We start from the raw sequence: 68,617 nt of genomic DNA on the forward strand, positions 1-68,617 counted from the left end.
AGCCAAAACCAGGGTTGGAGGACGAAGGCCTCTGTCTCATTTGGGGGGGAAAGAGAGAGAGAGAGTGTGTGAGTGTGTGTGTGAGAGAGAGAGAGAGAGAGAGGCACTGTTTAAAAACCGAGTTGGTTCTTAGCTTTGAGGATTTCTCTTCCATTTGACATGGGCAGAGTTTTTTTTCTACACCATATTTTTGTCCTTTCGATTTTTTCCCCTTCCCTAGGCTGGACGTGAGCTTGTGTGTGTGTGTCTGCGCACACCCCGAGCGCATTGCACACCCGTCATGGTTTTTGGCCAGTCCTTCCTAAGGAAAGCAAGAAAATGGTCCTTTTTGTGCAAGGATGAACGAGCGGAACGGAGAATTTCTATTTTTGTAAGGGGTCGGGGTGGGTGGGTGGGCGGGATAGACCAGCGGACGTCTCTCTGGATCGCTTTTGTCTTGCAAAAGTTTTTCAGTCCTCTTCCTGGCTCCTGGCTCCTGGTCCACTCCCTGTGCAGCCAGCCTGGGGAGGGGTGAGGAATGTTGTGGGGGTGTGTGTGGGGGGGAAACAAGGGGGTGTTGCACAGCTTTCTTTCAATGAATGAACGAATGGCCCGGTAAGATGGAAGCCTCTTTCTCTCTCTATGGAGCTAAGCAGATTTGCACCACAGTAAAACCTGTGACTTGAATCTTTCTCCCGTGCTTCGTTCTTTGGCTTGCTCTCTCTTTCACGAAAAAAAAAAAACCCGTTTAAAAGAGGAACATTTCTCAAGGAAGCAGGACCAAGGAAGGACCTCGCCTGTTGCAGTGGGCTCCGGGCTTCGCCTCGTTCCGGAAAACGCCACCCCACTGCATTGATGGGTCCTGGAATTCGATTTTCACGGTTTCTTGACTGCAGCCATGGGATTGGTGGAGCTCGGATATCTGGCCAGCAAGAAGTAGTTTGGGGAAACCACACACAAATCTCCTGGAGAGATTTGAGAGCATTTTCCCAGCCCCAATTTTGTTATTATTTTTGACTGAATGGCCTCATCCTGCCTGGTTTCTGGTGTTGCTGCTGTCTTTTATTTTTATTTTTTTGCAAAGCTTTTTTGGCTTCTGCATTGATATTGCTGGAATGATGTGATTTGGGTCTTAATTGCCTGTATTGGTTCCTGGACAGAAAGAGGCCTTTCCCAGGTGGGTTTTTTTGGGGGGTGAGGGAAGCATTTTCCAGTGAGGTGGTGGAAGGAAATATCTTTGTTCTCAGAGGTATCCATGGGGGGAATCCATCCCCGAAAGGGCTTGGAAGGATAGGATGGGATGGGATGAGAAAGGATAGAATGGGAGGAAGGAAGGGCTAAGGGAAAAGAGGAAGAGAAGGGAAAGAATGGAAGGAAGAACGAAGGGAAGGGAAAGGAAAGAATGGGAGGAAGGGAAAAAAGGGAAAGGAAAGAATGGGAGGAAGGACTAAGGGAAGGGAAAGGAAAGAATGGGAGGGAGGGAGGACAGAGGGAAAGCAAAGGATGCCATAAGGGAAATAAATAGGGAGTGGGATAGAATGGAATGGGCTTGAAGAGAAGACTGGGATAGAAAAGGACAGGATAGGAGGATTGGATAAGACAGGAAAAGGAGGAGGGGAAGTCGGGATAGGATAACCTTCCAGGGCCTTATTTTTTTCCCCTTTGAAATCTGTAGGAATTCTAGACAAATTGACCTCGTGTGGAGGGATCCCCTGCCTTGGGATTTTCTCCCCCAGGTGTTTGCTGCTATTTGTACCTGTCCTTCCTCCCCCCACTCATAGGGAAACAACTACTGAATGAGACAGGTTTTTTTTCTGCATCAGCAGCCTTCCTGCCGAAGCGCTTTCAGTAGATTTAGTAGATTTTCCCCTATTTTTTTTTTTAAAAGCCTGCTGCTTTTTTTCTGCAGCACTTCTGAGATAACTTAAAAACAGAAAGAAAGAAAGAAAGGCCTCCCCTCCAGGAAGCAAATCAAGTGAAATATTTGTTATTTGGCTGCTGTTTATTTTTGGTTTTTTTTCCTCCCTTTTTTTTCTGAAGGGCTAACATTTTAAGTTGGGTTAGTGAGCAGAATTACTCTTTGGGGTTAGATTTGGAGTCAGGACAGCAGGGGGTGAAACGTTGGTATCAATAAAAAGGCTCTGCTCAAAAAAAGCTCTCTTCAATCTCTCCGAGGATGGTTGCCCCGTTCTGTGTCCCTTCGTCGTAAACTGAGACAGATTCACACTCTGGGTGGGGTGAATTTGACCCGTCTTGGGGCAACCTGGGAAACTTAACGGCAACTCTTAAGAACGCATGAAAATCCAAGGTGCTGGGCTTATGCTTTATTTCAGAATTCAAAACAGCCCGATGCAGAAAGCATAAACCTACATCTTTAGCACATTTAACCAGCATCCACCATTCTGTGTTTTGGTTTTAAACCGGCAGGCTTACATGGTTTGGCGTAAGATGGATGCATATTGGGATCCTGTGTGCCAAAATGAACAAAAAGCAGGCACACCCACCCACCTCATTTCCAGCTGCCGCTGAGTCAATATTTAAGAATTGCATTGCTGGCTGGGGAATTCTAGGAGTGGAAATCCACACCTCTTAAAGTTGCCAATATTGAATATACCCTTAGCCTACCAAGTCAAGTCTTCCTTACGCCACATTTCTTGGAAAGCGAGGACCACCTGTTTTAGACAAACACAAATCTCCCATTTGTCTGAAAAAATAGTCTTGGGGGGGGGGGAATTTCCCCCAATGAGGAAGTCCTTTTTAGTTCCAAACTAAAGCTGGCATTTTTTTTTTTAAAAAAACAACAACCTTCAAAAATGTTTTATTTTCCCATAAGGAGGAAATGCAATTGTTTAGTGAAGATAATGCCTCTGATTCTTCTCCAGTATCTTTTCAACTCCCGTATGATACAGGGAGGTATAATTTTTAGTCGAATGACACATTGCATTCCATTTTCCACCCCCAGAACAAGCACTCTTTGGGTGTCTCCAAAGTTTTCAGGATGGAAACTGGACACTTAGCCTGATCTACTAACTTGATCAGAGGGATGTGTCTCTCTTAAAAACATCACTTCGTCTTCTGCAATTTTTGGCTTGCAAAGACTAATTTTCTTGAGTGTCCCAAGGTGTGTTTGTGTTGTTTTCAATGTGTGCCCCCAAAAAAGGAACAACGCGAGCAAATTTTAAAGAAGAGATTGGACAACCATTTGCCTGAAACGTATAGGATTTCCTGCCTAAGCAAGGGGTTGGACTAGAAGACCTCCGAGGTCCCTTCCAACTCTCTTATTCTAAATGGACAAATTGACAGAAACGTGCAGTGCAAAACAGCTCAATTTGGAGATTGAAGAATCTTTCCACCGCCAGCAGAGGGCAGCATTGGGCCATAAAACAACACACCTATCCATAAAACGAACGAAAGCGAAAGTTTTAAAAAGGTACTTTGGTTTCTTGGCAATTACTGTATTTTTTTGGCGCTACAAATCGCTTCTGGTTTTTTTTTTTGGGTGAGAAACCAACGGACCAGCTTTTGATAAGCCCCCTGAGGTAAGATTTGCTCTGGATCGTTATTGCTGCCTACACCTGGCCCTAGAAAAACTGCAAAAACAGTTTGTGTCGTTTTCATTCCCTTTCTTTTAGTTTCCAGAGAAGGGTTACCTACAAGGAAACTATGGCAGATTTATGCATGACTTTTGAGGGACAGGAACAGAGGGGTGGGGTGATCTCTCATTTGTCCTAAGTCGAGGACCACCTGAATTTTTCCTATCTTGTCCTGTCTTCAGGATCTTTGGAGAATAGCTTGACTCCCTCTTCTTTGGGGCAGCCCCTGAGATATTGGAAGACTGCTATCATGTCCCCCCTAAGTCCTTTTCATTAAACTAGACTTACCCAGTTCCTGCAGCCGTTCTTCATATGTTTTAGCTTCCAGTCCCCTAATCATCCTTGTTGCTCTTCTCTGCCCTCTTTCCAGAGTCTCGACATCCTTTTTACATCATGGCGATGAAAACTGGATGCCCTGTTGCAAGAGTGGTCTCACCAAGGCATTATAAAGTGGGATTAACATTTCACATAATTTAAAAATTATTATTTGACTGGGATTGTTTCCAAAAGGAACGTGGCTTTTGTACCCATAGCCACACCTTGTTTTTTTATAATGGGCTGGTAATTTTTCATTCTTGCGGAAGCAACACAAAAGTCCAAAGGCCACCGTGACTTAGATACTGTTGAAAGGTGTCAAAATGCCTTTCCTTCGAGGATTCGATTTTCCCGCTGGGAGAGCTCCGGCGCAAGGATACGGACAACTGCTTGAAAGCTGGATCTTTTTATTTTTCAGGAAGGCGGAGAACAGCGAGAAGTCTGCGTTCCTGGGCTAGCTAGCTTCTTATGGTGAGTCCCTGGTTTTTTATACCCTTTTCTTCCTTTGTGAGTTGATTTCGCGTGAATGTTTGTATTTGTGCTTAATGTGTCAAATCCTGTTTGAGTTTGTCTTTATTCCTGCTGGTGGGCAAACTCCGCAGGGTGCGGAAGGCAAACTCCACAGGGTGGTTAGATTGTATTATCGGTTTTTTTCCTAATCTCTCTTAGCTTTATGATGGATTTTCATATTTGTCTTGTGGCAATCTCCTGTCTGTCTCTTTTGTAATTTATATTTTTTGTGTCTTTTGTCTGTTTGTTTTGCTTATTTGGTCTGTCCTGTGTTCGTAAGGGTTTCCTTTTCTTATTTGTCTAGTTTTCTTAATTACTTAGGCTTTTGTCTATAGGGATTCTTTAATACCTTTTATTTGATTCCTTTTCCTATGTAAGTTTGTTTTATGGCTGGCCTGATATTCCCCTTTGGCTTTTCCTGTCTTCGTGAAGTTCCCTTTCCACAATACTATTTGCATCTGCCTTGTTTTCCAACAAAAGATATTTCATAGAATTATAGATCTGGGGGGAACCTTAGAGGTCATCTGGTCCAACCCCCCTGGATTTGGCAATCCATTCTAATAAACCTGAATTTTTTGTTTTCAAGATGGGCAGTGATCTGTTTCTCTCTTTCTTTTTAGAGTTTTACTCAATGGTGTCAGATGACCACTTCCAAGATGACTTCCAGGAGCAGATCTATTAATTTTTATTGTAAGTGTCTTTGTGTGTGTGTGTGTGTGTGTGTGTGAGAGAGAGAGAGAGAGAGAGAGAGAGAGAGAGAGAGAGAGAGAGAGAGAGAAAGAGAGAAAGAAAGAAAGAAAGAAAGAAAGAAAGAAAGAAAGAAAGAAAGAAAGAAAGAAAGAAAGAAAGAAGAAAGAAAGCTTGGAAAAAAGAAAAGAGCTGCTTTTATTATTAAGTTAGTTTGGTGCGTTTGCGTCGTAACAATTTTTACTTAAAATTGTACGTCGCTTTTTAAAGGCATACCTTGTAAACTATTAGAAAGGCAGAAAACCAAAATAACTTAGCAAACAAGTTGATTGTAAGAGAGAGAAAGACATTGAATTGACCCACTTCCAGCTTTGTGTAAATTCAGACAAAATATGCTTTTTTTTTATTTTGGATTTTCAAAATGATAATAAATGCATGAATGTACTCAGTGGTATGCATATTATTGTATCCCAGTTGGACAATAACTTCTATTTCATCCTCATTTCCCTCCTGCTGTTATTCTTCTTCACCCCTATCCCTCCTCCTCCTCCTCCTCCATCTCCTCCCCTCCCTCCCTCTTTTCCTCCTCCTCTTCTTCGTCTTCCCTTCTCTTTTTCCTTCCTTCCTTCCCTCCCTCCCTTCCCTCCCTTTCCTTCCTTCTTTCCTTTCTCCTCCCCTCCCTTCATGGCTTTTCTTCCTTGCTCCCTCCGTCCCTCCCTCCTCCTCTCCCTTCACCCTTCTCTTCTTTTTCTCCTCCTCCGTCAACACTTCTTTCCCCTTCTCATCCATGCCTCTGTCTTCCCCATCAGTTCACCTGCAGCGAAGTCTTGAGTTAAATGGGAGCCGCTTGCAAATCTTGCCCTCTTTGCTTTTTCCAGCTGCCACCCAAGACTTTGGTGAGAAGCTGAACGCCTTCAGCTCAGCCCAGCTCATGCTCCTCAGTCCGTACTTTTCCCAAGACCTGATCTATGTCACTGGAAATGACATGACCCTGATGCTCTAGGAACTGACCACTCGAAGGATCATCACACCTGAAGACGCCCAGGTATCACTTGCTACATAATTCATCAGGATGTGGAGGGTGAAACGCCCGGAGAAGTTAGGACCTGGGCGGTGAAGAACAGTTTCTTAATGTCTTTTGTTGATCTTCACACCGCCAAGGGATTCTTCAGAATCCAGATCTTGCAAATGCCCCAAAAAATCTGCCCTCTGTTGGCTCTTCCTAGCCATTACACTTGTAAACGGAAGGGATAGTTTGCCCCCTGTTGGTTTGGTTTGGCTATTGCACCTTTAAAAAGAATCTCGGAGCCATTCTCAGCGTTGGCAAATGTGTTGACCCTCCCCAGCACACCTTTCAGAGTTCCTGCCAGACTGTATCATTTAATGTTGCTTCATTTTCACCATTGATTTTAATTAACTCTAAAATTTTCTTCCTGGCCATGCCTGGGTTTTGAGGACAAGTTCATTTTTCAAATGTGGAGTCCTCTCTGAGCTTGGTAGTTTTCTTGCAAACGTTTCATTAACAAACTAGGTAACACCATCAGTGTTAGAAGGTAATGAGCTTTGCAGAGAGGAGGAGGAGGAAGGAAGGAAGGCAGGAAGGAGAATGAGGAGGAGAATGAGAGGAGGAGGAAGAGAAGGAGGAAGGAAGGAGGGAAGGAGAAAGGAGGAGAAGGAAGAGGGAGGAGGAAGGAAGGAGGGAAGGAGAGGAGAGAGAGGAGGAGGGGAAGGAAGGCAGGAGAAAGAGAGGAGGAGGAGGATGGGAGGAGGAGGAAGGCAGAAGAAAGAGGAGGAGAAGGAGAGGAGGAGGAAGAGGAGGAGGGAAGGAAGGAGGGAAGGAGAAAGAGGAAGAAGGAGGGAAGGAGAAAGAGGAGGAGGGAAGGAAAGCAGGAGAAAGAGGAGGAGAAGGATGGGAGGAGGAGGAAGGCAGAAGAAAGAGGAGGAGAAGGAGAGGAAGAGGAGGAGGGAAGGAAGGAGGGAAGGAGAAAGAGGAAGAAGAGGAAGAAGAGGAAGAAGGAAGGAGAAAGAGGAGGAAGAGGAGAAAGGAAGGCCAGAGAAAGAGGAGGAGAAGCAGAGGAGGAGGAGGAAGAGGAGGAGGAGGAAGGTAGGAAGGAAGGAGAAAGAGGAAGAGGAAGAGGAGGACTGTGGGATCCTTGGTGCTCTGTGAGCTTGGTTGTTTTCTTGCAGATGTTTCATTACCAAACTAGATAACATCATCAGTGCTAGAAGGGAAGGGGGATTGTGGAGTGGAGAAGAAGGAGGGGAGGAGGAAGAGGAAGAGGACTGTGGGGTCCATGGAGCTCTCTGAGCTTGGTGCTTTTCTTGCAGACATTTTATTACCAAACTAGGCAACATCATCAGCACATCAGTGGGGTTTGTTCTCAATTTATATCCTAGTGTTTGCCTTGTCAATGTTAGTGGAAGTGGTCTTGGAGGTTATTTGGTTGGGCTCTTGTTTGTCAATTCCTTGACTGGGGAATTGTTTGCTTCTTGACACCGCCTGTCTAGCTTGGTGTTCATCTCTGCCCATCTGGGTGTTGATAGCTGGTGGGGAAGATATTCTGGCCTGCTTTTTCCTCCTTTTGGGGCTTGTTGATTGTCTCTTTTGAATGTAGATTTAGATGCAGTTTAGGTCATGAAACGTCGGCAAGAAAACCACCAAGCACCAAGGACTACCAATATTCTCCTCTATTAGTGTCATCTTTCAAAGTCAAAATATGGTCTTGGGCCTGAAACAGGGCTATTTCTCGGTAATTTCTAGGAGCCATAGAAATAACTGAGAACCTCCACTCTTAGCTGCAGTATAGCTTTATAGGAGTTGCTGGATGTTTCATGAGCCTCGCAATGAGGTGGGGTTTTGTCTCAGAGACCCCAAAACTTATCTGGGAACTGTTTGTTTTTTTAAACGTTCACATGAGATCACACTTCAACTTTCAACCCACACACGTGTTGGTTGGCAACCTAGATGTATGCGCAGCTGGAGAAGAAGATGGATGGAAAGAAAGCAGCGGACAAGATAGCTGGCGACGTGCTTAACAGGACCAAAGAGGTTGCTCTTGAATTTTGGAAGTGTCTCTATAGCCTAAGGAGCAACTGGTCCCACCCCAACCTCAACAGGATGGTTGAAGGTAACCATCCTGCCGAGGCAAGTCACGTTTTTTTCACTCTTGCTACCCTTAGTGGAGGAAACTGACCGGATGTTTCTCAGTGCGTTGGGCTTCACTGGATCCAAGAGAATATCAACCAGGAAAGGGCCCAAAACGAACCCCTTTGGAGCTGGGACGTCTGTCTTCCAAGCTTTTGATGCGTCTTGGATTTGATTTGATTTGAGTTCATTAATTAAACCAATCCGTGAAATCAACTGCTAATTAAAACAACTAATTAAATCGATGAGTCAAAATTAATTCATTCTTAATTAAATTTAATTAATTTCATTACTCGACGAGAGCCAAACCGTGGTACCACCCCTGTGGTCACCTTACCACAATTTTGCAACCTTCGTAGTTGGAATAGAACAGAATTTAGAATAGAATTTAGAATAGAATTTAGAATAGAATTTAGAATAGGATGGAATTTAGAATAGGATATGGTAGGATAGGATAATAGAAATAGAACAGAGAATAGAATAGTAGAATAGAATAGAGTAGAGTAGAATAGAATAAAATAGAACTTTATTGTCCCTTCAAATGCACGCTAATCAACATACATTAAAATGAAATTTCATTGCATTCAGCTCTCAAAAGATAACCATTATACATATACCACACACATATGACACAGAGAAACCTCACAATCTAGTTTGAATGTAGTTTACAAGACAGATGGCCTAATGTACAAAGCTGTTCCAGAATCTAGTAGTCCTGCTACATAGACTTGGAAACCCCTCCTCGAGAGGAGAGCAACAGAAACAGACCCTGAAGTGGGTGTGTGGGGTCTCTAACGATGCTCTGAGCTCTAAGCACATAGCACTTACAAGCAGTATTCCGAATAACGGGAAGCCAGCTTCCTATAATCTTCTCCATTGTCCTGACCACTCTTCCTATCATCTCCATTGTCCTCACCACTCTCTTTATGGACTTTCTATCTGAGGCACTGCTGCCACCAAACCAAACAGGGATGCAGTTTGTTCAAACACTCTCTAGATCATGCCTCTATAAAAAAATAAAAAAATTTCAAAGTCAGCTTTCTGCTTTTTCTCCCTAGGTTAAAATCCACTGATATCACCCCAGCGAAACAGAACCAACTGAAAATATTGGCCAGCAAGCAAAACAGCTTCAGACTTTACGTTTAAGAGCTATTCCAGTCCGTTTCCAGATTCATATTTCGGTGTATCATTTTTTTTCTGAAAGAACTTCTGGATTTTAGTCTACCTTCCTTTGAAGAACATCTGCAGGACATGGTTCAAAAACCCAAGATGCAGGGTGTAAAGTCTGTACAGGTGGTCCTCGAGTTAGGACCATAAAGGTGCCTGCTTATTAAAGTTCATAATGGTTGTAAAATGGCCCATATGAATGTCCCGTTTTTTTTTGCAATAGTCATATGTATTTGTCATGTTTGTGTTGTGGGTCTCCAGCAGCCTGTACAGATGGCAGCGGAATTGGACAGTGGGGTAGAACAGGGACCAGTCCGGGAGTCTGGAGAGGACTCGGGTGAGGGTCCTGCATCCAATGCAGAGATGGGGCCAGGACCATCTGGGAGTCGTGTGCTGTCTCCGGAGCCTCTGGAGTCTGGCAGCAGCGAGGCAGAGGAACAAGGGGAGCCTGTTCCCAGTGTGTGTGTGCGCAGAGCTGCTGGAAGGCAAGAGCAGCTGGGACAAAAGGGGAAACTTGGGAGTAAGGCTGGGAGGTGATTGGCCCCTCCCATATGGTATAAAGGACAGGCAAAGGTGAAGAAACCTTTGCAGGAAGCAAAGTAGTTCATTCTGTTCAGATGAAACTCTGTGTCGACTTTGTACTTTGGTTGGCTTCTTTTTCAGTTCATTTGGCACTTTTGCTGTTGGCAGCAATTCAAAGGAGAGAAAGGTGGGTGCTTATCTCGAGGGACTGTTTGGGACTCATTCCCGGCTGGGAATGAACATAATTCCCAGCGTTGAAATAAAACAAGAGTTGTTTTAATTAAGCGTGTGCGTAATTACGGTCTCGGAAGCCTTGGTGAGAACAGGTTAGGTGTCTCAGGGCCATAGGATCACCCTTTGCGATCTTTTCAACTGTTTTCCGACAAGCAAACCGCCCTGGAGGAAACCAGATTCGTTTAACAACTGTAGTTATTCACTTAACAATTGTAGTAGTTCACTTAACAACCGTGGCAAGAAAAGAGGTAAAATTGTGCATGACTTGCTTAGCAGCTGCTTTGCTTAGCGATGAAAATTCTGGTCCCAGTTCTGGTCATAAATGGAGAACTAGTTTGGGATCCAATCATTAGCAGGTCTTAAACTTTTTTTTTAAAAAAAAAAAAAGTTTGCAAATTCCTTATTTAAAGCCAGTAGATGGTGCTATTTTGCAACCAGAAAATGAAGCTTTTTTAAAAACAACTGTGGGTTTATTTGACCTTTGGAAATTAAAAGTGAATATTGCAAAACTCAAAAATGAAAGTGAGCGCATGAAACTATCTATTTCCTTTTGTAAAAGTCCCAAGGTTGGGGATCTTAAAGGAATTTCCCCAGCTAGCTTCCCAGGAAAAGAGAGAGGGAGAGAGAGAGAGAGAGAGAGGTTTATTCCTTTTAAAAATAGTAATTTATTTGCCTTACAGCTGATTAAAACAAAATAGGAACTGCTAAAGTTTTGGCTCAGAAATTAAAAGATTGTGTGTTCAGATTTGAAGGGCAGTCAGTATCCAGCTCCCAAAATTCTCAGCAGCGGCTGTGCTGGTTGGGAAAACCTGGGAGTTGTAGTTCACAACTACACAACTGGTCTGTGACTAATCAAGCTTTGATTGATTGTAATTTGCAGACCTGAAGGACAATCTTTGGCTCCTTAGAATTCTCAGAAGGGGTTGTCTTGGCTGGGGAACTCTGGGAGTTGTAGTATCCAGACCCGGAGGACAATCTTCAGTTCCTAGAATTCTCAGTGGTAGCTGTGCTGTCTGGGGAACTCTGGGAGTTGTAGTACCCAGATGCCTGAGGAACTCTGGGAGTTGTAGTACCCAGATGCCTGAGGGACTCTGGGAGTTGTAGTATCCAGACCCGGAGGACAATCTTCAGTTCCTAGAATTCTCAGTGGTAGCTGTGCTGTCTGGGGAACTCTGGGAGTTGTAGTACCCAGATGCCTGAGGAACTCTGGGAGTTGTAGTACCCAGATGCCTGAGGGACTCTGGGAGTTGTAGTATCCAGACCCGGAGGACAATCTTCAGTTCCTAGAATTCTCAGTGGTAGCTGTGCTGTCTGGGGAACTCTGGGAGTTGTAGTACCCAGATGCCTGAGGGACTCTGGGAGTTGTAGTATCCAGACCTGGAGGACAATCTTCAGTTCCTAGAATTCTCAGTGGTAGCTGTGCTGTCTGGGGAACTCTGGGAGTTGTAGTACCCAGATGCCTGAGGAACTCTGGGAGTTGTAGTATCCAGACCCGGAGGACAATCTTCAGTTCCTAGAATTCTCAGTGGTAGCTGTGCTGTCTGGGGGAACTCTGGGAGTTGTAGTACCCAGATGCCTGAGGGACTCTGGGAGTTGTAGTATCCAGACCCGGAGGACAATCTTCAGTTCCTAGAATTCTTAGCGGTAGCTGTGCTGTCTGGGGGAACTCTGGGAGTTGTAGTATCGAGACCCAAAGGACAATCTTCAGTTCTCTGAGAGATAGAAGGGAATTTTCCCCCACAAAACTCCTTCTACCTTCTCAGCCAGAATAACCCGAGGAAGATCCATGTTTTCCGTCTGCTAAAGCTGGATCGATTCGTTTCCGGGAACTCTGTAGAACATTTTCTTCCCTATAACAAGATATTAACATTTGGCGCATAAGATGTTTTTACATGAAATGCTTGTACCGCTTTATAGGGCATCACTGAGGCCACATATGGAATCCAGTTTTGGTCACCACAATTAAAAAAAAAATAGATGTTGAGACTCTAGAAAGGATGCCGAGAAGAGCAACGAAGATGATTAGGGGGACTGGAGAATAAACCATACTGTCAGGATTCCAGCGATCGCCCTAATTCAATCATGATTCTCGAGCCAAAGTTCAAAACACTTCAAAGGATTCATTAGAGGCGACATACTGGCCCTGCCCTGTGTGAAGCCAACTCTGGCCTACATCATTCACAGGCCCCTGTGACCCTGTTTCCCCTCCTCCCTCCCCCCGGGGGGTCTCATAAACCAGGTTGTCGGGCTCCGAGTTTGCTACGCAAGTCATCTGGCAGTGGAGAATATCACCTTAGCTCTGCTGACGCTGGATCTGTATTACTGCTTGCGTGCTAGCTGTGAGCTGCAGGATGGATTCTGAAGCAACTGCGGGCTGAAGGATGGTTTCTGAAGCAACTGCAGGCTAAAGGATGGATTCCTGCGGGCTAAAGGACTGCGGGCTAAAGGATGGATTCTGAAGCAACTGCAGGCTAAAGGATGGATTCTGAAGCAACTGCGGGCTGAAGGATGGATTCTGAAGCAACTGCGGGCTAAAGGATGGATTCTGAAGCAACTGCAGGCTAAAGGATGGATTCTGAAGCAACTGCAGGCTAAAGGATGGATTCTGAAGCAACTGCGGGCTGAAAGATGGATTCTGAAGCAACTGTGGGCTGAAGGATGGATTCTGAAGCAACTGCAGGCTAAAGGATGGATTCTGAAGCAACTGCGGGCTGAAGGATGGATTCTGAAGCAACTGCGGGCTGAAGGATGGATTCTGAAGCAACTGCAGGCTAAAGGATGGATTCTGAAGCAACTGCGGGCTGAAGGATGGATTCTGAAGCAACTGCGGGCTAAAGGATGGATTCTGAAGCAACTGCAGGCTAAAGGATGGATTCTGAAGCAACTGCAGGCTAAAGGATGGATTCTGAAGCAACTGCGGGCTGAAAGATGGATTCTGAAGCAACTGCGGGCTGAAGGATGGATTCTGAAGCAACTGCAGGCTAAAGGATGGATTCTGAAGCAACTGCGGGCTGAAAGATGGATTCTGAAGCAACTGCGGGCTAAAGGATGGATTCTGAAGCAACTGCAGGCTAAAGGATGGATTCTGAAGCAACTTCAGGCTAAAGGATGGATTCTGAAGCAACTGCAGGCTAAAGGATGGGTTCTGAAGCAACTGCGGGCTGAAGGATGGATTCTGAAGCAACTGCAGGCTAAAGGATGGATTCTGAAGCAACTGCAGGCTGAAGGATGGATTCTGAAGCAACTGCGGGGCTGGAAATGGCTTTTTCATGTATTGATGAATGGTGCGTATTGTTAGAGGGGGCTGGGGCACATATAGGTGGTAATTAAGCATTGAGTTAAGACATGGTGAAGGTGGCCCCAGGTGGAGAACAGTTAGTGAGGATCGGAATAGCATAGGGATGTAGACATAGGGTTAATAGCATTTAGGGATAATAGGTTAGGCGTGGCCAGGCCTAGAACAGCATATAGGCCTGGGTGTGGTGCGGATGTGTCTCATGATAATGATAATAAAAGGAAAGAGAGCAAACTCCAACCCAACGCTAACCTTGGCTGGCTTTTAGCCATTCTTGCCTGATTATTTGTTGTTTGCTGATATATTGAATAAACCGTCATTGTCCTAAAGAGGAGCTGGAGTTTGGATTCATTGAAAGACAAATTTTCAACACTCAAGGACTGGCTGAGACAAATTCTCCAATTGAGCACCTTCACAGGCTGGGTGTCATCATTCATGTTTTCCAATTAAATATATTCGCGGGCAGAAGCTCCGGTAGTTTAGTTAACAGTCTTTTAAAGCTAAGATTTGGAATGTACTTTTGCTTCCAATCGGCTTCACTGCTTTTCCAGATTTCCTCCCCCCACCCCTATTTTTTTTAATGGCAACTCCTAAAACAGGCCTAGGAATGTTTTATGAGTTGACACGTACGAACGGTTGCAGGAACTGGATACGTCTAGTCCAGCAGTCAGCAACCTTAGACACTCAAAGAACCACAAAGGTCTTAACCCGGAAGCCCCACCCACCCACCCATTCAATTCTGGAGCTAACCAGAAGTCCAGTTGCCCCACCCTAGGGTCTCCTCCCAGCATGGCACCCTTTTCCCTCCACCTGTCCTAACCAAAAGCCCTCTCAATTGTGGTGCCGACCGGCGACAGGGAGCTGCAGCAGTGGGACGAAAGAGCCAAATGCAGCTCTAGAGCCACGGGTTGCCGACGCCTGGTATAGTTTAATGAAGAGAAGGATTAGGGGTGATACGATAGCAGTTTTCCAATATTGGTGGGGCTGTCACAGAGATTAGGAAGTCAACCTATTCCCCAAAGCACCTGAGGTCAGGACAAGAAGCAACAGATGGAAGCTTATCAAAGAGAGATCCAACCTAGAATTAAGGAGAAATTCCCTGACAGGGAGAACTTTTCATCAATCGAACGGCTACTTACCGGAGTGCTGTTTGTAGCACACGCACGAAAGGACAGCCAGCAAGAAGAAGAAGGAAGCCACTGGGATGATGATTAAGAGAAGCTCCCTGAGACTGTGTGCGGTCTTCTTCTCACCTTCTGGAGAACATAGAATAACAAGAGTTGGAAGGGACCTTGGAGGTCTTCTAGTCCAGCCCCCTGCTCAAGCAGGAGACCCTATCCCATTTCAGACAAATGGTTGTCCAATCTCTTCTTAAAAACCTCCAGGGACGGAGCATTCACAACTTCTGGTGGCAAGCTGTTCCACTGGTTTATTGTCCTCACTGTTAGAACGTATCTCCTTAATTCCAGCTCACTTCTCTCCTTGATTAGTTTCCATCCATTGCTTCTTGTCCTGCCTTCGGGTGCTTTGGAAAATAGGTTGACCCCCCTCTTCTTTGGGGCAGCCCATCAAATATTAGAAGACTGCGATCATGTCTCCCCTGGCCCTTCTTTTTATTATTATTTATTATTAATTCCAGCAACCGTTTTTTGTATGTTTTAGCCTCCAATCCTCCCCTAATCCTCTTTCTTGCTCTTCTCTGCACTCTTTCCAGAGTCTCAACATCATTTTCATTATTGTGGTGACCAAAATTGGATGTAGTATTCCAAGGTTCTTCTGCTTGAGCAGGGGGCTGGACTAGAAGACCTCCAAGGTCCCTTCCAACACTATTATTTTATGTTCTAATTTCCTGATAATTAGAGCAATTAACCGGTGGAACAGCTTGCCTTCAGATGTTGTGGGTGCTCCATCAGTGGAGGTTTTTTAAGAAAAGCCTAGACAGCCACTTAACTGAGCAAGGGGCTGGACTAGAAGACCTTGAAGGTCCCTTCCAGCTCTATTCTGACTGATTGAATTCTAACCTTCAAATTGGTCACATACCTGAAGGTTGTTGGCAGGAGTCACGGAGCTCGACGGTCGCCGATTTGTGGACGACGGCGTTAGAGGCCGTACAGGTGTAGGTCACCTGGAGAGCTTCCTTGGGGTCCAGTTTGGTCCGTAGCACCTGGCCCCCCTCCATCAGCCAATGCTTCGGCCTAGGGCCGGTCTTACCCGCCAGCCCTGCCCACTCGTAAGTGACGTTAGTCCTGCTGGCTGCGTGGCAAGTCAAGAAAACGAGACAAGTTTCGGAGGAGCCATTGAGGTCCTTTTCTTCGGTGAACACCTGAATAAGTGGGTTTGAAATCGTATCTGGAAGAAGAGAGAGGCAAAAAATCAGGGGAGGGGGCAATGTGGGGAAGGGGTAATAATATTTTATTCCCTTCACTGGCTCTCATGTCTCGGGTAGGCTTGTCCGAAAAATAGAATGGAATGGAATGGAATGGAATGGAATGGAATGGAATGGAATGGAATGGAATAGAATAGAATAGAATAGAATGGAATGGAATGGAATGGAATGGAATGGAATAGAATGGAATAGAATAGAATAGAATAGAATAGAATAGAATAATAGAATAGAATAATAGAATAGAATAATAGAATAGAACAGAACACAACACAACGCAACGCAAATACAATGCAATATACAACTCAAATACAATGCATTATACAATACAATACAGATAACGTATAATAGATAACAGATAATCAGAGTTGGAAGGGACCTTGTAGGTCATTTAGTCCAACCCCCTGCCCAAGCAGGAGATCCTACACCATTTCTGGAATAGATAACAGATAATCAGAGTTGGAAGGGACCTTGTAGGTCATTTAGTCCAACCCCCTGCCCAAGCAGGAGACCCTACACCATTTCTGGAATAGATAACAGATAATCAGAGTTGGAAGGGACCTTGTAGGTCATTTAGTCCAACCCCCTGCCCAAGCAGGAGACCCTACACCATTTCTGGAATCTTTCCCAAGTTCTCTTTGAATTTATTAAAATCAACTCTTTTAAAATCTAAGACTGGTGTCATTATGTTCTGTTGCTTGTGTTTGTGTTATGTTGAATTCTAGTATGACATGGTCGCTCTCGCCCAAGGTTCCTGCAGTTTCAACTCCCTCTATCACTTCTTCTCTATTTGTAAGAATTAAGTCCAGTATGGCTGTCCCTCTACTTTTTGGGCAACAAAGTTGTCTGCTAGGTTGGTTAGGAACCTATTTGATTTCTCACTTGGTGCAGAATTAGTTTTCCAATTGATATCAGGATAATTGAAGTCTCCCATTACTATTGTAGGGTGTTTCCTGCATATGTTTGTTAGTTGGTTGACAAAGAGGTCATCTATTTTTTTCTGTTTGGTTGGGTGGCCTATGGCCATGTCATTCTTTTTTTCTTTTATGTTGACCCCTATGCATTCTAGGAGGTTTTCATCTTTGGTTTCATGCATACAACAGAACACAACACAACACACTAAAATAATAAAATATAATCAAATCACATCAAAATATAAAATAAATTACAGTATAAATACAATAATAAAATAAAGTAAAGTAAAATAACAAAAGAGGTAAAATAAAGCAAAAGCTATATGAAATAATATAAAATGATAATTTAAAATTGAAGTAATGCGAAATAAAATAGGTACAATAAAGTAAAACAATGTAAAAGAAAATAAAGAAAAAGCATTGTGATATGAAAAAAGGCAATGTAAAATCAAGTAAAAAAGTAAAATAAAGCGATGTAGAATAAAGTAAAGCAACGTAAAATAAAAAGCAAAGTAAAAAAGCCAAATGAAGTGAAGTGCTAGGGGCAAAAATTCCTGACTCTTGCAACATGGAGAAAACAGCCCTTGAAGAATGACGCATAATTGACTCTGTGCTAATGTCTTCTTGATGCCAGGGAAAAATGCTGCTGTCTTCCAGATATTTTAATCATTTTTTAAACAATAAAATTTAAATGTTTAAATCTAGTTTGATGCAAGGTAGCCTGTGACCGCTTTTTGAAAGGGCCTTGGTTTTACTCATCAAACTTATCCAGAAACTAATCTAGCTGCTATCTCACATTAAGACCTGCCCTCTGCAAAAGCTAACCAAGATGATATATCAACCCACTTTTGCATATGACACGAATGCAACTTCTACGTTCTCTCCTTAGTTAACGGAACTATGATCTTCGAAGAGCTTCGACCATCTAATCCCATTGCTTCTCAACTTTGGCTGTTTGAAGACGGGTGGACTTCATCTCCCAGAATTCCCCAAGCACGGGGAATTCTGGGAGATGAAATCCACCCATCTTCAGGTGGCTAAAGTTGAGAAACACTGTTCTAATCAGGGCGGAGTACTGTACTTCTGATTTGAATTAAGAATGGGATAGAAACATTTGCAAAATATTCACTGCGATGGCAAAATCCAGTTTGGAGATGCTGGATGGGAAGGGAATGAAGAAATAAAAAACAGGCCCTTATTTCAACCAAAAATAAAAACAAATTAATAAACAGACATGGCTTTTTTTTTTTTTTTTTTTTGGATAGCACGTACCGTAAACCTTCAGCTCAAAAGTTTGTTTTTGCATATGTCCTGTGGTGTCCACCAGGAGAACGGAGAACTTCCCAGCATCTTCTAAATCCACTGGATCGATCTCTAAGGTGAAGTTGTCGTGGAGTCGAGTCCTTCCATAGAAACGGGACCGGTACTGGATCTCTGGGCTTCCCTTGAGCGAAGTGGCCACCAACTCTTCGGAAGGCTGCAAAGAACTCCAGAAGAACTCCCGGCTGTGAAAATTGGGAGGGGGGGCTGCTTTGAATAAAGCCGAGCTCCCCGCAACTCCTAACACCTGCGTTGGTGTGTAGGCCCTCGACATGCATAGACCTACAAGAAAAAAAATACTTATATCTACACATCGAGGTATATTCTACATTACGAAGACCTCATCTTGAGTCCAGTCTCCAACTCCAGCTTAAATATATCCAGGTCTGGAAGGGACTTCAGAGGTCTTCTAGTCCAACCCAAACAAAATATACGATGGACGGTTTGCAGGAACTGGGCCTGGCTGGTCTAATGAAGAGAAGGACCAAGGGAGACAGGAGAGTGGTCTTCCAATATTTGAGGGGCTGCCACAGAGAGGAGGAAGGGGGTTAAGCTATTTTCCAAAGCACCTGAAGGCCAGAGAAGGAATAATGGATGGAAACTGATCCAGGAGAGATTCAGCCTGGAAATGAGGAGGAATTTTCTGACAGTGAGAACCCATGGAATAGAAGCTGCCTTCAGAAGTTGTGGGAGCTTCATCACTGGAAGCTTTCAAGAAGAGACTGGACTGCCACTTGTCAGAAATGGAATATTTATTACTGATAAACGAATGAGTTAGACAGAGTAAGAAAATGAGTGTGAAATATATTATTGAAAATTAATAAATATAATGTTAAGGCTAATATAATAAGTGATATATGTGATATAAAATACTGATTAGAAGGAATATATATATATATATATAGATATATATATATATATATATATATATATATATATATATATAAAGTAAAATATGTATGATAATGGTATTATGTGCACAGAAAAGAAATGTGTACCCAACTAACACACTGATGAACAGAAAGAAGGTTTTATTTGTTAGTTTTTGTTGTTGTTATAAAAATTTAATATTTTTTTTTCAAAAAAAGAGACTGGACTGCCATCTGTCAGAAATGGTGTACAGTCTCCTGCTTGGGCAGGGGGTTGGGCTAGATGACCTCCAAGGTTCCTTCCAACTCTGTTAGCATTTTTTGGAAAGCTGTTAACTCCTTGTCTTAGACCAAGACCTGAGGGCAGGACAAGAAATAACAGGTGAAAGATCATGAAAGAAAGAAGCAACTTAGAACTAAGAAGAAACTTCCTAACATTGAAGACAATTAACCAGTGGAACTGCTTGCCTCCAGAAGTTGTTGCGTGCTCCATCATTGGAGATTTTAAAGAAGAGGCTGGACAACCATTTGACTGGGATGATATAAGGTCTCCTTCTCAAGCAGGGGGCTGGACTAGAAGACCTCCAAGGTCCCTTCCAACTCTGTTATTCTATGTTCTCCAGAAGGTGAGAAGAAGACCACAGACCGTTTCAAGAAGCTCCCATTGATCGTCATCATCCTAGCGGCCTCCTTATTCTATATTCAACCAAGGTGCAGTTCACGGGAGTCACTCCCCGTCCTCCTAAATCCTTAACAAATTAACAGAGTTGGAAGGGACCTTATAGGTCATCTAGTCCAACCCCGTGCCCAAGCGGGAGACCCTGCACCATTTCTGACAGATAGGAGTCCAGTCTCTTCTTGAAAGCCTCCAGGGATGAAGCTCCCACAACTTCCGAAGGCAACTTCTGTTCCATTGAATATAGAATAACAGAGTTGGAAGGGACCTTGTAGGTCATCTAGTCCAACCCCCTGCCCAAACAGGAGACCCTACACCATTTCTGACAGATGGGAGTCCAGTCTCTTCTTGAAAGCCTCCAGGGATGAAGCTCCCACAACTTCCGAAGGCAACTTCTGTTCCATTGAATATAGAATAACAGAGTTGGAAGGGACCTCGTAGGTCATCTAGTCCAACCCCCTGCCCAAACGGGAGACCCTACACCATTTCTGACAGATGGCAGTCCAGTCTCTTCTTTGAAAGCCTCCAGGGATGAAGCTCCCACAACTTCCGAAGACAAGCTACCCACAAGCTACGCTTCCGTTTTCTTCCTCTCTGGTTTTTTTTGTGAATTTAAGAGATTTTTCTTACCTGAAGTGGCAATTATCCATGCAGTTAGGGGGACCCAACCCATTTCAGCTCCGTCCCGAAAGGCAGCAGGAAGGAAAAAGACCACGGCAAAGAGAAAGTAGATCTCACATGATGGAGCCTGTTTTTTTTTTTTTTGTTTTCCACAGGAAATCCCCTTTTTTATCACTTAAGGAAGAATTAGGGACACCCACGATATGTTTTTGGCGCCTGCCGCAGAAAGCAGAACCAAAAGAAAATAAAAAGTCCCAGGAACCTGGAGGCTGATTTTCAAGAAAACATTGCAAATTCTGATAATTGTTTTTCTTTTTTTTTTCCTGGCCTGGTAATCAAGTGATTTCAAGAAATCCCCCTTTTTTCTGCCCTGGAATGATTGAGATTTAACCTTGTGGCCTTGTCCCTGGTAGGACAGTGAATTCTACCGAGAAATAAAACCCCAGGAAAAAGAAAAAGAAAAGAAAAATGAAGACAATGGGGCCAAATAACAGCAGACAAAGAGGGAACGACGTTATTAAAATGTAGTTTAAAAAAAAAAACAAATACAGGCCGTCCTTGACTTACGACCACAAATTTGAGCCCAACGTTTCTGTTGCTAAGCGATAGACAGTTGTGAAGTGAGTTTGGCTCCCTTTTACGACCGTTCTCAAGTGAATCACCGCAGTGGTTAAGTCTTGCTTAGCGGCATAAATTTTGGGCTCAACGGTGGTCGTAAGTCGAGAACGATCTGTATGCGGTTTTGTTGCTAAATCTGGCCGGGTCTGCCTTGTTCAGGTTCAGAGCGATGGTTTTCGGAGTCCCCCATAATTTGGAATTTTAATGAGCCTGAAATTTGGTTAGGTCTGATTGTCACTCGAAAGATTTTACGCAAAGCTTCCTTCCTTCCAGGTTTTGGCCACGCTTAATGGCCAACTCGAAACCGAATTCGAGGGCTCAGCCGGGCTAGGAGCATGAATCGAGCCAGGACAAGAAAATCTGGCAGCGCCACCAACTTTCTGTCAACACTTGCCAAGTCACTTCCTTTTGGCAGGACGCACAGCTGTGTAATAATACTTTGTCGCATGTGAATCCGTTGCATACGGCCAGCCAGGAAGGAGGAAAAAATAAACGAAGGCAAGAACGGGATCCAGTAGAAACGTTTTGGTTTGTAGAATTCCCTTGGCCTGGTGCAGTCTACCTTAGCTGCAAACAACAACGAAACAAAGGGTTCGTATGAGGAAAAGTAATGCTGGATCTTGGAGGGGGGAGAAGGAGGGGTTAACCTCCCCTTTCACACAGCCCCTGCTCCTTACTCTATGAATCTCTTCATCCGTCTCTTTCACTCAGGTGTACTGTACACGCGTTCACACATGTGAAAGACAAGCAGGCATCGAATAAAATAAACATGCTGGCTGGGGGATTCTGGGAGTGGAAGTCCTCCCCTCTTAAAGCCTTCTGGCTGGGGGATTCTGGGAGTGAAAGCCCACCCCTCTTAAAGCAGGCTGGCTGGGGATTCTGGGAGTGGAAGCCCATCCCTCTTAAAGCAGGCTGGCTGGGGATTCTGGGAGTCGAAGCCCACCCCTCTTAAAGCAGGCTGGCTGGGGATTCTGGGAGTTGAAGCCCACCCCTCTTAAAGCCTGCTAGCTGGGATTCTGGGAGTTGAAGCCCACCCTCTTAAAGCAGGCTGGCTGGGGGATTCTGGGAGTGGAAGTTGAAGCCCACCCCTTCTGGGAGTTGAAGTCCACCCCACTTAAAGCAGGCTGGCTGGGGGATTCTGGAAGTCCTCCTTCTTAAAGCAGGCTGGCTGGGGATTCTGGGAGTTGAAGCCCACCCCTCTTAAAGCAGGCTGGCTGGGGATTCTGGGAGTTGAAGTCCACCCCTCTTAAAGCCTGCTGGCTGGGGGATTCTGGGAGTGGAAGCCCACCCCTCTTAAAGCAGGCTGGCTGGGGATTCTGGGAGTGGAAGCCCACCCCTCTTAAAGCAGGCTGGCTGGGGGATTCTGGGAGTGGAAGCCCACCCTCTTAAAGCAGGCTGGCTGGGGGATTCTGGGAGTCGAAGCCCACCCTCTTAAAGCAGGCTGGCTGGGGATTCTGGGAGTCGAAGCCCACCCTCTTAAAGCCTGCTGGCTGGGGATTCTGGGAGTGGAAGTTGAAGCCCACCCCTTCTGGGAGTTGAAGCCCACCCCACTTAAAGCAGGCTGGCTGGGGATTCTGGAAGTCCTCCCTTCTTAAAGCAGGCTGGCTGGGGGATTCTGGGAGTTGAAGTCCACCCTCTTAAAGCCTGCTGGCTGGGGGATTCTGGGAGTGGAAGCCCACCCCTCTTAAAGCAGGCTGGCTGGGGATTCTGGGAGTGGAAGTCCTCCCCTCTTAAAGCAGGCTGGCTGGGGGATTCTGGGAGTGGAAGCCCACCCTCTTAAAGCAGGCTGGCTGGGGGATTCTGGGAGTGGAAGTCCTCCTCTTAAAGCAGGCTGGCTGGGGATTCTGGGAGTGGAAGCCCACCCCTCTTAAAGCAGGCTGGCTGGGGGATTCTGGGAGTCGAAGCCCACCCTCTTAAAGCAGGCTGGCTGGGGATTCTGGGAGTTGAAGCCCACCCTCTTAAAGCCTGCTGGCTGGGGGATTCTGGGAGTTGAAGCCCACCCCTCTTAAAGCAGGCTGGCTGGGGGATTCTGGGAGTGGAAGTTGAAGCCCACCCCTTCTGGGAGTTGAAGCCCACCCCACTTAAAGCAGGCTGGCTGGGGGATTCTGGAAGTCCTCCTTCTTAAAGCAGGCTGGCTGGGGATTCTGGGAGTTGAAGCCCACCCCTCTTAAAGCAGGCTGGCTGGGGGATTCTGGGAGTTGAAGTCCACCCCTCTTAAAGCCTGCTGGCTGGGGGATTCTGGGAGTGGAAGCCCACCCCTCTTAAAGCAGGCTGGCTGGGGGATTCTGGGAGTGAAGCCCACCCTCTTAAAGCAGGCTGGCTGGGGATTCTGGGAGTGGAAGCCCACCCCTCTTAAAGCAGGCTGGCTGGGGATTCTGGGAGTCGAAGCCCACCCCTCTTAAAGCAGGCTGGCTGGGGGATTCTGGGAGTCAAAGCCCACCCTCTTAAAGCCTGCTGGCTGGGGGATTCTGGGAGTGGAAGTTGAAGCCCACCCTTCTGGGAGTTGAAGCCCACCCCACTTAAAGCAGGCTGGCTGGGGGATTCTGGAAGTCCTCCCTTCTTAAAGCAGGCTGGCTGGGGGATTCTGGGAGTTGAAGCCCACTCCTCTTAAAGCCTGCTGGATGGGGGATTATGGGAGTGGAAGCCCATCCCTCTTAAAGCTGGGGGATTCTGGGAGTCGAAGCCCACCCATCTTAAAGGATACGGGCTGGGGGATTCTGGGAGTTGAAGTTCACCTGTCTTAAAGCTTTCTGACTGGGGGATTCTGGGAGTCAGAGCCCACCGCTCTTAAAGCAATTGTGCTAAATCAACAGACCATCCTCCCCTGATCCTGAGGAATAAAGAACACAGCCATTCCGCTGCAGCCAGTTAAACAGCATGAACATTTAGTCTGTTTATTTTAATTAAAATAATCCAACGAACATCATAACAGGTCACGGTGAGTCAAAACCAACACCAAAGGGAATATAACAACTAACCCAAATTATGAAGGGCCCTTGTATTGATTTCTAAGTTGTGCATTTGTTCCGTATCCTGTTTATAATACAGGCAGTCCTCAACTTATGACCGCGTTTGAGGCAGGGATTGCAGTCATTCAGACGTGGCAGTTGTTAAGCGGAGCCGCCCTGTCATTGCACCTGAGTTTACAACCTTTTTCTGCAGCGGTCATTAAATGAACCCTTCATTCTGGAACGAAGCCCTGTTTTTCTTTCACAGGTGGGGTGGGTTTTTTTGCTGGAAAAAGACGTAAATGCCAAAAACGCACACCCCAACCCCCCAACCCCAATTCTCAATCAAGTGACTGCAGGATGTTGCAAACGGTCATAAATACGGGTCAGAATCGGGTCATTGAGCAGGACTTTCTGCAGCTAAAGTCGTAAATTTTTTTGGTATTTTTTTGGTATTTTGCTGCCAATTTTGGTGCCGAAGTTTATGCCTCAAGGGCTTTGCATTTTTTTATTTTTATTTTTATTTTTTTGGTATTTTGCTGCCAATTTTGGTGCCGAAGTTTGCAAAGGTTTGTGGAGGAAGCAAATTTGGCTAAGCTGGGGGAGAAAAACAGTTTCCTTTTCTGCAGATTCCTCAGCCGCCTCCACCCGTCCTGCTCAGGCACTTTCCTGGGGCATCACCCAGGCTGGGTTGTTACAAGCCGGGCATTAATTGTGGGTTCTAGAGCGGATGGCAGGGATCATATCCTGCCCGTTGTAGACACTAGGACAGTCATGGCCTCTCCCTGGTGAGCCCGAAATGAGACTCTGGAAAGGTTTTGGGGGGGTGGTCACAGCCACCTGCTGGCAGGTGCCAGCTCACCTCCTTCCTTTTCTGCTTCCTCTTCCTCTTCCCCACCCCCCTTTCCCACATTCTCCTCTTCTGCTGCTGCTGCTCTCACTTTTTATTTATCTTTTTGCCAATCTTCACCTCTCTCTTCCCTTTCTTCTCTTCCTCCCTCCCTTCCCTTTCTCTTGACTTCTTTCCTTCTCTTTTCCTTCTTTCCTTCCTTCCATCCATCCATCCAATCTTCTCTCCTTCATCTTTTCCTTCTCTTGACTTCCTTCCTTCACTATCTTTTCCTTCCTTTCCTTTCTCTTGACTTCTTTCCTTCTCTTTTCCTTCTTTCCTTCCTTCCTTCCATCCATCCAACCAACTTCTCTCCTTCCTCTTTTCCTTCTCTTGACTTCCTTCCTTCACTCTTTTCCTTCCTTCCTTCTTCTTTCTCTTGACTTCTTTCCTTCTTTCTTTTCCTTCCTTCCTTCCTTCCTTCCTTCCTTCCTTCCTTCCATTCCTTCCTTCTTTTCCATCTTGACTTCCTTCCTTCACTCTTCCTTCTTCCTTCTTTCTTGACTTCTTTCCTTCTTTTCCTTCTTTCCTTCCTTCCATTCATCCAACCAACCTTCTGTCCTTCCTCTTTTCCTTTGACTTCCTTCCTTCACTATCTTTTCCTTCCTTCCCTTTCTCTTCTTCTTTCCTTCTCTTTTCCTTCTTTCCTTCCTTCCATCCATCCAATCTTCTCCCCTTCCTCCTTTCCTCCCTTTTCTTTCTCTTGACTTCTCTTGACTTCCTTCCTTCACTATCTGTTCCTTCCTTCCTTTCCCTTCTCTTGACTTCTTTCCTTCTCTTTTCCTTATTTCCTTCCTTCCATCCATCCAACCTTCTCTCCTTCTTCCTTTCCTTCCTTTCTCTTTGCCTTGACTTCTCTTGACTTCCTTCCTTCACTATCTTTTCCTTCCTTCACTATCTCTTCCTTCCTTCCTTCCTTCCTTCCTTCCTTCCTTCCTTCCTTCCTTCCTTCCTTCCTTCCTTCCTTCCTTCCTTCCTTCCTCTTCCCTTTCTCACTCCCCCTCCTCCTCTCCTCCTTCCTCTTCTTCTCCCTTCTCCCTCCCTTCCTTGTCTTCCTCCTGGGGGGGGGGTCTTCCTTCCTTTGATCTCCACACACCATCCCAGTGAGGTAGGCTAGAGAGCGGGAGGGAGACAGGCCTGATGTCCGAGTTTTCATAACCGAGGGGAGACTACAATCTGGGTCTCTCTGGCCTATGGCTGCCCCCTTGACCGGCTCCCCAGATTCTCACTGCTCCCCCTGCCGCATTGGCAGGCAATGCCTCTCACTGCACCTGCACACCTGCCCACCTCTTCCCCTCCACCCCACAAGTGGGGTTTGCCTAGAGACAGTAGCTTTGCTTGGGGGACCTTCAGATAACAGATAATCAGAGTTGGAAGGGACCTTGGAGGTCATCTAGTCCAACCCCCGCCCCGCCTAAGCAGGAGACCCTACACCATTTCTGACAAATGGCAGTCCAATCTCTTCTTGAAAGACCTAGAAGGAATGAGGCTGGCTGGGCATGAAAGGAACTGTAACCCTCTTAAGTTTTAACAGAGATTAACAGAGTTGGAAGGGACCTTGTGGATCATCTAGTCCAACCCCACCCCCCTCACCCAAGCAGGAGACCCTACCCCATTTCTGACAGATAGGAGTCCAGTCTCTTCTTGAAAGCTTCCAGGGATGAAGGTCCCACAACTTCCAAAGGCAACTTCTGTTCCATTGAATATAGAATAACAGAGTTGGAAGGGACCTTGTAGGTCATCTAGTCCAACCCCCTCGGCCAAGCAGGAGACCCTCCACCATTTACATTTTACATTTGATTTGATTTGTCAATCGCTTACAAGATGACAGGTATAAGAATAAATATAGTTTTGAATACATGAGATAGATAGCTATAAGAAAAATAATTTCTGCGAGGAAGCATGGAATAAACCTCCTCCTCCCAGAGGTTTCAGCCTCGTGTGTGTGTGTGTGTGTGGACTGGGGTGGGCGGGCTGGATGACCTCCAAGGGCCCCGTCTTTGCAATCAAAAGCAAAGCTGACACGAAGCGTCCCTTCTCCTCAGCCCCCAGGGGCATCCATCCATCCCCTCGGCCCCCAGGGACACCCGCTTGTCCTTTGATGGCTGAATAAGAACATGACTGGCAGGGCGAGTGGGCGGCGGCTGTGCCAATTCACTCTGGCGTGGCAGTTCCTGAATTCACCCCAAAGGCATCCAAAGGGGCAGGGAGAGGCCAGGCCCACGGCATCAAAAGCTCGGCTGCCCCAGCTTCTGCCCAGTCTGGAAGGAAGACGTTTTCTCGCTCTCTCTCTTTCTTGAATCTGCCAAGCTCAGCCTGGAGCATGACTGGAATTCAAGCCCTGAGGTTTTTCCTTCTCTGCCTGGCACCAGGTAAGGCAAGGCATCCCCTTCCCAGGTGGCTTTCCCTGGCTGGGGAGAAGTTTGGAGAAGCTGTCGGTTGGGAAACGGGGGGCGCTTCTGAACCTGTAGGACACTTTGAAAAGCAGCAGACTTTCGAGTTCTTTTGGTTTGTGTGTGTGTGTGTGTGTGTGTGTGTGTGTGTGTTTTTTTTTTTTTTTTGGAGATTAGTTTTTGTAAAGGCAAGAGAGAATAATGAACCAAAAGTAATTACTAAGGAGAGGAAAGGGAAGAAAGGAAGGGAAAGCAAAGACAAAAGTGAGGAAAGGGAGGAGGGAAGAAAGAAAGAAGAAAGAAAGAAAGAGGAAAAAGAAAGAGACAGAAAGAAGAAAGGAAGGAAGGAAGGAAGAAGGCAAAAAGAAAGAAAGATAGGAGGAACAAAAGAAGGAAGGAAGGAAGGAAGGAAAAGGAAAAAGAAAAAAGGCAAAAGGAAGAAAGGAAGAAGGCAAAAAGAAACAGAAAGGAAGGAAAGAAGGAAGAAAAGAAAGAAAGAAAGCAAACGGAGGGAGGGAGGAAAGGAAAGGAAAGGAAAGGAAAGGAAAGGAAAGGAAAGGAAAGGAGTTTTCTGGGTGTAGGCATTCATCTCTCTGCTGGAATATTTTTGGGGAAATTCTCTAAATTATTTAGTCTCCGGTGCCGGACAAGCAAGTTAAGACACGTCTCTCTTTGCTTTGACAATTCAGCCCTTTCACCTGCTGTGAAGATCAATGCCAAAGGCCGAGAGATCATCTACCTGGCCAAGGGGGAGTCGGTGAAGTTGGGGTGTCCGTTTGAGCTGGAACCCCAAGATGATGGCCCCAATGACTTGGATATTGAGTGGACACAGATGAATGCTGATCCCACCAATTTGGACAATGTGGTGAGTTTGCTGAGGTCATCCAGACTCAATACTTATTCCAATGTTTCTAAACTTTAGCAACTTTCAGATGGGTGGACTACAACTCCCAGAATCCCCCACCCATCTTGAAGTTGCCAAGCTTGAAAAAATTCTGTTCAAAGTTTCAAACTCTTGTCTTAAAGATGGAACCTTCTTAAAGCTGGTTACACCACTGCCTTTGAGTGGATTTTTTTTTTTTTAATAAAACAGAAGTATTAACCAAGAATCCAGGGAAGAATTGTATCATAATTAATGTCTATTTGTTCATCTTATTGGTAATTTGTAAGCTGCTGACTGACCTGATTTTAAAACCTTTCTTATGGCGGCCATTAAATGAACCAATGGTTCACTAGGGTTGTGCTTTTTCCAAAATCCATAAGTGCATGCAGCTTTTTGGCAAAACTGGCAGAAAACATGGTCACGTGACCACAGGCCGTAAACGAACCTAATATGCCAAATTTACCTCCAAAGCTTGGTCACATGACTGCTTAACAGATTAACAGAGTTGGAAGGGACCTTGTTGGTCATCTAGTCCACCTCCCGCCCAAGCAGGAGACTCTACACCATTTCTTGAGTTGTCTCTTCTTGAAAGCTTCCAGCGATGAAGCTCCCACAACTCCCACGACTTCCGACCATCAGAACTTCAAACCCGAGTCCTTAAGTTCCCCTTTTTGGGGCCCAGTCGTAATTCGAGGACTACCTTTTGGAAGACTTCGTCCTAATTAAGTTGCCTTCCTCAAGTCTTATTGGGAAAATTAATTAGATGATTTCATACCTGATTCTGGGTGCTGGGTTTTAAGATTGCTTGATCAGAGTTTGCAAAGCCGACAAAGAAAAAAAATGAATCAAAGCTAATCATTAAAATAAACAAACTTTATTTCTCCAGTTTTGGATCGGTGAGGAAAGTAGCACCACAATAATTCTTTATTTCTGCAGTTTTGGATCGGAGGACGATAGTAGCACGATATTTGCAGACTTGCGGTCCAATTTCCAGATCAAAAGAGAGAGATTGAATCCAGCCAGTCTGCAAAAACACCGCCAACAGATCCCATTTCTCCTTAAGCCAATCAGAAACCTCTCTCTCTCTCTTTTTGTTTTTTGATCCAACCAGTGCTGTTCTCTGCTTCCTGCCCATCAGATCCTAAGCTATCAAGGCCAGCAAGTGATCCACCCTGGATACCCATATTTGCATCCCAGGGGTGGGTCAGGAAACCAAGATGCCAGCCGCTTTAGTAACCCGGGATTTCAGCAGAGCGAAAGCGGTCAGCGGTTTGGGTCGGTTGACGATTGCTGCCATGGCTTACAACAGCGGGTCAACTTCGCCCTCCCGGATCCAAGCAAGTACGACGCCTCCATCAATCTCCAAAATGTTCAGATCTCTGACTCGGCCACCTACGAATGTAAAGTGAAGAAGACCTCCGTAGCCACCCGGAAAGTGACCGTCAGGGTACTTGGTGAGTGAGTGGTGACGACTGGACACGAGCAGAGCTCAGGCCTTTTGCACGACAGCAGTCGACCTTAGACTTATATACCGCTTCACAGTGCTTTATAGGGCCTTCTAAGCAGAGTCAGCCTCTTGCCCCCCAACAATCTGGCTCCTCATTTTACCAACATTGGAAGGATGGAAGGTTGAGCCAACCTTGAGCTGGTGAGGATTGAACTACTGGCAGTGGGCAGAGTTAGCCTGCAATACTGCATTCTAATAGGAAGGAAGGAAGGAAGGAAGGAAGGAAGGAAGGAAGGAAGGAAGGAAGGAAGGAAGGAAGGAAGGAAGGAAGGAAGGAAGATAGCAATAGCACTTAGACTTGTGTACCGCTTCACAGCCCTCTCTAAGCGGTTTACAAAGCCAGCCTCTTGTCCCCAACAATCCTGGGTCCTCATTTTACCGACCTTGGAAGGATGGAAGGCTGAGTCAACCTTGAGCCAGTCAGGATCGAATTGCTGGCATTTGGCAGAATTAGCCTGCAATAGTACATTCTAACCGGAAGGAAGGAAGGAAGGAAGGAAGGAAGGAAGGAAGGAAGGAAGGAAGGAAGGAAGGAAGGAAGGAAGGAAGGAAGGAAGGAAGGAAGGAAGGAAGGAAGGAAGGAAGGAAGGAAGGAAGGAAGATAGCAATAGCCCTTAGACTTATATCCCACTTCACAGTGCTTTTACAGCCCTCTCTCAGTGGTTTACTGAGTCAGCCTATTGCCCCCAACAATCTGGGTCCTCCTCATTTTACCCACCTCGGAAGGACGGAAGGCTGGCTGAGCTGGTCAGGATCGAACTACTGGCAGTGGGCAGAGTTAGCCTGCAATACTGCATTCTAATAGGAAAGGAAGGAAGGAAGGAAGGAAGGAAGGAAGGAAGGAAGGAAGGAAGGAAGGAAGGAAGGAAGGAAGGAAGGAAGGAAGGAAGGAAGGAAGGAAGAGAAAAGGAAGAGCAATAGCAATAGCATTTAGACTGATATACCACTTCACAGTGCTTTACAATCCCTCTCTAAGCGGTTTACAAAGCCAGCCTCTTGCCCCCAACAATCTGGCTCCTCATTTTAACAACCTCGGAAGGACGGAAAGCTGAGTCAACCTTAGGCTGGTCAGGATCAAACAGGGAAGGGAAAGGAAAAGGAAGAGAAAGGAAAGGTAGCAATAGCCCTTAGACTTATACATCACTTCGTAGTGCTTTCCAGCCCTCTCTAAGCGGTTTGCAGAGTCAGCCACAGCTGCACAATGGATGGAGACAGAAGTTCAGAAGGGACCCCCCCTAGATTCTCAAGCTGTAAAGGAGGAGGAGAATCCAGAACTATGGAAAGAGTTCAGAGTGTGCAGGTATACGGGAAAGACTTTGGGACACAGAGCAAAGAGAACCTGCCCAGGAACAGTCCGATAAGAGGCAGCATAGCCCTCAGATGTGTAACAGGCCGGGCGAGAGGCTCACAAGGGACCCTCCCTAGTTTCTCAGGCTGTAAAGGAGATGCTATGATGGTATGTGGGGAAGACCTTTGGAAGTGGGCGAAGAGACCTTGCCAAGGGAACATCAGATGAGAACCTCAGCTGCATAATGCGAGGAGAAAGAGGCCCCGAAGGGACCCTCCCTAGTTTCTCAGGCTGTAAAAGGGGGAGAATATAAATCTATGGGGAGATGGGTGCAAGGATGTATGGGGAGACCCTGCCCAGGAACAGTCAGATAAGAGACAACATAAGCCTCAGCTGTATAACAGGCAGGGCGAGAGGCTCACTAGAGACCTTCCCTAGTTTCTAAAGCTGTAAAGAAGGCGGGGAGAGAATCTAGATCTATGGAAAGAGTTCAGTGTGTGTGCTGGCATCTGCAAGGATATGGGGGGAAGACCTTGGGAGATGGAGGAAAGAGACCCGGTCAGATAAGAGGCAGCATAGCCCTCAGCTGTATAACAGGCAGGGCGAGAGGTTCACAAGAGACCCTCCCTAGTTTATAAAGCTGTAAAGGAGTGGGGAGAGAATCTAGATCTAGGAAAAGAGTTCAGAGTGTGCAGGTATGTGCGAAAGACCTTGGGAGACGGAGCAAAGAGACCCTGCCAGATAAGAGGCAGCATAGCCCTCAGCTGTATAACAGGCAGGGCGAGAGGCTCACTAGAGACCCTCCCTAGTTTATCAGTCTGTAGAGGAGTGGGGAGAGAATCTAGATCTAGGAAAAGAGTTCAGAGTGTGCAGGTATGTGCGAAAGACCTTGGGAGATGGAGCAAAGAGAACCTGCCCAGGAACAGTCCGATAAGAGACAGCATAGCCCTCAGATGTATAACAGTCAGGGCGAGAGGCTCACAAGGGATTCGCCCTAATTTCTCAGGCTGTAAAGGAGACGGCAGAAGAATTGTACTTTCAGACTTACAAGATTCTTCCAATGTAGCCTTACCACAAGCTCGGAATTAGCTCAACCAGTTGTGATTCCCATCCGGTTTACCCGGCGAGGCTGACAATCCTTTCGCTAAGCGACCCCCTGTTTTTCATCCTCCTTCCAGAGAAACCCTCGACGCCGCATTGCTCCATCTCAGGCAAGGTTTTCCTCGGCAACGAAATCACCCTCCGTTGCGCCTCTCAAACCGGCACCCCTGCCCTCATGTACCGCTGGGCCAAAATGGCAGATTACCCCCTCGAGAGTGGGCTGCCTGAAAATACCATGGCAGGTAAGTTTAAACTGAAGGAGTGCCCCAAAAGTTGGTGTGAAGGGGGGGCCGGAAGTCTCGTTGGAAAGGGAGGGAGATGAAAAAGCCCAGGGACGAGAGAAAAAAACACACAACGAAACTGATTTGTTGAAAACTCTCCATGCATGCCTCTAAAATCCCTGGGTGCTCTGGGATGTGCTGGACTCCAATTCCCACCTGCACCCAGTCTGAGCATGAAATTGTGCTTTAACACCCATCTAAAGGGCGACAGGTGAGAGAGTAATTGGGCTGAGGAGAGCCAATTGGTGATTAAAGAAGAAATAATATTTGCCGCCAGTTCTGGTTCTTTGTTCCTTTTCCTTCATCGTTTCCTTATATTTTTGGTTTGGTTTTATTGTGTACCACACAGAGTCAGTTTGGAGTTGGGATGGTGTCTAAAATGGAATAAATCTATTTTTTTTTAAAAGAAGGAGGGGCAAAATATAAAGGGAACTTCTGGGATAGATGGATGGAGAGACGGATGGATGGAGGGGGGAATTGTTGATGGCTGAATGGATGGACTGATATGTGGATGAATAAGTGGATGATGCGATAGATGATGGATGGATGGATGGATAGATGGATGGATGGATGGATAGATGGATAGATGGATGGATGGATAGATGGATAGATGGATAGATGGATAGATGGATAGATGGATAGATAGATAGATGGATAGATGGATGGATGGATGGATGGATGGATGGATGGATGGATGGATGATGGATGGATGGATGGATAGATGGATAGATGGATAGATGGATAGATGGATGATGGACAGATGGATAAAGAGATAAAACAGATAGGTTGTTTGATAGATGGAAGGATGAATGGGTATAGAATGGATAGACAGACAGACAGACAGATATACTCTTACATCTTTCCTGGCTTTTCTCTCCTTGGAAGGTTCCAGTCCTGGAGATCTGGTCATTCACAAAGTATCACCTAAACATTTTGGGATTTACCAGTGCATCGTCTCCAACAAAGTTGGGTCCGCTCGGTGCACATTAGAGGTCTCGCATGGTAAGTGAAAAGCCATTTGCTATCTATTTCTCAAGCCCCAGGCTTGAGGGAGGAAGGAAGGAAAGAAGGAAGGAAGGAAGGAAGGAAGGAAAGAAAAGAAAAGAAAAGAGAGAAGGAAAGAAAAGCAAAATGGAAGGAAGGAAGGGAAGAAAAAGAAGGAAAACAGAAAGAAAAGAAGGAAGGAAGGAGAAGGAAGGAGAGAAGTGAAGAGGGAGGAGGAAAGAAAGAAGGGAAAGAAAGAAGGAAGAAGAAAAGGAAGGAAAAGAGAGAAGGAAGGGAAAGCAAAATGGAAGGAAGGAAGGAAGAAAAAGAAAAAACAGAAAGAAAGAAGGAAGGAAGGAGAAGGAAGGAGAGAGGTGAAGAGGGAGGAGGAAGAAAGAAGGGAAAGAAAGAAGGAAGAAGAAAAGGAAGGAAAAGAGAGAAGGAAGGGAAAGCAAAATGGAAGAAAGGAAAGAAAAAGAAGGAAAAGAGAAAGGAAAGAAGAAAGGAGAAGGAAGGGAGAGAGGTGAAGAGGGAGGAGGAAGGGAAGGAAGGAAAGAAGAAGAAGGAAAGGAAAGAGAGAAGGAAAGAAAAGCAAAATGGAAGGAAGGAAGGAAAGAAAAAGAAGGAAAACAGAAAGAAAAGAAGGAAGGAAGGAGAAGGAAGGAGAGAGGTGAAGAGGGAGGAGGAAAGAAAGAAGGGAAAGGAAGAAGGAAGAAGAAAAGGAAGGAAAAGAGAGAAGGGGAAGCAAAATGGAAGAAAGGGAAAGGAAAAGAAGGAAAAGAAAAAGGCAAGAAGAAAGGAGAAGGAAGGAGAGAGGTGAAGAGGGAGGAGGAAGGGGAAGGAAGGAAAGGAAGAAGGAAAGAAAAGAGAGAAGGAAGGAAAGGCAAAATGGAAGAAAAGAAGGAAAGAAGGAAAGAAAAAGAGGAAAAGAAAAAGAGGAAGGAAAGAAGGAAGGAAGGAGAGAGGTGAAAATGGAGGGAGGGAGGGGAGGAAGGAAGGAAGGAGTGGAAGTCTTCAGACACGAGGAAACCACCACCACATTCTCTCTAGAGAAATATCCAGATCCCAGCTAAGTTAGAAATCTATTTATTTTTTATTTATTTATTTTATTTATTTATTTGATTTGCCAATTGTTTACAAGATAATAAGTATAAGTGTATACATAGTTGTGAATACATGAAATGGGTACATATAAGAAAATAAAAGAAGAATAAGAGAAACAATAGGACAGGGCCAGCATCTTTCACCATGATCCGTGGTCAAGATCCTTGGCACAAGCCAGCTCCTTCCAGCCAATAGCACCTCACTTCGGTGTCCTCATCTTCCTCTCTCTCTCCTCCTCCTCCTCCTCTTCCTCCAGATTCCCCCCTTCTGACCATCATCGTGGGGGCTGTGCTGGGCTCGCTGCTTTTCCTGGTGCTGCTCATCTGCCTCATTGTCTGTCTTGTCCGCTGTTGCAAGAAGAAGCGCGGCAGCCAGAAGGAATCCAACCAAATCAGGTGAGGGGGGGGGAGGCCAGCGAGGGAGGGAGGGAGGGGTGAGAGGAAGAGAGGGAGGGGGTTTGTGGGGGAGATACAGAGACAGAGTTTGAGCACCTCGTGTGCCTTCTCCTCCGGGCCCTGGGAGACTGAACGAACGAGGCTGTGATCAGGGTGCCATCAGTCCATCCCAGAGCACGGGTGGGATTTGCAGCGTCTCTTCCAAGAATCTTTTATTTATTTTATAAAATAAGACCCTGGAATCTCAAACTTCTGGTCTTTACTGGATTGTAACCTCTCTTCCAAGGGTTCAGAACTAACTTCCCTTCCTCCCTTCCTGGCTTCCTTCCTTCTTTCCTTCCCTTCCCCTTTCCCTCTTTTTTCCTTTCCTTTCTCAAAATGCCTTATTCTTCTTTTCTCCTCCTTTCCTTCTTTTCCTCCTTCTCTTTCACACAGAAATTTTCCCCTTCCTTCCCCCCTCCTCCCTCCTTTCCTTCTTTCCTTTCCCTCCCTCCCTTCACAAAATCCCTTCTTTTCCTTCTTTCCCTCCTTCTCTTTCAACACAAAATTCTCCTGCTTCCTTCTTGTCTTTCTTCTCTCTTTTCTTTCACACACAATTTTCCTTCCTTTTTCCTCCTTCCTTCATCCCTCCCTCCCTCTCTCCTTCCCACCCTCTTTCTCCTTTCCTTTCACAAAATTCCTTCCTTCTTTTCTTTATTCTTCTTCTTCTTTCCTTCCTTTTCTCAGAGAAATGTTCCCTTTCCTTCCTTCCTTCCTTCCTTCCTTCCTTCCTTCCTTCCTTCCTTCCTTCCTTCCTTCCTTCCTTCCTTCCTTCCTTCCTTCCTTCCTTCCTTCCTTCCTTCCTTCCCTTCCTCCCTTGCCTTCCTTCCTTTCCTTCCTTCCTTCCCTTCCCCATTGCTTCCTTCCTTCCTTCCCTTCCTTTCCTTCCTTCCTTCCTTCCTTCCTTCCTTCCTTTCCCCCATTGCTTCCTTCCTTCCTTCCTTCCTTCCTTCCTTCCTTCCTTCCTTCCTTCCTTCCTTCCTTCCTCCCCTTCCTTCCTCCTTCCTTTCCCTTGGCTTCCTTCCTTCCTTCCTTCCTTCCTTCCTTCCCTTCCTTCCTTCCTTCCTTCCTTCCTTCCTTCCTTCCTTCCTTCCTTCCTTCCTTCCTTCCTTCCTTCCTTCCTTCCTTCCTTCCTTCCTTCCTTCCCTTTTTACTCTAACATTTCTTCCACTTCCTTCCTCAACTGAGGAGCACCAGCAGAACCTAGGTAGCTATCTCTGCAGGATGCTTTAATTTAAATTCTTTAGCAGAGGTCAGACCGGATGGCCTCAGGGATTCCAGATTGCTTCCAACTCCAGGACTCATAAGAGTGCCCAAAACCTCTTTTAAGGCTGCCCTTTGTGCCACCTCTCTCTTTCTTTCCCGGCGGGGCTTCCTTGGAAACAGACCCTAAAACGGCACAGAGGAGAGAGTAACATTTCTGCTTCCCCTTCCAGAGTAGACACCGCTGCCCCCAGGCCCAGACCGGACAGCCGCAACAGCAGCCTGCGATCCGTCTTGGGCTACCTCCCCCATAACATCAGCTTCATGCAACGCCGGAAATACGAGTCTCCCCTGGAACAAGAAGGGGTCGAGATGGTCTCTGCGAATCGGGACCCAGAGCTGAGTCCGAATTCCTGCGCCTCACCCCCGGCCAGCGGCCATCCTCCCATGGTCACCACCAAGGCCCGCGTTCATTACGACCCCAGTGGGCCTTCCTACAGCCACGCGAAATCGGCCGCCTCGGCGTCTTCTCAACCTCCGTGCCACGAGAGCCCCAATTCAGATTCTCCCACTTGTGACCGGGACGCAAGCCACGGAAAACGGAGCCACCCGGGACAATTTGGCGGTGTTCCTGTAATGATTCCGGCTAAAACCCGCGATGGGCTCGTCATTTAAATGTCCTGCTATATTTTTTTTTATCCCCCTGAACTTTTTTGCAAATGGTGGGGTCAGAGTTCCAAAATGCCAGGGATCTAATCTTGGAGCCGGTTATTATTATTTTTTAAAATGCAATAATTTGCTGTTTTCCAACCTGCTGCCTGCAGACTACAATGCCACACAGACAAAGCCTATATACATACATACATACATACATACATACATACATACATATGTGTGTGTATATATGACGAACCCAATACACAAGCCTGATGATGGCAGATGAGATTCTGCCGAAACGTCGCTGCAACTTTAAAAGCACAACTACAATGACGTGAGAAAATACCCGAACAAAGCTGAATACCATACATGTAAATACCCGTGAAAACTTAAGAAATATGTATATGTATTTGTATATGTATATGTATTATACAGTGTGTGTGTGTGTGTGTGTGTGTGTGTGTATGTATATATATATATATATATTTTTTTTCTTAAGTTTTCACGGGTACTTACATATATATATAATATATATGTATATGTATTATATATATATATATATATGTATGTATGTATATGTATATGTATATGTATATGTATGATATATAGATATATAGATATATAGATATATATGTATGTATACACACACAGACACACACACACATATAAATCAGCAGGAGCTGTATCCAAACACCAAATTGCAAAAGACAGACACAATTCTTGCAATTTATGATACGTTTTATTTATTTTTCTCCGGGCATGGAGGAACATTTCTGTTTTTGGTTTTCCCCACCTTTTATTCGCTTTTATTTGAACTGGCCCCACCTTTTAAAGAAGAATAGCAACAGCAGTAGCACTTAGACTTATATACCGCTTTATAGTGCTTTCCAGCCCCCTCTAAGCGGTTTTACAGAGTCAGCTTTTTGTTCCCCCAACGATCTGGATCCTCATTTTACCCACCTCGGAAGGACGGGAGGTTGAGTCAACCTGGAGCCTGGTGAGATTTGAACTGCCAAATTGCAGGCAGCCGGCAGTCAGCAGAAGTAGCCTGCAGTCGTGCACTCTAACCACTGCGCCACAGAGGCTCTTTGATGCAAACCAAAGGCAGCATTTTATTACAATCTCTCGAACTGTCCGCCAGGTGTTCAGATTCGGTATTTTTTTGTCTGCCTACCTGTCAGGATTCCAGCAATTTATGAATTGACACTTATCAAGTTTTTCCCAAGGAATGAAGAAGAAGAAGAAGGAGAAGGAGAAGGAGAAGGAGAAGGAGAAGGAGAAGGAGAAGGAGAAGGAGAAGGAGAAGAAGAAGAAGAAGAAGAAGAAGAAGAAGAAGAAGAAGAAGAAGAAGAAGAAGAAGAAGAAGAAGAAGAAGAAGAAGAAGAAGAAGAAGAAGAAGAAGAAGAAGAAGAAGAAGAAGAAGAAGAAGAAGAAGAAGAAGATGAAGATTTGGCTCTTCTGAATTGGAGAATTTGAGTTCTTGAATTTGGGAAAACTTAGGTTGCTGCTGTTTTGTTTTTTTCCCTTCTCAAAATGTGGACACTTTGAACTCCGCCTTCAGCCTTGCTGCGAGATTATTTATTTAATTATACCTGGCATGATCCAGGCCGTGATTGACAGGCTGCCTAGCTGTAGAGTGAGTTTTCACCTTGTGGAACGTAAAACAAGCCATTTGTTAACACTTTGCTGCCGGAAGGAAAAGGCAGAGAATTCTCTTAATAAACAAGATATTCTTACCAAAATGACTCAGGTCCTGTGTTTTTTTACAAATGGCCAATTAAACATCCGCCGAAGATTAAAAAGGGCAGTGGCGTGTCAAGTTTCTTCCTGGCTTGTTTGTATATAGTCCTTGACTTATGACCACAAGTGAGTGAACCCAAAATTTAAGCGAGACAGTAATTAACTGAAATCTGCCCCATCTGACGACTATCCTTGCCTCGGTCCTTAAGTGAACTCCCTCAGTTGTTAAATTAGTCACCTGGTTGTTAAGTGAATCTGGCTTATCCACTGACTTTGCTTAGCTGAAGGTCGCAAAAGGGGATCATGTGACCTTGGGACACTACGACCGTCATAAATGTGAACCAAGCCTCTTAATTTTGATCACGAGGATGGTGTCAATGTCACGTGATCTGCAACGGTCGTAAGTGTGAAAAATGGACCTAAGTCGCTCTTTTCACTGCCCTTGTAACTTTGAACAGTCGCTAAATGAACCTCCGTAAGTCGAGGACTACCCGTACTGGAAAAAAGTGACCTATGGCCGGTTTTCAGATTTACGACCGTTGCAGCATCCCACGCGATCAAAATTTGGGCGTTTTGGTCTAATCTGAACGTGGAAGGGTTGGTTTGTTGGTTTGTTTGGTGACAAAACGAGCGAATCTCTCATGACGGCTTGCAATTCAGGTTTATTATGTGAATCAGAAAATGGGTCAGTTCTCTGCTTTGAGAACTCAGCCCGTTTGTCATTTTGAAAACTTGGGAGTTTCTCTGGCAGGCCAGCTCATTGGGCGAGCATTTCCTTGGAGGAAAACAAAATCCAGACTTTCAGGGTGTCCTTGATTTACGACAGTTCATTTAGCAAACATTCAAAGTTACGAAAAAAGCGACTTAGAACCGTTTTTCACACTTACGACCGCTCGCAGACCCCTGTGTTCACGTGATCAAAATTCAGGCGCTTGGCAGCTGACCTGTATGAATGATGGCTACAGGGTCATAAATCACTTTTTGCAGTCCTTGACTTACAACAGTTCAGTTTAGTGACCATTTAAAGTTACAACGGCACTGAAAAAAGGGATTTAGGTTAAGACGGTTTTTCGCAGTTATGACATTGGCCGCATCCTCGCGATGATGTGATCAAACTTCAGATATGCTTGGCAAGTGGTTCACATTTATGATGGTCTCAGCATCCCACGATCTCCTTTTGCGACCTTCCAACAAGTGAAGTCAATGGGGAGGGGGGAATATGGATTCACTTAATGACCGTGTGACTAAGTTAACAGCTGCAGGGATTCACTTAACAATGGTGGCAAGAAGGTTTGTAAAATTGACTGAATGAATGTCTCACTTAATGGGGGAAATGTTGGGCTCAGTTGTGGTTGTATAAGGCCCAGGACTATCTGTAATGTTGTAGCTTCAAACGGACGCTAAACGAACGGTTGCAAAATGGAGGATAACCCGTATTGGGTGGAAACATGCTTCACGAGATTCACCCTGGAAAAGTTGCTGGCCGCAAAGAGAGCGAAAACCCAAAAGAGAAACTACCAACTTCAGCAGATCTTTAGATAACGTGGAAAAGATTGGCCTGCTGGGACTAGTAACCACGTCAGTTTCGGAGTGTTTTTACCCACAAGCCGCAAACAATAGGAGGTTGTTCCCACACACCTCCTTCAGACGCTAGGGAGCAGGCCAAAACAGATCCTTATCTAAACCGATTGACCTAATTCTTTGGATGACAACTTGCAATGCAAAATCAGCCCGTTTGATCCAAAGACCTAGATAAGAACTTACACAAACTTCGGCAAAGGGAAGGAATACAAAGTTGACTTATTTGATCAAGGTTAAAATACAAGCACCCCTCCACTTACGACCCTCATGGAGCCCAAAGACAGCCGTTAAGTGAGTTTTGCCTCCTTTGACAACCTTGCTTCCCCAGTTGTTAAGTGAATCCCTTAGTTAGTGACGCAGTTGTTTATGTCCATTTTTGTTTTTAAAGGCTGCCATCGTGACCGAAGATTTATGAATCTCGCTCACAATTTACACCTCTTCATTTCCTACATCAGATTGGCAGTGGAGCATTAAGAGGGAGCTTAAAACAAATAATCAAAATACAACAAAGAGAAGAAAACGATTGGATCAAGTGAAAGCAGATGATTTATTGATGCGGAGTAACCCTGGAGGGCTCACCGCCTTTTAGGAAAAAGGCCCTATTACTCGTAAGAGTCTACAAACAAAGGCAACTACATTTTAAGAGTATTTTAGAGACTGCACAATTTTTTTGTTGTTGAAACACACACAAACCCAGACAGACAGCAGGCCGATGGTAAATTATTAAAATCCCGGTTTGCTAGACTTCTATAAAATAAAATAAAAAAGTAATTTTTTTTAAACAGACATGAGGAATGGCAACTGGCGTGTTCTGTCTGGTTAGAGATTTTGCACAATGGAGGAATGACAGCTGGCGTGTTCTGTCTGGTTAGAGATTTTGCAATCCCTGTACAGTATCTTATAAAACAGAAAGAAAGAAAAAGAAATAATAATAATAAAAAATAAAGTTGCACGTGTAAATAACGGGCTAAAAGCAATCCCTTATTTTTACCGGTATATGTAAATTGCCCATTCTTTTATCTTTGGAGTTTCTTTCAAATCTTTCAACAAAATTGCAGCTGGTGGATATCCAGCAGATAATTCATTTGGTCCATTTGGTTCTGAAAATATATATATATATATATATATATTTGTTTTCTGAGGTTATATATATATATATATATACAAATATATATATTTGTATATATGCCACTAATTGTTCTCCTTCTCCATCACTAGTGCAAATCCAGGAATTTCCAGATAGATTGGATAGATTTTGCAACCACGGTAAATTGACATTGTTGGATCTTTCTATCCATCAAACAAATTTTTGATCGATTAGGAGGCTAAGAGGCAATTTTTCCTCCCTTTCCAGAGGCAGCTATTCAAAAAATCCACTTTGGGCGAGTATAATGAATTTTGCTCTGGGGCCAAGTTGAACTCCAGACTCTGGTTCTGATGGATCAACACTTGCTGATTCTACCCCCTACCCCCCCAAAAAAGAAGTGAACCCTGAAATTGTGGGGAAATGGGGGGTGGGGGGAAAACATGTAGGCAGGTATAAATTTAGGGTAATCTAATTCAGGGTTTTTCAAACGGTGTAATTTCACGAGGAGCTTTTAAAAAGGTTAAAAAAAATAGTACTTTCTAGAGTTTTATTTTTTTAACTTGGTCCATTCTGGGGATTTTTTCCTTTTTTATGAAGAGACCTGAAAAAGTTTGAAATCCAACAATCTACTTTTGAATGGTGGATAAGCCTGTTTTGCATTGCAATATATATAAAACATCTTTTGGATAAGGTTCTTCACCTGCCATGTTGGATTTGCAGTTAAATTAATACTGCTGGGTTGTTGTTTTTTTTCACGCCTGCTACTGTTTTAGTTTTCTTTTTTCTTTTTTCTTAAAAAAAATGTTGCTAAGAGAGCCAGCCACATCTTAGCAAGGTTGCTCTCGAACGATCCGTACATTTAGTTATATGGTTATGTTTCTGTAACGCTCAAATCTTCTCTGAATGCTTGTGGGTTTGCCTTGAGTCAAGCAGTGTTTCCCTCAACACTGAATTTGCGAACCAGAGATCGGGGCTCTTTTATGAGAAAAACACAGGTTGGGCTCCAGGCCTTTCGGTTTAAAAAAAACAACAACAACAAATAAATAAATGCAAATTTTCTAGCTTTTGCAAGGGAAAACATTCGCTCCTTAGGGGTTTGCCAAGCAGGCAGGAATCCAACATGAACATGTTCAACATGAGGGCACTTTTGCTTGGGTTAAATAATATTTAATGCAGGCTTACTTTGGAGGTGACACCGATAAAACCACGCAAATTGTATTTTCACGCAAGATCCAGCTCTTGCAATCCATCCTCGATCCTTTAAACATCATCCCTGTTTTTTTTTTTTTCCCCCTCGACCTGTCGCTTCTGTGTAGCTGGGCTAATGTTTAAAGGATAGCAAACTTGTTGGATTCCCTCAAATCACACCGGATCAAAATGACTGCCCAGAAGGGTTTTTCCTTCTTAGCAGGCTGGCTCATTCCTACTGGAGCATCGGAGTTGGTAAATCAATGGGAAAATTAGGGCGCCGGTTAAGGATTCTGGGTTTTGCAGGCATGAAACTCCTGATCCGCCACCCCTAAAGAGCGAAAGGTTGGGCCTGTCTCCTGGGTCATGGGGTGGAGATGTCTGGATGGAGAAGAGCAGCCGGTCCTCATTGCATTGCTCCCCTTCCCTCCTCCTTCCTCCACCCCCCTCAATTAATCCAGCTGCCCCCGTCTCATATCAAAAGACCATCCCTGCTGGAAGAACGCATCATCAGCACTGCGCTCTTATACTGCCGGCTGTTCCCATCCTTCCAACGAAGCCCGGTGGGATCCGAGCAAGCCGAGGTGTAATTATGGGGGTCGCAGTAGATTTGAGACCGTGAGCCTTTGACGTTATCGACTTTGATGGGTTCGCAGCAGGGGTCGGGGTCGGAGAAGGTGGCGCCCCCTTTGGGGGGGTAGTAAGGCTCGGAGATCTCCCCTTGCTCCGAATCGGAGGGCGAAGGGATTTCGAGAGGCAGGACCACGCTGACGTCACTGTCCGGAGGCGAGCTCATCTTGACCTGGACGATAGGAGGGGTGTACTTGCGGCCTTGAGAGTACTGGACGCCCTTCGTTTGATAGCCCAGCAAGGAGTGGAGGCTGCTGGCCTGACTGATGGCCTGGCTGCAAGGTCGGCTGGGAGGGGCTTCAGCATCCACACTGGAGCGGGAAGGAGCATGGTCAGCGCAGGGAGAGAGACAGGGGCAGAGAAAGCGACACACACGGTCAGTCCAGGGAGAGGAACATGGTCAGTTGAGGGAGAGAAAGGACCATGGTCAGTCCAGGGAGAGAAAGGACCATGGTCAAGCCAGGGAGAAGACCATGGTCAAGCCAGGGAGAGAAAGGACCATGGTCAGTCCAGGGAGAGGACCATGGTCAAGCCAGGGAGAAGACCATGGTCAAGCCAGGGAGAAGACCATGGTCAAGCCAGGGAGAGAAAGGACCATGGTCAAGCCAGGGGAGAAGGACCATGGTCAAGCCAGGGAGAGAAAGGACCATGGTCAGTCCAGGGAGAGGACCATGGTCAAGCCAGGAGAGAAAGGACCATGGTCAGTCCAGGGAGAGGACCATGGTCAAGCCAGGGAGAGAAAGGACCATGGTCAGTCCAGGGAGAGGACCATGGTCAAGCCAGGGAGAGAAAGGACCATGGTCAAGCCAGGGAGAAAGACCATGGTCAAGCCAGGGGAGAAAGGACCATGGTCAAGCCAGGAGAGAAAGGACCATGGTCAGTCCAGGGAGAGAAAGGACCATGGTCAGTCCAGGGAGAGGACCATGGTCAAGCCAGGGAGAGAAAGGACCATGGTCAGTCCAGGGAGAGGACCATGGTCAAGCCAGGGAGAAGACCATGGTCAAGCCAGGGAGAGAAAGGACCATGGTCAGTCCAGAAAGGGAAAGGACTGTGATTATTCCAAGAAGCAAAAGGAACATGGTCAGTCCAGGAAGGAAAAGGACTATGGTCATTCCAGGGAGTGAAAAGCTACAGAAAAAGGGATGATTTTTCAGTCGAGAAAGCGAAAAGTGCTGCAATAGGAGCACAATTAGTTCAGGAAGAGCCGAAGCACATGGGAACTGCCACAAAATATTATAATTCTAGTCTATCCTCCGGTTCCAACCAGGAGCTTGTGCCTCTTTTCGGGGTGCTCCATTACACACCTTGACCTCCCTGCTCCCCTCCCAATCCTCTAACTGCCGCTTGGCCTCTATACCCACCGACTCTTCTCCCTGGGGTTATTTCTGGGACCCCCTAAGAGTTAGCTCCGGTGGGAGAGAAACACCTGGGGTTTTGGGGGGCTGATGGGGGGTGGGGGGAAATGCCAGCTCAGTATTTGTACTTTCCGGCTGCCAGAATTGGCCTCGTGCCCCACCTGTCTGGGATGGAGAACAAGGGAAATAATTTTTGGAACTAGCAATGAAGTCGACAAATCTCTGCCATTTCCTCTTTTTGCAACAGGGTGTAAGGCTTGTGTAGTAGTTAAGGTGTGAATTAGGATCAGGGAGACCCAGCTCCAGCCCTAGCTGTGAGAGAGGGATGGGCCCAATTCTGTTGTTTTCCTTCCTTCCTTCCTTCCTCCCTTCCTCCCTCCCTCCCTTCCCTCCTCTGTTCCCTTCCTTCCTTCCTCCTTTCTTTCTTTCTTTCTTTCTTTCTTTCTTTCTTTCCTTCCTTCCTTCCTTCCTTCCTTCCTTCTTCCTTCCTTCCTTTCCTTCTTCCCTCTCCTCCCTCCCTCTTCCCTTCCTTCCTTTCCTTTCTTTTCTTTCTTTCTTTCTTTCTTTCCTTCCTTCCTTCCTTCCTTCCTTCCCTTCCTTCCTCCCTTCTTCCTCCCTCCCCTCCCTCCCTCTGTTCCCTTCCTCCCTTTCTTTTTCTTTCTTTCTTTCTTTCTTTCTTTCTTTCTTTCTTTCTTTCTTTCTTTCTTTCTTTCTTTCTTTCTTTCTTTTCTTTCTTCCTTCCTTCCTTCCTTCCTTCCTTCCTTCCTTCCTTCCTTCCTCCCTCCCTTCTTCCCTCCCTCCCTCTGTTCCCTTCCCTTCCTTCCTTCCTTCCTTCCTTCCTTCCTTCCTTCCTTCCTTCCTTCCTTCTTTCTTTCTTTCTTTCTTTCTTTCTTTCTTTCTTTCTTTCTTTCTTTCTTTCTTTCTTTCTTTCTTTCTTTCTTTCTTTCTTTCCCCTCCCTGCCCTCTCCTCTTCTCCCCTCTCCTACCTCACAAAGGCGTTGTTGCAAACACGGCAGGAGAAAAAAAGGTGCTAGGTAGGACCAATTTTTTTGTTGTTGTTCTTAAAAAAGAAGCCAGGATATAAATTGAACTGACAAAGTCATCCTGAGTCATAAGACTATAAAAAAGCACCCCATTGGACCGAATTCGGATTCCACCTAGCTGGTCTTCCAGGCTTTCACCACCTCATGTGGCGGTGAGTTCCACAGCTCCTTAATCCTCACCTTTGCTCCAATCAAACCTCCTTTGTTGCCTTCTGGTGCTGGAAGTGACACAACTTTAAAAGGCAGGTATGTTCCCATCGGGGGAAAGGTGGGTCCCTGATGCAACCTGCGCATTTGTTGCAGTGATAATATCCATCACTGCGGAAAAAATAATAATAACCAGCGCATTCTTGGCAGGTACCCATTATATCTTCCCGGAAGAAGGAAATTTAATTTCGCTAATGGTTTCCTTTCTGGAGCATCCAAAAGCTTGGAGGAAACTGTGAAACACGGGCCGTGATTTAAGGATGTACATTTTGTTCTTCTGTGCCTGCAGGCCACGTCAAGTTAATGACTTATTATTCACCTGTTTATTCTACCATCTCCTAAGTGAGACTTTCTGTATGTTGTGCATCCTTCATTCCTCTTGCGCCAATCACCCTGCATGTCTTTCCTGATTTTTTTTAACAAAAATCTCTCTCCAGATACTTAATATTATTCATTCCTGTTCCATTTCTCCCTGGGACTATAATATTTCTCCCTTCCTTTATGGCTTTGGAAGTTGCCCTCCTAGCAAAAAATTTAGGAGCCAGGCGCCCAGCTGGTGTTAAAAAGCTAAAAAAAAGAGGATGCTTTGTCCAAGCTGGGCATGTTGTGGAAATATGCTAGACTCGATCTAAGTGGGTCCTTAAAAAGATTTCTCATCTTGGTTTGGGGTCTGAATCAGTTCATGGCTTAAGCCAGACCAGGATGTCTCTCTGCGTGAAGGCTTGGGGCTTTGTTAAGGCCAGAGTGAGGCTGCAGCTCACACTGGACATGACCATAAGTCTTTCTCAGCCTGGCCCCCTCCCAAAAGAGAGGACTACAACTCCCATTGGAGAGGACTACAACTCCCATTGGCACATGGCACCCAGAAAGTGAGCTCCGAAGTAGCGCTTCCCAAAGGGAATTGAGTTGATGGAGAGGAGGAAAAAAGGGCGGGAGAGAGGAAGGAAGGAAGAAAAGAGGGAAGAAGGGAGGGAGGGAGGAATGGATTGGGAAGGAAGGCGAAGCAAGGAAAGGAGGGAGGGAAGGAGGGAGGAAAGGAGGGAAGGAAGGAAGGAGGGAAGAAGGGAGGAAAAAGAAGGAAAGAAAGAAGGAAGAAGGGGAAGTGAGGAAATGGGGGAAGGAGGAGAGAAGGAGAGGAAGGAAAAAGGAGGAAAGAAGAAAGGAAAGGAGGGAAAGAATGAGAGAAAGAGAAGGAAGGAATTGGGAAGGAAGGAGGGAATCGGGATGGAATCGGAGTGGGAAGGGAAGTGAGAAAGTGAGGGAGGGAGGAAAGAAGGAAAGAAGAGAAGGAAGGGAGGAAAGAAGTAAGAAAAAAGAAGGAAAGAAGGAAGAAAAGGAGGAGGGAAGGAATGAGAGAAAGAGAAGGAAGGAAGGAATTGGGAAGAAAGGAGGGAATCGGGATGGAATCGGGAGGAAGGGGAAACGAGGAAATGAGGGAGGGAGGAAAGAAGGAAGGAAGAGAAGGAAGGGAGGAAAGAAGGAAGGAAAGAAGGAAGAAAAAGAAGGAAAGGAGGAGGGAAGGAATGAGAAAAAGAGAAGGAAGGAAGGAATTGGGAAGAAAGGAGGGAATCGGGATGGAATCGGGAGGAAGGGAAGCGAGGGAGTGAGCGATGGAGAAAAGAAGGAAGGGAAGGAGGAAAAAGAAGGGAAGGAGGAGGGAAGGAATGAGAAAGGGAAGGAGAGGAAGAAAGAGAAGGAAGGAAGGAAGCTCTGGACCCTTGGAAGAGAGCTCGGTCCAGTGTAGACCAGAAGACGAGATCTCTGCCGGCCCCCTGGGGGCTCTTGGGCCCCATCCCATGCCCGCCACCCCGCCCCCCACTCCCCGGGGCCGCGAGTCTCACCAGATGTCGCTGGCCTTGGTCTGGGAGTACTGCTGATGCTTCTCGGGGCCGTCATGGCTGAAGTTGCAGCAGCAGTCCCAGCAGTAGTCCTTCCCGCAGTAGCAGCTGGGGCACTGGTCCCCGCAGCAGCCCCCGCCTTTCCCCCAGCAGCACCAGCAGCACCAGATCACGCCCCCCACGATGAGGGCGATGGACAACAGGGCGATGATGATGGAGCCCGCGATGATCCAGCCTCGGCTCCAACCTGCGGCAAAGGCACACAAAAAAAAAAGCCAGGGTGGACAGTGGCCTTCGGAGAGCGCCAGGCTGGCTCCCTTGGGAGGGACGACTTGCTTAGCGGCTGTTTGAAGCCGCAGCGGCCCTGAGAAAAAGGGACTTGGGTTTTTCACCCTTACGACCGTTCGCTCAGTGTGTCGACTCAAAAATATTTCTCCGGTCTTTTAGAGTTGCCAGCAGAAAGGGAGTGAGGAGGGGGAGCAGTGCATTCCTTAGATGCTTCAGATAATTGCTAGGCAGCCGAAGCTGTTGGCACACAAGATTATTACTGGCGAGCATGATTATGATGACTCTTGGCTATGGATGTGTCCCGTTGGAGAATATACATCCAGGGGGTGGGAGGAAGACCAGGGTCAAGGGTGAAATGAATGACTGAAATGAATGAAACACCAGCATGTTTCACTCCTAATAAATCTCCTTTGAAGTCTGAGCGATGTGGCTAAAGACTCATGATGATTTGAACAGGGGTGGATGCCGGAGCCCTGACATAGTGGCTGTTTGAAGTTATAACAGCTTGAAGTTATATAAAAAGGGACTTAGGACCGGTTTTTTTTCCACACTTACGACCATTCCCTTAGTGGCTATTAGAAGCTGCGGCGGTCCTGAGAAAAAGGGACTTGGGTTTTTCACACTTACGACCGTTGCAGGCATCCCCATGGTCATGTGATCCAAATTCAGACCCTTGGCAAGTGACTCGTACTTATGACGGCTCGGGGTCCTGCCATCCCCTTTTGCGACCGTCTGACCAGTAAAGTCAACGGGGAAGCCAGATTCACTTAAGGACTCTGTTCCTAACTTAAATCCCACTGCAGGGATTCGCTTAACGACTGTGGCCAGAAAGGTCATAAAATGGGGCAAAAAACTGCCCTTAACTGTCTCACTTAGTGGCAGAAGTTTGGGGCTCAGTTGTGTTCATATCTAAGAGGCGAAGATGAGAGGCTCAAGCCCCTTTGTGAATCTCACGACAAACCAGATTCTTCAGCTTCGAAATGTTGGGGGAAACTTTATGGCTGGCTGGGGAATCCTGGGAGTTAAACGTCCTCGACTTACGACCACCACAGAGCCCCAAATCTCCATGCCTAAGCAAGGCTTTGTTAAGTGCTTTCCTGCCCCCCCATTTTGCCATCTTTTTGCCATGGTTGCTAAGCGAAACCACTGCCGTCGTTTAAACGAATCCTGCCATCGTTAAGCCCACTGGGCTTCCCCTATTGACTCTTCTCGTCGGGTGGTTACAATTGGCGACCACTGCGGGACACTGCCACCGTCATAAATGAGAGTCAGATGCCCAGCCGTTCCAAATCCTGATCCCGTGACCATTGGGGAATGCTGCAACGGTCACGTGGATGTGTAAAAACCGGTCCTCAGTTGCTATTTTTCGGAGCCGCCGCGTCGTAACTTCAAACGGTCACTAAACAAAGGGTTTGTAAATGGAGGACACTTTTGAGCTGTTTGGGTCTCCAATGCCCAGGATGGGAACACTTGAGTCTGCAAGGTTTTCCTGCACCCCGACTTGGCCTTTACCTCCTCCGAACTGAATTTCCACCGAACAATAAGCCGTGCCGACGTTGTTGCCCACGCTGCATTCGTAGATCCCCACGTGGTCATCGCACAGATCGCGGATCTGGAGATCCCCCGGAGTGAGGCCTGAAGGAGAGAGACAGAAGAGTTACAAGGAGCCAAGAGGTTGGATCTGGTTTGGGTTTAAAAAAATAAATCTTGGCCTTAAAGCGTGGCTCCTGAGCAAGTACAGATAAGTTTCCATCCATGCACAGAATGTTCATGCTGGTTGGGGGATTCTGGGAGTTGAAGTCCACCCATCTTAAAGAAACTGGATGGAGGATTCTGGGAGTTGAAGTCCACCCATCTTAAAGCATGCTGGTTGGAGGATTCTGGGAGTTGAAGTCCACTCTTCTGAAAGAAACTGGCTGGGGGATTCTGGGAGTTGAAGTCCACCCATCTTAAAGCATGCTGGTCTGGGGGATTCTGGGATCTTGGCTGGTGAATTCTGGGAGTGGAAGTCCATCCACCTTAAAGCATGCTGACTGGGGAATTCTGGGAGTTGGTCCACCCGTCTGAAAGAAACTGGCTGGGGATTCTGGGAGTTGAAGTCCATCCCTCTTAAAGCATGCTGACTGGGGGATTCTGGGAGCTGAAGTCTACCCATCTTAAAGAAACTGGATGGAGGATTCTGGGAGTTGAAGTCCACCCATCTTAAAGCATGCTGGTTGGGGGATTCTGGGAGTTGAAATCCATCTGTCTGAAGGAAACTGGATGGAGGATTCTGGGAGTTGAAGTCCATCCGTCTCAAAGCTGCCAAGGTTGACAGCCATTTTTGGCATCTTTTTTGTAACGTGATGACCAAAACTGGACGCGGTATTCCAGCTGTGGTCTTACTAAGGTTTTCTATCTAGTGACAGAGAGTTCCATCAGCTGGATGTCTATCTTCCCACCTTAGTTCTCCTTCTCTTTCCAACCACCCCAGAGGTGCAGCTGCAGAGGAAGGCCGACACTCACTTGCTGAGGGCATCCAATCGTGGTAATTTCCACCGGCCATGGACCAGTGGTAGCTGAGCGGCTGGCTCCCCGTGGAAGTGAAGCAACGAAGCGTGATGTCTTCCCCGTAAGCGACCTCGCCAATGATCCAACAGCGAGGAAGCGCTGGTTTTTCTGGGTAGGTCAGCAGAGAAAATAAATTACTATTTTTTTTCCCCTAATTGGGGGGTTTAGGATCCCTTTTGTAAATATGGCTGCCGCCCTTCCGTGCCTTTGCATCCTTTTGATGGGTATCAGATTGACCGAGTTGGAAGGGACCTTGTAGGTCATCTAGCCCAACCCCCTCCCCCCAAGCAGGAGACCTACACCATTTCTAACAGATGGCAGTCCAAGTCTCTTTGTCAACTGATAAAACATTCCTATGCCTGTTTTAGGAGTTGCCATTAAAAAAAAAGGGGGAGGGGGGAGAGGAAGGAAATCTGGAAGAGCAGTGCAACAAAGCGAAAGTACAACCTTGAATGGTTGGACTTAAGCGTAGCACACAAAATTATCTGCTACAACGTCCTACCAGTCAATGACTACTTCAGCTTCAACCGCAACAATACAAGAGCACACAAACTCAAAGTAAACCGCTCAAAACTCGATTGCAGAAAATACAACTTCAGCAACAGAGTGGTCAATGCCCGAAATGCACTACCTGACTCTGTTGTTACATCCTCTAACCCCCACTCCTTTAACCTCAAACTAACCACTATTGACCTCACCCCATTCCTAAGAGGTCTGTAAGGGGTGTGCATAAGTGCACCATCGTGCCTACTGTCCCTGTCCTATTGTCCCCATTTATTCGTACCTATTTCCTGTTTTCTTACTCAGGTTTATACTTATACCTATTATCTTGAAAGCGATTGACAAATCAAATAAATAAAAAATATATACATTCCAACCCTTGTCTTTAAAAGATTGTAACTAAAATACCAGAGATTTGCCATGGAGAATATATTTAATTGGAAAATGACACCCAGCCCGTAATTGGAGAATGTGATTGATGACACCCAGCCCGTGAATGGGGCTCAATTGGAGAATCTGGTTGATGAGACAGCCAGGGAGGAAAATTGGGGGGGAGGGGGGGAGAAACAGGGTCACAGGGGACTGGAAATGACGTATGCCAGAGTTGGCTTCATACAGGGCAGGGCCAGTATGTCGCCTCTAATGAATCCTTTGAAGTTTTTTGAAGTTTGGCTTGAGAGTCATGATTTAATTAGGGCGATTGCTGGAATCCTGGCACTCCTCTTAAAAGCTTCCAGTGATGAAGATCGATAAACCTTCGCCGCCAGACACCCCATTCTCTTTGCAGTTGGAAAAACTGAGGTCCTCAACTGACAACCGGGATTTCCACGGTTAAACCAGGCAGCTGTTAAGCGGGTAGCGCCCGAGTTTAAGGTACCGGCGCAATTCGCTCAGGGACTGTATTTGAAAAAGCCATAAAAACCGGGCGTGATTCGCTCGGTGACCAAATGGCTTCGCCAGCCAGCGTTTTTAATGCCAACTGTGGTCTTGTCATCAAGAAACACACACCCTGCCAGAAAACGATGGGATGACAAAAGCTGTCGCATCATCACAACCCTTTTGTGTGTGGGTGTCAGCGCAATGAGGGCAGGGAGAAACCCGGCCCCAAAAGTCTCTCCACGCATGACTTATGATTCCATCAAGTCTGCTCTTTTTTCCTTCCCTTCCACACTAATCTTTATAAATGAGGACGAGGCAAAATGTTAATTAATGTTAATTCTCGCCAGCTTGGAAAGGGAGCCTGCCAGTGCTCTCAATGGGGTGGGAAGTAAGAGAAGCTGAGTAGTGAAGAGAAGGGACCAGGGGAGACAGGATGGCAATCTTCCAATATTTGAGGGGCTGCCCCAGAGAGGAGGAAGGGGGTCAAGCTATTTTCCAAAGCTCCCAAAGGCCAGACAAGGAAGAATGGATGGAAACTGAACAAGGAGAGATTCAACCTGGAAATAAGGAGAAACTTTCTGACACGGGGAACAATCCACCCATGGAACAGAAGTTGCCTTTGGAAGTTGTGGGAGCTTCATCCCTGGAGGCTTTCAAGAAGGGACTGGACTGTCATCTGTCAGAAATGGTGTAGGGTCTCCTGCTTGGGCATGGGGGGTGGACTAGATGACCTCCAAGGTCCCTTCCAGCTCTATTCTATTCTACCTTGAACAGTGATGGTCACTTTGCGAGTCGCTTCCGTGGTCTTCTTCACCGTGCATTCGTACGTGGCGGAATCGCTCATCTCCAAATCGCGGAGTTGCATGGAGGCATCGTAGAGGCTAGGATTGGAGGAGATGAACCCCACTCGTTTTTGGAGATCAGGGGGTCCCGGGTAGATGATACGGTGGTCATGATAGCCCAGGAGCTGGCGAAAAACCAGAGGAGAGAATGGAATGGAATGGAATGGAATGGAATAGAATTTATTGGCCAAGCGTGATTGGACACACAAGGAATTTCCCTTCGGTGCAGAAGCTCTCAGTGTATGTAAAAAACACCCTCATCATGAATCATCAGATACAACGTTTAGTGAGTTATAGGATACTAAATAAGCAATCAAAATCATACTAGGAAACTGAATAAAACAATATAATCATAAAGATACAGGCAGCAAGGTTATAGTCATAAGTAGGTAATAATGAAGGGTGAGAAGAATAGCAATACAGTCTTAGCAAATAGTTTGACAGTGTTGTAGGAATTAGTTTTTTAGCAGAGTGATGGCAGAGAAGAAGGAAGGAAGGAAAGAAGGAAGGAAGAAAAATTGGAGAGAGAATAGAATAGAATAGAATGTAGAGGAGAATATAGAAGAGTAAAGAAGAGAATAGAATAGAAATAGAACAGAATATAGAAATAATAGAATAGAAATAGAATAGAATTGAAGGTAGAGGAGAATATAGAAGAGTAAAGAAGAGAAGAGAAATAGAAATAGAATAGAATATAGAGAATAGAAATAATAGAATAGAAATAGAATAGAATTGAAGGTAGAGGAGAATATAGAAGAGTAAAGAAGAGAAGAGAAATAGAAATAGAATAGAATATAGAGAATAGAAATAATAGAATAGAAATAGAATAGAATAGAATAGAATAGAATAGAATAGAATAGAATTAGAAAAGGATTAGAAAAGAATAGAATAGAATTCTTTATTGGCCAAATGTGATTGGATACACAAGGAATTTGTCTTCAGTGCTCACAGTGTACATAAAAATACATTCATAAAGAATGATAAGACACAACACTTAGTGATAGTCGTAGGATACTAAATAAGCAATCAAAACCATACTAGGAAACTAAATAAAACAATATATCTTTATACAGGCAACAAGGTTATAGTCATAAGTAGAAGGAGATAGGTAATAGGAAGGATGAGAAGGGGAATAGTAAGACAGCCTTAGCACATGGTTTGACAGTGTTGTGGGAATTAGTTTAGCAGAGTGATGGCAGAGAGGAAGGAAGGAAGGAAAGAGAGGGAAGGAAGGAAAGAAGGAAAATTGGAGAGAGAATGGAAAGGAGAAGAGGGAGGGAGGAAAGGAAGGAAAGAAGGAAAATTGGAGAGAGAATGGAAAGGAGAAGAGGGAGGGAGGAAAGGAAGGAAAGAAGGAAAATTGGAGAGAGAATGGAAAGGAGAAGAGAGGGAAGAAAGGAAAATTGGAGAGAGAATGGAAAGGAGAATAGAATAGAATAGAATTCTTTATTGGCCAAGTGTGATTGGACACACAAGGAATTTGCCTTCAGTGCATAAGCTAATAATACTCATCACAGTTATATAGTCTTACTAAATAGCTTGACAGTGTTGTGGGAATTAGTTGTTTAGCAGAGTGATGGCATGTGGGGAAAATCTGTCCTTGCGCCTAGTTGTTCCAATGTGCAGTGAAAGGAAAGGCAGAGTGCTAGATGGGTTTGCCGATGAGGTGTCAAATTCCTAGTCCTCCTGAGTCAAAAAAGAAATTCCGGGCAACAGGTAATGCCTGATTAAACTTTCAGCAGCTAAGGTGTTTCCAGACGAATTCCCCAGGATTGAGACAGCTTGTAGTCCACCCATGTTTATCGCAAACCCCGAAAAGATAATTATCTAATTGAAATTGCAGATTACCAGATGCCAAGGAGAAGAGGCTGGAAATGCCACATTTGCCTATCTTCCCTCTCTTTGCGCTCTTTTAAAAATAAGACAAACACTGGTGCACACTTTGGTCTCGATCCCTTGCTTATCTCACCCCAAACCAAAGAATCAACATATTTCCGAATCGGTTCCTGGCGTGTTAACAGGAATGTTTCAAAACCCGTGGGACGTTTTTCTCCTTTTTGGAACAAGAGTCACAAAATATAGGTTCTCCTGCTTGGGCTGGGGGGCTGGACTAGAAGCAAGGTCCCTTCCAGATCTGTTTCTATTTCTATTATTTCTATTTCTATTATTTCTATTTCTATTTCGAAAGCTGCTTGGTGCTGTGAAACTGAACCTCCTCTCCTCTGCTTGTGTTTTGCATTTGGAGGAGATTTCTTTTCAAGGGGGGGAGGGGGAGTAGAACTCCTTAGCATCAGAGCGTGTTAATAATAATAATAATACAGGAAATACTCTAAATGAGGGTCATTTCGAAAAATCCTTTCTTAGTGAGCCCCTAGAAGCCAAGAGGAACATAACGTGCCAAATTTCAAGTTTGTAGGCTTTACGGTTCTGGGGGATTTTGTGATGATGCATGAGGGGGTATTTCTCTTTTATATACAGTATTTATAGATTATATGGATTGCAATGATGCAAGGACTTTTAAAAGAATTAAAATCTACGGACTTACCGGGTTGTACTGGGGGTGTGGGCCAGGCTTCACCTTCTTCCACTGAATGTCCCAGTCATTATCTGGGGTGTTATCTTCAGGGTCTGAAGAAAAGGGGCACCCCAGTTTCACCGACTCCCCTTTAGGCAAATAAATGATTTTATGCCCATCCTCGTTAATCCTGACAGCAAGAGCTGCACCTGAAAAAAAAAGAAGACGCCCCACCTCGCTGTGAAATCCCTTCCAAAAATAAAGCTGCATTCCTAACACAACTGATTCGACTTAGCACCGTCATTGAGTTTGGAATTATGGTTGTAAATGGAGGACCAACCTGTATGCTAATCCAAACCAGGTTGCCCTACCCAGATGTTTATCATTGATCATCTTGCTCCTGCAGATGCTCCGGCTTATCAAACAATACAATCAAATCAAGATAAACTATATCAACGAAATTCCCCCCCCCCCCGCAATCTACCAGCAAGACAACTTATAAAAAAAATCCCAGATAATAAACAAGCCAGAAGTTTAATTATCCGTCCAACAACTTAAGCTAGGTGTCAACTCATAAAATATTTCTATGCTCCTTTTAGAGTTACCCACAGAAAGGGAAAGTTTGAAGTTTGTGGAAGTTTGGCTTGAGGATCGTGATTTAATTGGAGTAACTGCCGGAATCCTGACACTGGCATCTGTGTCCATTTCTGTTTATTTGGCAGCTCTTAAAGTTCTCGAATTTCTTCCCCGTGATGGCATGCTGAATAGACGGGCTCTTTTTTTTTTCTCACCGACATACTGCTGATTTTGCCACCAAAGCTGGTTATTTGGTGGCTTTGTTCCCTGTTTTTTGTTTGTTTGTTTGTTTGTTTGAAGGAGACACAAAGAAGGACACAAATCCAGCAGCAAGATGGTCGCCAATTTGGGTTGGGTTCAACTGGTCTACCCTACAACGATATATGTATGTATGTATGTATGTATGTATGTATGTATGTATATATGGCATTCAGCTTTGTTCGGGTATTTTTCCACGTCATTGTAGTTGTGCTTTTAAAGTTGTAGCAACATTTCGGCAGAATCTCATCTGCCATCATCAGGCTTCTGAGATTCTGCCGAAACGTTGCTACAACTTTAAAAGCACAACTACAATGACGTGGAAAAATACCCGAACAAAGCTGAATGTGTGTGTGTGTGTGTGTGTGTGTGTACATATGTATATATGAATATATATATATTTGCTGAAGCAGGGGACACGATACATTTGAGACAAGGGGCTGCCCACTCTCTTCTTTAAAATCTTCAGTGATGGAGCACCCACAACTTCTAGTGGCAAGTTGTTCCACTGGCTAATTGTTCTCACTGTTAGGAAATTTCTCCTTTAGTTCTAAGTGGCTTCTCTCCTGGATCAGTTTTCCACAGTCTTTGGACGATTGAAAGAAGGGATCTGGATGCCTGCAACTCTTGGCAAGGAGCAATCGGGAAGTCTCGTCTCTTCCATCTTTTCCCTTCAGCTCTTCTTTTTCTTTAAGCACGCCTGGGTTTTTATTTGCACTTTTTAGAAGCCTTGCAATCTCTTGATTTATAACCAGGGGACTTCTTACCTATTTTATAAGCCCTCGCTGGCTATCTTCAAAAATTCTCTAGAAAATTGATCAGGTGTTTATTTGTTTGTGTGTCTCAGACTCTCTTCTATCTGGAGAGAGTCAAATTTTGCCTGTTGTTTACGAATCACTTTTAAGGGTCTCCCTTTTTTTATTTTTTATTTTCCTCTTTCCACCTAATATTCTTTTCTTTTTGCCTGGGAAATAATGGCTTTTCTCCCCATCAATATAATCTTGATCGAATACCTTCAAGGCTTTTGAAACGAGGCCAGGTTGGTTATTTTTTTATTATTTCTTAATCCTGTCTTTCCGTTAAAAGCCAAAGTGCTTATGGGCTTGCCAGCAGAATCAAACATGCCAAACATGCCAATTCTCCCAAACATGCCAATTATCTTGCTGCTCCAAAAAGGAAAGAAAAGAAAAATCCAAGGAGAAAACTCCACGCCTCTCTCTCGAGATTGTGGTTTCAGCTTGTCAGTGTGACAGATCTTCCTCTGTTTGTTTTGCTCAGGTTAGTCATTCCGGCTTCAACAAGTGAGAGATCTCGGCAAAGGATAAAGATAATGCCAGCCTTACAACCATTATTAGCGATCGCTCCGTAACTTGTTTCTCCGCTGCGTCTAATAATTAAGATGATGGCAGGGTATGTCCCCTTCGAAGGCCTTTGTTTACAGGAATTCAATCATTTTCTTTCTTCCTTCGTGGCCGGGAAGCTGTGTGGCTTCCAGAGGCCAGCCGTACATGGAAAACTACGCTTGTTCTTTATGGTTTATTTGTTTAGCTTTGTGGAGGTATCACAGTAGAATATTTGTAGCTCAGAATTGAAAGGAGGGGTCCTTGTGGAGAGGAGGAGGAGGAGGAGGAAGAGGAGGAGGAAGAGGAGGAGAACTGTGGGGTCCTTAGTGCTCCCCGAGGTTGCTTGTTTTCTCGCAGATGTTTCATTATCCAACTAGGTAATATCATCAGTGCTAGAAGGGAATGAGGAGGAGGAGGAGGAGGAGGAGGAGGAGGAGGAGGAGGAGGAGGAGGAAGAGAAGCAGGATAAGGAGAAGGTGAAGGAGGATGGGGAAGAGGAGGACTGTGGGGTCCTTGGTGCTCTCTGAACTTCCTTGTTTTCTTGCAAACGTTTCATAACCCAACTAGGTAACATCATCAGTGCTAGAAGGGAATGGGGAGGAGGAGGAGGAGGAGGAGGGAGGAATATTGTAGGGTCTTTGCTGTTTTCTGAGCTTGGTTGTTTTCTTCCAAACATTTCATGACTCAGCTTGATTGCAGAAAGTACGACTTCAGCAACAGAGAGTGGTCAACGCCTGGAATGCACTACCTGACTCTGTTGTTATATCCTCTAACCCCCACTCCTTTAACCTCAAACTAACCACTATTGACCTCACCCCATTCCTAAGAGGTCTGTAAGGGGTGTGCATAGGCGCACCATCGTGCCTACCATCCCTGTCTTAATGTCCCCATTTAATCGTGCTTATTTCCTGTATTCTTACTCATGTTTATACTTATACCTATTATTTTGTAAGCGATTGACCAATCAAATAAAAATAAAAAATAAATAAAGAGGTAACATTAACAGTGCCAGAAAACCCAGCTCCCTTCTAGCACTGATGATGTTATCTAGTTGGGTCATGAAACATCTGCAAAAAAAGCGAGCGTAGACTGGGCCCATTTCACAAATCCATGGAGACTAGAATGCAAATTTAGAGGCAATAGCAGCAACACAGCAGGATTTGAAAGTCACACACACAAAAAGGACGGGAATTAAATCCCACCCCCCACCCCCCGAATGGACTGTTGCGAACGGATCGTAGTTCATCTGTTGCACGATTCTTAAAAATTGCAATTTAAGAGTGATTTACACAGTGAGTCTCAGATCTGGTCGCTCTGACTTAGGATAAACCTCTGACAGATTGGAGATGGAGAAATCGAGTAGGTAAATATTTCAATATCTGATCGTGAAATTGAAGCTGTTTGAAATGAGGCAACACCTAGCTAACCTCAGCTGACCCTGGGAAGGTAAACGGGGACAGGGTTGGGAAGCTGCAAGAAATCTTGAAAAAAAGCCAAGACAAAGGATCTTGCCAAGAAAACAAGAGGAATTAGCAAGATAATTAGAATAAGAATAGAGTAGAATAGAACAGAACAGAACAGAATAGAATAGAATAGGAACAGAATAGAATAGAGTAGAGTAGAGTAGAGTAGAGTAGAGTAGAATAGAATAGAATAGAATAGAATAGAATAGAATAGAATAGAACAGAACAGAATAGGAACATAATAGAGTAGAGTAGAGTAGAGTAGAGTAGAATAGAATAGAATAGAATAGAATAGAATAGAATAGAATAGAATAGAATAGAATAGAATAGAACAGAGCATTCTTTATTGGCCAAGTGTGATTGGACACACAAGGAATTGACTTAAGGGAAGCATAACTTTTAAAAAGAAGAAAAGAGGGTTCAAAAGTTGGTTTTCTTTTCTTTTTCCATGGACTCAAGAAAGAACTCAAGAAAATAAATGGTTGTGCAAGGAAAATTATGATATAATCTCGGCAGATTCAAGTAAAATGTCAAAGGCTGAATATAACTGATCCTTTAAAATAGGGTCAGCTATCAAGTTACTCTTCAATTGTTTATTCATAATTCTCTGTCTAAACGTCCTCTGTATTTGAGAAAAAGCACCAAATGTAATCATAATATGCACAGAATTGTCCTGGAATAACAATAACAATATACTCCATAATAGTCATTTGAGGGAGATAAAGCTGGACTCAAATCTTTCTAATCTAGCACTCTAATCACTAGTCCACACTGCCTCTTTCTCCAAAAATAGCCTTTCTTACTGCTTGTCCTAAGACGGGATCTTGGGGGTGTTGGCCCCATTCCGTTCCAACCATTTGCTGCTCTTTCCAAGTTTTGTTTGCAACCAAATAAGGGAATTAAAGAATGATTAAACCAGTGTTTTTCAAATTTGGCTGTTTAAAGATGGAGGGGACTTCAACTCCCAGGATTCCCCAGCCAGGATGCTGGATGGAGAATTCTGGGGGGTGGAGTCCACCCATTTTAAAACATGTTAGTTGGGGTTACGTGGGAGTTGAAGTCCACCCATCTAGAATCAAACTGGGTGGAGAATTTTGGGAGTTGAAGTCCACCCATCTCAAAGCATGCTGACTGGGGGATTCTGGGAATTGAAGTGAACCCCTCTCAAAACATAATGACTGGGGGATTCTGGGAATTGAAGCCCACCCATTTTAAAGCAGGCTAGTTGAGGGTTACGTGGGAGTTGAAGTCCACACACATCCTGAATCAAACTGGCTGGGGGATTCTGGGAATCGAAGTCCACCCATCTTAAAGTAAGGTGGCAAAGGATTCTGGGAATTGAAGTCCACCCATCTCAAAGCTTCCATGTTTTGAAAAGCCCTGGCTTCAAGAAACTGAGACATCACGAAGACATAAATCCAAAGCGTGCGTCTTACCTAAAAGCATGCAGGATGTTAAAAACCATAATCCTTTGCTGCTTCCCATGCCCAAAACTAGATGGTTGCTGGATCCAAGGCAGGTATGTTTCTTGGCATAGAAACCTGTGAGCCCCACGACGTTTGTACTCTCCTAGTTCAGCCCCTTAAGAGCTCGTTTCGAACAGGTGAGGGAGGCACCTCCAAACTGCAAAAACTAAGCCACAAGAGATCAGCCTCAGTTTCCTTTGATGTCCTGACACACAATTAAGCAAGACTTTTATCCCAACTTTTTTTTTTCTTCCCACCCACAGCCAATCTGGTCCCGGAGATTTCCCACAGAGGAAAGACCAAACCTGTGAATTCCCTTTGGGTGAGTCAGTCAATTCCCTTGGCCGTCAGTCAATTTCCTTGGCTGTCAGTCAATTCCATTGGCCGTCAGTCAATTTCAGTTTCTCATATTTTTAAAAAAAAAAAATCTCCCTTTTTCCCCCCCTCCCGCATGACGGTCTAGCGGGCATCGTGCTTGCGAACTTTGCAAATCTCTGGCTTGCACAGATTGTATTTTGCTTGCTCCTTTTGGGAATCAATCAATGCTGCTTTTGGAGAGATCTGAATCGAGAGCGGAGGTTTTGTATGGCTTCGAATTTTGGGGAGAGAGAAAAAAAAGTGGGCGGCGTGGCAAGCCTCGCCGAGCCCCGGTTTGGGAACATAATTTTTGTCGCTGTACCGCTGGGATAAAAATGCGAGATGAAGTCAGATTGCATTTAAATGCCAATGACACAGGTTTCTCAGCCCACACCTAGTTGAGAGAGAGAGAGAGAGAGCGAGAGAGAGCGAGAGCTCGGCTCACACGGTCCCAGCTTTTGAGCGGGACGGTAGTTTCCTTTCCAAAGTTTGGGCTAAGTTGATGAAGATGGCTTGTTTTTAACAAGGTTGTGATTTCACACCAGTGGCATTTAAATCTGCAACCAGGGTGATTTTGGCAAGTCCCATCTTCCTCTCTCTCTCTCTCCCCCTCTCTCTTTCCCACTCCCCCTCTCTCTCCATCTATCCCTTTCCTTCTCCCTCCCTCCTTCTCTTCCCCTCTCCCCCTCTCCCCCATTCTTCTTCTCTTTCCCTCTCTCCCACTCCCTCTCTTTCCATCCCTCTCTTTTCCTTCTCCTCCCTCTCCCTCTCCTCCATTCCCCCTCTCTCTCCCTCTCTCTTTCCTTCCTGGTCTGTTCCCCACTGCCTCTCCCACCCTCCCTCCCTCCCTCTCCCTCTGCCTCTCCCTCGCTCTTTCCATCTCTCCTTCTCTCTCTCTCTCCTTCCCTCCCCTTCCCTCTCTTCCTCTCTCTTTCCCACTCCCCCTCTCAATCTCCGTTTCCTTCTCCCTCTCTCTTTCCCCACTGTCTCCTCCTCTCCCCTCCCTCCCTCCCTCCCTCCTCTCTCTCCTTCCTTCTCTCCTTCCTTCCCACTCTGTCCCCTTCTCCCTCTCCTTCCCTCTCTCCCCCTTCCCTCCCTCCCTTTGCTCTCCCTCCCCTTCCCCCCCTCTCTCTCTCTCTCTTTCTCTCTCACGCACAGCCCAGCCTACCTGGCAGGATTGTTCTGTTAGAAAAAAAATTAGGAGGAAGGCACATTATTTATGCTGCCTTGATTTCCGAAAAGGAAATGAGGCTATAAAACTAATGAATAACTATAACGGGCCTAGCCAGTGTTCTTGTCAATATGCATTTTCTTTTCCATCACAGCCACACTCTTCCTGCCTGTTCTATTTAATTTCACATCATTTCTCTGACCGATGATATAATTATTTTTTTTGGGGGAGCAAAAATATTATTATTGTGGTGGGGGGGGGTGCAATAGAAGAATTCCACCGGACCCCAGGAAATTCCTCTATGCCTCCTGTTAATACTTTTATTCCATTTATATCTAGATAGTCCTTGACTTACGACCCTTTGACTGTTTGAAGTTAAAACAGCCTTGGAAAAAGCGGCTTATTATGACATTTCTATGAAAGTCACAGACGTTTCTAAATTTCGATGACTTAGGACTGGTCTTCGCAGTTACGACTGCTGCAGCATTCCCAGGGTCACCTGGTTGCTACCCTGTTTCTCCAACAATACGGCCTCCCCCAATAGGAAGTCCCAGCATGTTTTATAGGCATGAAATGAAATTAAGCCCCTCCCCCCAAATTAAGGCCTATATTAAAACAGGCGAAATGGGGGGGGGGAAATGGCGGGTGGGCTTGCCGTTAGGAAGTACTTTTGTTGCACACCTGGATATGGTGCTGCCTGCGTTGACCCCGATACGAAGTGCCCCACCAACGCCGAGGTCAACATCGAAGCCGTCGCCGCCCGCCCAAAGATGCAAGGGGGGGGGGGAATTAAGTCACCCCCAAAAAGATGGCCTAGCCATTTTTTCGGGGCTCAAAAAAAAATAAGACCCAGCCTTATTATATGAGAAACACGGTATTTGCGAACTTCCCAGCTGGCTTCCAGCAAGCAAAGCCAGTGTAATGTGTCATGCAATGACTATAAGTGATTCACTTAATGACTGCAGCAGAAAAGGTTGTAAAATTGTGTACGGTCACACGTGACAGCTCACATTTAACAACCGCACTGATTTAACAACAGGTTTTTCCAATTCCAATTGTGGACGTAAGTCGAGGACTACCTTAGTATATCCAGCTTATCGATTGGCTGGAGAAATAGATTTATCCCCAAACCGTCAAACTTGGGGGAAAAAATTAGGATTAAACATTAAACCAGTTTTGTTCCTTATAATATTAGCACATCGGAATCTGGGTGCCTAGAACAAGAAAACCATCATAACATTTCACATCATAACCCCTGAAACACCTGAGCCGTTGTTACAAAAAGTTGTTTCTGATAAATCAAACGAACAATAAACAAACCACAATAAAATTACTCAATAAAACTGCAAATTGAATCCCATTGGTTTAAAATTAGGCTTCCTGCTGAACACCCGGATCAAATCTCAGGATCAAATTACAATGAATGCCCGAAATCAAATTCTATCTACGCCTCCTTCCACAAGCCCATACACACACACACACACACACACACACACAAATGCACAAACGCACACCCTAGTTTTAAAGAACGAGGTTGCAGAGAATTAATTTTGTATTTGGGAGCAGCAGCTCCACTAGCACCCATCATTAAATAGAACTAAGAAGTCCCACTGATTTTTAACTTGACTAGCTCCTAAATCATTTCAGCCCAGCCTGCTTGGGCTCGCAGCAAAGCGACTCTTCCCCCTCTAAACTCAAAAATTAATATCCAAATCCTTGCAAGCAGAAATGTAGCGCGCCAGGGAGAAGGCTCGCCTTGAGACCTGCTGGGTTTCTACATTGGCTTGCAAGGGATTTGTCCGCAGTCCCCTCTCCTTCTCTCAGCTTCTTCTCCCTTGCCAGGATTCGCAAGCGGGTACCTTTTCTTCCACGCCGGCGATGCTGTGAGCGCTCAGCTTTCTGCCCTGCCAGGACGGATGCCACCGGCCTTCTAAGAACCTCGTCAGGAAGGAAGAGGGATAAAAAAACAAATGCACCTTGCAATTAGCTCGACACCCCGGAGCGAAAAAGGCGGCGCCTTTTTTAAAAAAAAAACCAAATCAAGATATGATTTATGGAGCAGGCAGAGGAAACCGGGGTTTGGGGATGCTGGGTGAGCCAGGTAAGGCGTGAGCAATTTTTTCCCCCTTCTTCCAAGGCTTCCCCGTCATGTCACAAAACTGCACGCCAAATTTAGCAGGCGTGCAACAGCGGAGGCCCCAGCCAAAGCCACCCAGCCCTGCCACTTGCAAATTAGGTCGTGCCCTCCATTAGCCTCTCTCTCTCTCTTTCTCTCTCTCTTTCTCTCTGTGCTTACAACCGCCCTAACAGGTAGGCACAAAATACAGGGTGTCGATCATTTCCTCGGCTTGTGTTTATGAAATGATGCCAGCCTCGGCTGGCAGAAGTTGACTTGAGCAGAGAGGGCAGGAAAATGGAGGAGGATGTCACGCAGAATAGCAGCCCCCCCCCCGATGAACTGGTAGTTCAGAAAATCTTGGACTGTGCCGAAATGACCTTAGAACTAAAAGACAAACAAGAGTCGGAATATCATAAAATTTGGGATATGTGGTATTGACCGCTTCCTAGTATGATTCGATTGCCTATTTGTACCCTATGACTATTATTAAGTGTTGTACCTGATGACTCTTGACTCTTGACGAATGTCTCTTTTCTTTTACGTACACTGAGAGCATTTGCACCAAGACAAATTCCTTGTGTGTCCAATCACACTTGGCCAATAAAGAATTCTTTTCCATTCCATTCCATTCTATTCTATTCTATTCTATTCTATTCTATTCTATTCTATTCTATTCTATTCTATTCTATTCTATATAATTGGCTGGAAATTAGGCAAATAGAAAATAATGAAATGTAAGATAAGTAATATGACAGACAAATGTATATAATCGCACAACAATGTATATAAATGTAAATATGCACAAGAGATAGATATTTATAACACGGATGTGACAGTACTGTTAATGTTATGATTAATTTTTCTTTTTAAAAAAAAACATAAAAGAATCAATTAAGCTTATTTTTAAAAAAAAGAAAAAGAAAATGGAGGAGGAGATCAAATTGGCAAATGCCCCCACTCCCACCCTTGGTTCCTCGTTTAGAACTTCCACATTTGCATTCTTTTTTTCCCCTTGAGGTCTAGTAACTTGCTTTTCTTTTTTTAAAAAAGCCTTGTAACTATAACGTGCATGTTTAAAGGCGCACATTTTCTCCAGCTGGCCAGATTCCAAGGCTCGGGGTGCATGACTTGCTCAGCGCAATTGGAGGAAGAGGAAGCATGAATAAAAAAAAAAAGGTAGCCAGGTAAGCGATCCAGGATGTCTGTGAAACAGGAAAACAACTGTCCCGTACAGATGTCACTACAGCAAATTAGCATCTAGGTTTGCCTCTGATGCCTACAATTGCCCAGCAGGATGCAGGAGGCAAACTCAGGAAAGGAAGCTGAAGGAAATGTTTATTAAAAAAGGAGTTCTCGACTTGCAACTGTTCATTTGGCATCTGTAAGAAGTGGTCACAGGGGCTGAAAATAGCAGCTTGTGACCTAGTCCTCGCGTTTACGGCCGTTACAGTGTCCCCTGTGGTCATGCGATTACGACAGGCATGTACTTATGTCCGTTGCAGCATCCCGGCGTCGCATGATCCCTGTTTGCAACAAGCAAAGTCAACGGCGGATGAAGGCTTCGCTTACTGACCACAGGATTGACTCAACAACTGCAGGATTGGTTGAACCACCTTCTGCCCTCATCGTGGTCATAAGCCGAGGACTAGCTGTGTCCCCTTATCAAGATCAAAGACCTCAAATGCCCGATGAAACCAGTTTTATTATTATCGGAGTACGTTTGTGGCACAACGAAGGCTTCCACATCCATTCATTTAATTTTGCTCCCTTCTCCCTTCGTTAAGGAACCCCAAAGCCTTCACCAAACCGAAAGTTAATTGCTTCACGGTTGCAGGTTGTTTACACAATTGCACAACCACCTCAGCCCTGTTTCTAAGCCACGTTTTCATGTGGTTCCCTTCTGCTTCAGATTTACATATGAATGTTGCTTAAATGTATGGCATGGCCTCACCGGGCATAAATCTTTGGCTCTCTTCATATCTGACACACACTTTGAGAACACGTTTACCGACACTCCTAAGTGTTTTTCTGCCTTTCAGTTTTACACACACAGGGACTCACTCCTTCCTCAGAAACCCAGTGGCAGGACAAAGTTGAAGTTCCCACTCAAAGGAACCGGTGGGTGGGTGGGTGGGTGTTGAAGGGCCCAGGACTCAAAACACAGAAAATGCAAAGGTCCTTTATTATAAATTCCTATTTAATTTATTTATTGATGTGCCACCCATCTCCCCATTGCCTGACTATGATAAAAGAAGATCATGGCCTGACTGAAGGTCACATATTAATTTTTGAACATAGAATAGAATTAGAATTAGAATAGAATAAAATAAAATAAGAATAGAATAAGACTAGACTAGACTAGACTAGAACAAGAGAAGAGAGAAGGGAAAAGAGAAGAGAAGAGAAGAGAAGAGAAGAGAAGAGAAGAGAAGAGAAGAGAAGAGAAGAGAAGAGAAGAACAAGAGTTGGAAGGGACCTTGGAGGTCTTCTAGCCCAACCCCCTGCTTAGGCAGGAAACCCTACATCACTTCAGACAAATGGTTGTCCAACATAGAATCCTAGGGCTGGAAGGGACCTTGGAGGTCCTCTAGTCCAACCCTCTTTTCAAGCAGGAGACTCTATACCCTTCCAGTCCAATAGTTGTCCAAACTTTTCTTGAAAACCTCCAGTGATGGAGCAACCACAACTTCTAGTGGCAAGTTGTTCCACTGGTTAATTGTTCTCACTGTTAAGAAATTCCTCCTTACTTCTAGGTTGCTTCTCTCTTTGCATCCGTTGCTTCTAGTCCTGCCTTCAGGTGCTTTGGGGAATATTTTGACTCCCTCTTCTTTGGGGCAGCCCCTCAAATATTGGAAGACTGCTATCATGTCACCCCTAGTCCTTCTCTTCGCTAAGACCATATATGCCCAGTTCCTGCAACCTTTCATCATATATTTTATCCTCCAGCCCCCTAATCCTCTCTGTTGCTCTTCTCTGCACTCTTTCCAGAGTCTCAACATCTTTTTTTTTTAATATCGTGGTGACCCAAACTGGATGCCGTATTTTTCCAAGTTTGGTCTTACCAAGGCCTTATGAAATGGTATGAACAGTTCACGTGACTAGGGTCATTGTGTTGGCTTGTTTGGGCAGCTGCATCCCACAGCTGGCTCACACCTAAGTGGTTGTTCCAATAGGACACCCAGAGAGAATTATCGACAGCGCATTGAATCTTAGGCTGCTGACTAGGCAGGATTTATGCAACCCAATGCGGTTGACTGCAACAGGAAATCTCGGCCTGAACAGGATGGCAAGGTGGCTTGCCTGCTTAACAATGGCTAGATGTAAGGTTTGGACTGAGTTGCCATTGAGTTTTGCATTTAATACAGTGCAAAGAGTTCCTTGTTAGCTTGCGGAACTCATTGCCACAAGAGGCGATGAGGATTGGTATGAGAATTTTTATACGCGTAAAATTCCCACCATGAAAGGACAGGATGAAAAAAAGTGGTGGAGTTGGCAAAATGAATTATTTTAATTAAAGAGAAGAATTTCTTCGACTTTGGTTTCTAGATGGAAACCGCTTCTGGGTTTTTGTACTCGAAACTGGGGGAAAAACAACAACAATAAAACTCTTAATTTTAGATCTGGATGATTTAAAACCATCTTTTTAACAGAAATACAGATATTCCTCGACTTACAACCATCATGGAAACTTAAGATATTTCCGATGCTAAGCAAGGCGATGGTTAAGTAAGTGGCTGTGCCCAATTTTATAACCTTCTTTATGACACGGTGGAATCACTGCAGTCCTTAAACAAATCATGTGGTCCTTAAGCAAATCCAGCCTCTCCCATTCACTTTTCTGGTTGGATGCTGGATGGGAAGGTTGCAAATGGTGATCACGTGATCCCAGGATGTCATAACTGTCATAAATACATGCCAGTTGCCAAGCAACAAGATGTTGACCATGTGACCATGAGAATGCTATGGGCCAAAAGTCCCTTTTTTCAGTGCTGTTGTAAATTTGAACGATCACTAAACAAACCAACGTGCCTACCGTCCCTGTCCTATTGTTTCTTTTATTATTTTTATTTTTCTTATATGCATCCATGTATTCATAACTATGTTTTTTACTTATACCTATTATCTTGTAAGCACTTGACAAAAATAAATAAATAAATAAAAATAAATAAAAATCGTTGTAGGTTGAGGACTATCTGTATTTAGAAATGTAAAGCAAAAGGTTGAGGGTGTAATTCTTTTAGTATTCTACTATACAAATAAAGCTGGACGTCCCTTCCTTCTTTCCCGCCTCCCCTCCAATCTTCCTTCTTTCCCTCCCTCCTTCCTTCATTTTGCACCTTGCTTTTAATTTTGCTAAATTTTCTTTTTCTTTCTTTCTTTTTCTATTTCTTTTTCAAAATCCTTCCCTTCTTTTCTTCCCTCCCTCCTTCCTTCTCCCCTCCAATCTTCCTTCTTTCCCTCCCTCCTTCCTTCTTTTTGCACCTTTCTTTTAATTTTGCTAAATTTTCTTTTTCTTTCTTTTTTTTTCTATTTCTTTTTCAAAATCCTTCCCTTCTTTTCTTCCCTCCCTCCCTCCTTCTCCCCTCCAACCTTTCTTCTTCTCCCCTCCCTCCTTCCTTCCTTTTGTACCTTTCTTTTAATTTTGCTAAATTTTCTTGTTCTTTTTTCCCAAAATGTTTCCTTCCTTCCTTCCTTCCTTCCTTCCTTCCTTCCTTCCTTCCCTCCCTCCCTCCCTCCCTCCCTTCCTTCCTTTCCTATTTTGCACCTCTCTTTTTCTCCTTTTTAACTTTCGTAAACTTGGTTCATACTGTCATTTTACCTTATCATAAACTTGACTAAAACTTTTCTGGGGTGGGATGGGAAATGCCAGACGAGGCAGCTCCAACCCTTGTTGGTGAGCACCTCAGAGGGAGCCAAAATCGATCTGGAGAACATCAGCCTGATCTATTTATTATTTGGGCTATTTTTCTGTTTCCCAGCAGATACCCTAAAATGATTTTTGGGGTTGTACTGCCGTAGGCATCAACACCTGGCCATTTATGTATTTCCCCTTGCCTCCTGGGGTGCCTTTTTCTAAATTGGGGTGAAGGAACCTTAAAA

At 45.1% G+C, this 68,617-nt stretch overlaps 4 protein-coding genes and 1 long non-coding RNA gene across 11 annotated transcripts in view; 3 read left to right on the forward strand and 2 right to left on the reverse strand.

Moving 5' to 3' along the window:
* SYVN1 (synoviolin 1) overlaps positions 1-1,910 on the forward strand; it is a 23,273-nt gene extending 21,363 nt beyond the window's left edge. The window contains 1 exon segment of the mRNA XM_087943586.1: positions 1-1,910. This exon segment is cut by the window's left edge and continues 545 nt beyond it. The gene's annotated coding sequence lies outside the window, so the exon portion shown is untranslated.
* Positions 1,911-2,827: 917 nt separating this feature from the next.
* LOC148129507 (uncharacterized) lies at positions 2,828-9,585 on the forward strand. The gene is made up of 5 exons (XR_015745358.1): positions 2,828-3,518; positions 4,306-4,358; positions 5,018-5,087; positions 5,963-6,129; positions 9,288-9,585. It is a non-coding gene; the product is annotated as an uncharacterized LOC148129507 (long non-coding RNA).
* On the reverse strand, positions 8,737-20,466 carry SLAMF8 (SLAM family member 8). 4 transcript variants are annotated; one of them, XM_087943573.1, is made up of 7 exons: positions 20,240-20,466; positions 18,017-18,346; positions 15,488-15,796; positions 14,587-14,703; positions 11,820-12,002; positions 11,243-11,702; positions 8,737-11,175 (listed from the first exon to the last, which is right to left on the reverse strand). In XM_087943573.1, exons 1-5 carry the CDS (start codon positions 20,280-20,282, stop codon positions 11,953-11,955), a joined length of 849 nt encoding a protein of 282 aa, XP_087799699.1. In that variant the 5' UTR covers positions 20,283-20,466; the 3' UTR covers positions 8,737-11,175; positions 11,243-11,702; positions 11,820-11,952. The 4 variants fall into 4 exon arrangements, with proteins under 4 accessions (XP_087799699.1, XP_087799698.1, XP_026545948.1 ...); XM_087943572.1 differs by having other exon boundaries at positions 8,737-11,702; XM_026690163.2 differs by having other exon boundaries at positions 8,737-11,529; positions 11,843-12,002; positions 20,240-20,362.
* A 6,452-nt stretch (positions 20,467-26,918) lies between these two features.
* On the forward strand, positions 26,919-40,617 carry LOC113427647 (V-set and immunoglobulin domain-containing protein 8). Of its 3 annotated transcripts, none has more exons than XM_087943568.1 (7): positions 26,919-27,057; positions 27,768-27,943; positions 29,100-29,415; positions 31,935-32,099; positions 33,024-33,140; positions 34,483-34,621; positions 36,097-36,730. In XM_087943568.1, the coding sequence occupies exons 1-7, from the start codon at positions 27,009-27,011 to the stop codon at positions 36,536-36,538; spliced, it is 1,404 nt and encodes a 467-aa protein (XP_087799694.1). In that variant the 5' UTR covers positions 26,919-27,008; the 3' UTR covers positions 36,539-36,730. The 3 variants fall into 3 exon arrangements, with proteins under 3 accessions (XP_087799694.1, XP_087799693.1, XP_087799695.1); XM_087943567.1 differs by having other exon boundaries at positions 26,922-27,057; positions 29,073-29,415; XM_087943569.1 differs by lacking the exon at positions 36,097-36,730 and adding an exon at positions 40,297-40,617 and having other exon boundaries at positions 26,925-27,057; positions 29,073-29,415.
* A 389-nt stretch (positions 40,618-41,006) lies between these two features.
* Positions 41,007-60,189, reverse strand: LOC113430409 (V-set and immunoglobulin domain-containing protein 8-like). 2 transcript variants are annotated; one of them, XM_087943571.1, is made up of 7 exons: positions 59,841-60,189; positions 54,795-54,973; positions 52,173-52,374; positions 49,983-50,135; positions 48,990-49,112; positions 47,193-47,436; positions 41,007-43,057 (listed from the first exon to the last, which is right to left on the reverse strand). In XM_087943571.1, the coding sequence occupies exons 1-7, from the start codon at positions 59,887-59,889 to the stop codon at positions 42,589-42,591; spliced, it is 1,419 nt and encodes a 472-aa protein (XP_087799697.1). In that variant the 5' UTR covers positions 59,890-60,189; the 3' UTR covers positions 41,007-42,588. The 2 variants fall into 2 exon arrangements, with proteins under 2 accessions (XP_087799697.1, XP_087799696.1); XM_087943570.1 differs by having other exon boundaries at positions 41,019-43,057; positions 47,193-47,439; positions 59,841-60,155.
* Positions 60,190-68,617: the final 8,428 nt, after the last annotated feature.

This window comes from Notechis scutatus, chromosome 14 (genome assembly GCF_049901735.1).
Source record: "Notechis scutatus isolate UNSWTSFEM ecotype Mainland chromosome 14, rNotScu1.2, whole genome shotgun sequence".
Lineage (NCBI taxonomy): Eukaryota > Metazoa > Chordata > Lepidosauria > Squamata > Elapidae > Notechis > Notechis scutatus.

What these genes read in the sequence shown, in the direction of transcription:
- LOC113430409 (XM_087943570.1), bottom strand. Translation starts at nt 59,889, where the DNA reads ATGGGAAGCAGCAAAGGATTATGGTTTTTAACATCCTGCATGCTTTTA. An exon ending in AACATCCTGCATGCTTTTAG is followed by an intron (nt 54,974 to 59,840) that starts GTAAGACGCACG and finishes TTTTTTTTTCAG; the next exon opens with GTGCAGCTCTTGCTGTCAGG. An exon ending in CGATTGGATGCCCTCAGCAA is followed by an intron (nt 49,113 to 49,982) that starts GTGAGTGTCGGC and finishes TCTCTCCTTCAG; the next exon opens with GCCTCACTCCGGGGGATCTC.
- SLAMF8 (XM_087943573.1), bottom strand. Translation starts at nt 20,282, where the DNA reads ATGGGTTGGGTCCCCCTAACTGCATGGATAATTGCCACTTCAG. An exon ending in TTTTGAGCTGAAGGTTTACG is followed by an intron (nt 15,797 to 18,016) that starts GTACGTGCTATC and finishes CTCTTCTTCCAG; the next exon opens with ATACGATTTCAAACCCACTT. An exon ending in GTGCTACAAACAGCACTCCG is followed by an intron (nt 12,003 to 14,586) that starts GTAAGTAGCCGT and finishes ATCTTGTTATAG; the next exon opens with GGAAGAAAATGTTCTACAGA.
- LOC113427647 (XM_087943567.1), top strand. Translation starts at nt 27,009, where the DNA reads ATGACTGGAATTCAAGCCCTGAGGTTTTTCCTTCTCTGCCTGGCACCA. An exon ending in CCTTCTCTGCCTGGCACCAG is followed by an intron (nt 27,058 to 27,767) that starts GTAAGGCAAGGC and finishes TTGACAATTCAG; the next exon opens with CCCTTTCACCTGCTGTGAAG. An exon ending in AGTGACCGTCAGGGTACTTG is followed by an intron (nt 29,416 to 31,934) that starts GTGAGTGAGTGG and finishes TCCTCCTTCCAG; the next exon opens with AGAAACCCTCGACGCCGCAT.